The 58,620-nt window shown below is 35.3% G+C and overlaps 5 protein-coding genes across 8 annotated transcripts; 4 read left to right on the forward strand and 1 right to left on the reverse strand.

The window, feature by feature from the left end:
• The first annotated feature begins 2,566 nt into the window (after positions 1 to 2,566).
• On the forward strand, positions 2,567 to 21,708 carry LOC105332138 (MAGUK p55 subfamily member 7). Of its 4 annotated transcripts, none has more exons than XM_034445627.2 (18): positions 2,568 to 2,840; positions 8,019 to 8,088; positions 8,293 to 8,411; positions 8,960 to 9,037; positions 9,551 to 9,634; positions 11,146 to 11,277; positions 11,374 to 11,455; positions 11,685 to 11,770; positions 12,014 to 12,079; positions 12,190 to 12,386; positions 12,484 to 12,539; positions 12,634 to 12,720; positions 12,803 to 12,889; positions 13,247 to 13,327; positions 13,671 to 13,764; positions 13,884 to 13,992; positions 21,196 to 21,336; positions 21,456 to 21,708. In XM_034445627.2, exons 2-18 carry the CDS (start codon positions 8,046 to 8,048, stop codon positions 21,630 to 21,632), a joined length of 1,719 nt encoding a protein of 572 aa, XP_034301518.2. In that variant the 5' UTR covers positions 2,568 to 2,840; positions 8,019 to 8,045; the 3' UTR covers positions 21,633 to 21,708. The 4 variants fall into 4 exon arrangements, with proteins under 4 accessions (XP_065933361.1, XP_034301518.2, XP_011432890.3 ...); XM_011434588.4 differs by having other exon boundaries at positions 2,573 to 2,840; positions 12,014 to 12,088; XM_066077289.1 differs by lacking the exon at positions 9,551 to 9,634 and having other exon boundaries at positions 2,567 to 2,840; positions 12,014 to 12,088.
• On the forward strand, positions 14,236 to 17,177 carry LOC117681278 (putative nuclease HARBI1). Its single transcript, XM_066077291.1, has 3 exons — positions 14,236 to 14,639; positions 16,092 to 16,422; positions 16,699 to 17,177. The coding sequence occupies exons 1-3, from the start codon at positions 14,430 to 14,432 to the stop codon at positions 17,175 to 17,177; spliced, it is 1,020 nt and encodes a 339-aa protein (XP_065933363.1). The 5' UTR covers positions 14,236 to 14,429.
• On the reverse strand, positions 17,210 to 20,068 carry LOC109620659 (nuclear apoptosis-inducing factor 1-like). The gene is made up of 4 exons (XM_066077292.1): positions 19,457 to 20,068; positions 18,080 to 18,201; positions 17,602 to 17,770; positions 17,210 to 17,451 (listed from the first exon to the last, which is right to left on the reverse strand). The coding sequence occupies exons 1-2, from the start codon at positions 19,854 to 19,856 to the stop codon at positions 18,122 to 18,124; spliced, it is 480 nt and encodes a 159-aa protein (XP_065933364.1). The 5' UTR covers positions 19,857 to 20,068; the 3' UTR covers positions 17,210 to 17,451; positions 17,602 to 17,770; positions 18,080 to 18,121.
• A 1,889-nt stretch (positions 21,709 to 23,597) lies between the features above and the next one.
• LOC105332139 (uncharacterized) lies at positions 23,598 to 45,256 on the forward strand. Its single transcript, XM_011434589.4, has 54 exons — positions 23,598 to 23,905; positions 24,253 to 24,342; positions 25,131 to 25,207; positions 25,315 to 25,488; positions 25,782 to 25,925; positions 26,371 to 26,484; positions 26,574 to 26,834; positions 26,953 to 27,076; positions 27,198 to 27,384; positions 27,486 to 27,626; positions 27,719 to 28,073; positions 28,161 to 28,464; positions 28,568 to 28,691; positions 28,787 to 28,993; positions 29,089 to 29,301; positions 29,407 to 29,675; positions 29,756 to 29,906; positions 30,021 to 30,239; positions 30,329 to 30,482; positions 30,577 to 30,833; positions 30,945 to 30,971; positions 31,077 to 31,274; positions 31,538 to 31,673; positions 31,778 to 31,815; positions 31,919 to 32,054; positions 32,399 to 32,622; positions 32,719 to 32,880; positions 33,896 to 34,088; positions 34,202 to 34,447; positions 35,007 to 35,227; positions 35,331 to 35,436; positions 35,524 to 35,640; positions 35,721 to 35,859; positions 35,968 to 36,145; positions 36,233 to 36,506; positions 36,620 to 36,806; positions 36,908 to 37,125; positions 37,249 to 37,493; positions 37,642 to 37,795; positions 38,024 to 38,211; positions 38,306 to 38,449; positions 38,542 to 38,713; positions 38,814 to 38,946; positions 39,227 to 39,348; positions 39,470 to 39,609; positions 39,712 to 39,859; positions 39,964 to 40,167; positions 40,394 to 40,600; positions 40,836 to 41,615; positions 41,709 to 41,921; positions 42,043 to 42,138; positions 42,435 to 42,760; positions 42,860 to 43,070; positions 43,231 to 45,256. The coding sequence occupies exons 1-54, from the start codon at positions 23,757 to 23,759 to the stop codon at positions 43,518 to 43,520; spliced, it is 10,287 nt and encodes a 3,428-aa protein (XP_011432891.3). The 5' UTR covers positions 23,598 to 23,756; the 3' UTR covers positions 43,521 to 45,256.
• Positions 45,257 to 47,243: 1,987 nt separating this feature from the next.
• Positions 47,244 to 56,282, forward strand: LOC105332140 (nucleolar protein 58). Its single transcript, XM_011434591.4, has 14 exons — positions 47,244 to 47,376; positions 47,551 to 47,627; positions 47,857 to 47,909; positions 48,160 to 48,284; positions 48,442 to 48,578; positions 50,138 to 50,202; positions 50,534 to 50,668; positions 50,780 to 50,925; positions 53,866 to 53,992; positions 54,181 to 54,344; positions 54,465 to 54,599; positions 54,926 to 54,987; positions 55,190 to 55,389; positions 56,000 to 56,282. The coding sequence occupies exons 1-14, from the start codon at positions 47,332 to 47,334 to the stop codon at positions 56,071 to 56,073; spliced, it is 1,545 nt and encodes a 514-aa protein (XP_011432893.3). The 5' UTR covers positions 47,244 to 47,331; the 3' UTR covers positions 56,074 to 56,282.
• The last annotated feature ends 2,338 nt before the right edge of the window (positions 56,283 to 58,620 follow it).

A 58,620-nucleotide genomic window follows, 5' to 3' on the forward strand; every position in this document is an offset into this window, starting at 1 on the left:
GTAACTTGCCGTATTTCTCTGTTGTCATGTATTAGTTTAAGGTTAGCCTGTGCAGTATAACCGATAATGATCCAGCTTTTAACGAGTTTTTATCACTATGTCCTTGATGGTTTTTCTTAGCATTGTGTGCAAAATTTGGGACAAAGCAGCTATTTATGTGAAACCTGAACTGTGTAGGGAACAAATGTAGATTTATCAGTATTGAATTAGTATTTCCTGTCTTGTTACTGTCTGTGTAGACTGACAAACGAAGAATAAAAAACACGTGTGTGGGTTTTTTTTTTAGATAAAAAAAGGTGTATAAAACAATTACTCATGGAACCCCCCCCCCCCCACCCCCATTAAGAATATTACCAAAGACCGAGTCAGCTAGAACAACTGTTTTTAAACACTGGTGTCTCAGATTCAGTTATTTCATATATAAATCATTGAAGTATCCTCCTTTTTCGAATTGCTCTGTGTTGTCATATTGAATGCATTTGGTTCACAAGAACATCTCAAATTCAGCTATTCGACAGACATGGCGGAGATTTGAAGAGTCACAGCTAGAGAACGTGTCTTCTAAATCGCGTAAAAATTCATGTGGCTCGTTCGTTTTTCCCTGCCCTGGAAAAATAACCCCAGCATCAACGGCAATTTGAAACAGAGATTTTAAATACCTTATCAATGCAGATAAACTTTGATTTACAAAGTTTATTATTTTTTGTTAACGTCATGAATGAAATTACTAGTAATTTGATAGAACAGATCAAGAAAGCATCGATAATCATTGCAGAATATAAAAGAGGATTTAGGAACGAATTCTATGTTCCTTAAATGTTTGATTGTTGGTGATCCTGGACAGTAGACATCATAGACATCGACCGTTATGTTTCTCGGATAGAAATATAGAATGATATAAAACCCCGGGAACAGAGTGTATTATTGATCAATGAACTTAGGTAGACACCATAATGTCATGTTTCGAATTTATTCAAGCAAGGAACGAACTTGTATTATCCAGAACTGATAAACATGACAACACTACGATTTTATTTCAACTTAATTTATTAAATAATGTCTGCAAGATCAGCAGAATCTCAAGGTAATTCAAATAGTGTTTATAAAACCTTCAGTTAAGGACGTTGTTTACTCAGGGTTTGAGTTCTCAAATTCGGATTCTTATAAAGTTCAATGTCACGAGTAAAATTTGTTCTAAACACTAAAAGTATTCATGAAGTGAAAATTTATTGACATGCCATTCGATTGTCTTACTACATTATGAAATTAGGCTCAAACAAAGTTGGACTTTAAGCAAAACAGAGGAAATTCGGATTAAAATTTTCAGATTTTGTTTTTCACTGAAATATTTTTGGTAGTACTGTAATATTTAAAGTTAAGAATTTATTTGTTAGTCAACATAATTTTGCATATTTTCTGTTGGTTTTATCTCATTTTTTCGTTTAGATAATCAAATTACACGCATTACAAAAATGTTGAAAATTGCTTAAAAACGACAAAAGACGCCATATCTCAAAATTTTGATCATTGACCTCATATAAGTTTTATGCCTGCAGAGTAAGGTCAATATACCTAGTTTAATGCTATAAATTATTTAGTATTATCATCATTCAGTTTTTTGTTAATTTGAATCAAAAAAGGGTAAGAATTTGAAAACTAACAGAGGAAATTCGGACTGAAATATTTTAAAAAATTGTGAATGAAAACTTGATGTTTTGTGTTGGTTGAGTGTCACTGCCATTCATAAACTGTATTTCATTTATAAAAGAGTTTAGCAATTTGTATTATTTTCATAATTAAGAAAATTTCAATCCTAGTGTAAAATTTTTAGGGATTTTTCTTAAATTTTCAAAAAATATTCAATGGCCATTATCTCAAAAAGTAGGTCGTTGACCTACTTTTTTGAAAGTGAAAAATAGCACTACCATGATAGGTGTTTAACACACAATAGATGGTTTTTCATTATCATCAGTGGAATTTTTTTTCATTCTTAGTAAACGTATACCTTAAACAAATCATAAACGAATGACGGACTTTGATACAATGAAAAGTTGAAAATGAAGTAGCATTTCATTTTGTTTTTATTCTCTCTATTCCTTACCTATCTAAAATGATGCTGCTTAATTAAGATACCGTCAAAAATTATTTTAGATATTGCGAAGAAGATTAAAATTGGATGTCATGAATTGGTGATCTAAGGGAAAAAGAGTTCGTAGAGTTCCACTCAACTTTTCTTAATGTTGATACTCGGCCTTCTATAGCTGCAATCTTTGATGCCAATTAAAGAAAGCAAAACAATTCAACCTTTAATGATACACAGAATCTGTCTGATTTCAATTGCACGGATTTCATCTGAATTTCATTGAGGGTATTTCAGTTCCAGTAAATTCCGATACCTTTCAACTCCGACAGTAATATTCTACTTAATTATAGAACGAGTTCCTATAGAGCATAGTCAAGAGGGAAACTTTCAAATGAATCTTTCCTTAACGTAATTACGTAGGGTGCCGATATGAAATTAATTAGATTAAGTTGATGTGACTAGATACATAAAGAAGGAAATCGTAGACCCTGATTGGACTAAATGCTCGGTTCATCCGAGTGACGAATGCCGTTAAATGTATTAATATTAGAATTCTTTAGTCTCTACTTCCACTTCAGTTCCTTCCTCCGCGGTAAAATCGATACAAACAAACGCCTCTGTTTAGTATTTAGAAATGTGCTCACGTTTAGAATTGAGATAGACGAGTCGAAGAAGACTTTTTGTGATATAAAAATGCCTGTCGTCTGCTGTGCACGTGCGGGATGCTGACGTCAAGTTTTACACATTTTTCGCTTCGGTGAGTACAAATTATTATACGAATCATTATTAATCCTTTCACAAACCAGCAAAGGACTACTTATGAATCACAGGTGTTTTTAGTGTATTTGAAAATAATTTTGGCACTTTCTTTCAGGATTTCCTGTATTTATTTACGATTATTTCATGTTATTTTGTGTTACATGTAAGATAGCTATGTGAAACCATTTGAACAGAAGGAAAGTTAATGAAAAGGGGTATCTAGATTTGCCCCCCCCCCCCCTTTTTCTGATGTACAGCTTATGTCTATATTCTAGCTTTTCTCTCCATTCTTTTACCGAGTACCCTAGAGAAATACCTTAGGATTAACCATTTTTTCCCAATTTCCATGGAAAGACAGAGCTAGGAAAAATTGCTTACCATCGTCTTGAATTAGATCGATTTTGTAGAGAATAATTTGTTGTAGTATCGTTTTCCAATTTGTCTGCATGAAATATCCCAAATGAGAAGAGTACGAAATCTGTTTAGACGTTCATCAATCCTTTCATCCTGTGCCGTATATCTGTCATATATGGTAGTCTTTGGGGCCCTGCTCTCACGATTTACTACAAATCGTTTTTTTTATGATTCGTCTTACAAGGCAGTGTATTATTTGTCTTAAACTGCCAAGATAAGAAACTAAAGAGTTGGGATCTTTAGCTCTTGTACTAGCTTTAATAACCAACTTTATCGCTTTCGGCCAAAATAGATGAGTCGACCAAAGTGGAGAGGCAAGCAAAGGTACAGTTCATTTAGCTCCTTGCAGTGGCTAAACACTCACGGCAATAAACAGACCAGGTACCACAAATGACGAATCAAACAAATGCAATACAGCAGATAAAATTGTTCATTGAATTCGTGTAATAGGAAAGTTATAATAATTCATTTTGCTGCGTACATCTGCGTATTCGTTTGAAGGTAGAAGTACGTTGACAGGCACGCTGCACGTGTACGCGTAAAATATATTTGAAATTTCGCTTTGTTATCTCTCTAATCAGATACGATGTAGTATAGAAATAAGTATTGCATCACAATGACACCTTCTGATATACAAACTATATTTCAAGATCATATGCTGGCAAATATGTAGAAGTAAGCGGGGTGCAAAAAAAAAGTAAATTACGGTTTTCCCGTGTAATACATTGGAACAAATACTGAAAAGTGATTAACTAATGTTTTTTCAAACGTTAAAATTGTACATCATAGCATTAACAAGATAAAATTTAAACACCGGCAAATCTTTTTGTATGTAATTTTGATGGTAAAGTAAGAGGGCGAAATTAAAACAACTACAACGAATTAAAATGAATGGAGATCCCGTAAAAACTCCTGCCGTTTAGGGCTATATGATGTTACAGTGTGAATTTCTGGAGGAATTGTTCGATTTACCATTAACTGTTTTTTTGTCGATTTCAATGGTAAAGCGGTTAAATCTTAATGAGCGATGCGTACAACGGAACTGGTTATCTAAAACGTAGCGGCTACTTTAGTCCTTACAACATGTACATGCATCTTGAACGTTGTCTAAAACTGCCCTTTCTTCACATTGAAGCCTGGGCTGGATTTGTATTTGGGGTCGTCACAAACGACGACACAGTTCATAAGAAAGTCAATTAGTTTCTTCAGTCTTGGATTAAATCTGATCAACACTCCATTACTTCCGCAAACATGGTCTTGTAGCAATAATTTGGGGCCATAATTTACAGCACGTTCCTCGGTTCTGTCGCACGGTGCTGCTTTTTAATTTGTTGTAGACCCTTGTCAAACACTACAGTTTCTACCAAATGATCAAGTCGTGGATAAAGGGAAGATTAATTATCTCGAACAATCAATTGGTTCCTCGGAGCAACTGTTTATTGACCAACAACAAATTCGTCAGTTTTTCAGTTCTGCCCATACCTAAGAGCTTCGGGGAAATGATGTCAATATCGCAATTTAATGTGGAGCAGCCGGCTGCAGCATTTGTCTTGTTTCAAGCATATCATTTGAGATCTGTTGCCTCTTGCTGTGACTGCAGTTTGGTAAATCTCGAACAGGGTCCTATTTTTGGATATCAAGTTAGAGCAGACTGTCTAGACAATGAACACGATAAAAACCTTTATGATGGTCAATTATAGAGGAACTATTAAGCCGACATCTGTGGTGCAATGTATATGAGTTGGTATAATTGGGTGTTTCGTATCTTGTGCTCTAAGTCCACTAGTGCCATTTTCTTAATTGGGTATCAAACTGTATATTTGTCATAATAATTTTAGCTTATGGTATTCAGTTGTGGGTTTTTTTCTTGATAGTTATTAAAGTAAAAATACTTGTTCAAAATAAGGAAGCAGTACCATTGGCGAAATTCTTATGAGGAACTCTTTTTATCTGATTCTCATGAGAAAATTGTTTAGATGCTGGAAGTCGTGTTTTTTTTTTTTAAATCTAGCACGTTAAAAAATCGCATGCAAGTTTTTTTGTAGTCGACGTTTTGATGCTTTATTGATGACTTCTACAAGTAATTTACTCTTTACATGTCATCTTTTTGACTCTATGTGAAATAAGCACATTGAGGTAAACCCTACTACCATATCTTCAGAAACCAAACAAATCACCCGAAGTTTCTGTCACTATTTATGGCACTGTTTTCCTCTGTTTGTTTTATAAAGGTAACCTTATATAAAAAGTGCCTGTTTGGGAGGGTAACTGTTGAAATTGACACCCCGAGAAAGCCATTGTCAACCGACGCAAAGTGGAGGTTGACAATGGTTTTAAAGGCACTGATTTTTTTTATTATACTGAATGTCTTAATTCTAAAGAAAATTTTACTGCTTTTATTTAAGGAATGAATTCAATATTTATTTGTTTTATACGATATAAAATGGTTTTGGACAGTTTACGCTTTATAAACCGCTTCGCGGTTTATAAAAAAGCGTAAACTGTTTCAAACCATTTTATATCGTATAAAACTAATAAATATTGAATTCATTGCATATAATTTAATTTTTTTACCCTTCATTGTAGATAAAAACGGTCATTTGACCTTTAAAATGACGTAACACTGTACAAAATTCAAACGTAACGTCAGGCGTATTGATACGTTTTTGACGTTATTCTTACTATGACGTAGGCAACATTCTTTATACGATATAAAATAATTTTTTAGCCAATCAGAAAGCGCGTTACAACTAGAATTAAATTATATAGAAATGAAATGATTTTTACGGCGAACCGTACGCGCATGATTTACGCGCATGTAACAATTCGTTGTGTTAACCGTTGCCAAGTGTGTTGCTAACCCTGAAGGTAATAGAACGGATTACCATCTGCGTCTTAACCAATCAGATTTCAGTATTTAACATGAAAGTATAATGATATTTATTGTGACATTCAGTTCCATTTCAAAGTATGAAATAGCTATTTTTAGTCAGTCTTTCATATATAGGCATTTGTTTTTTTTTCTATAAATTGGTGCACACCTCCAAAGGATCAAATAAGATCCAAGTTCTCTCTGTTCCTAATATCAGTACCATGTTGCATATGATTTAGCAAAACCTTTGTGTTCAACCAAACCAGGACCCAGCTGTATTCTATTTTCACTAAAATAAACTTCTATCCTCTTATTCTACAAATACCTCGTACATGTATGAACATTTTCATGCATTTCTGTTGTTTGTAATTTCGCATGAATCATTGTTTGATTTGTGTGTGTGTGTGTGTGTGTGTTTCTGTTTTCAATCAAACCACAAAAGGATGCACCTGTAATTTATTTGAACTGAAATAAATTTCTATTCTCTTATTCCACAAATACATCATACATGCTTTTACCATTTATTTTCAAATTTGATAGCATATCAATGTAGATTTACTTAGTTCAATTTAATTATTATATATTGATTACTTGGGTTTTTTTTATGAAATGACGTGAATTAAATTCAATAAAACAGAACTAAAAAAGCAAATGTATCAGAAAATTGGTTAATAAGAAACATTGAAGATAAGAAGGGATTAAGAAGAAAATCTAGGTTCGTAAATTGTTTGATCGGGATGCTTTGGTATGGTATTTATCATAGACTGCCATCGGTGACGGAGGTTTTTTCCTGAATATAAATAACATCCATAGATATGAAATGGATTATGGTAATGCATCATTTCTCATCAAACATTGGCCCTAAGAGATTACAATCACAACAATCCCCGGTAATGGTCGTCGGGGTCTCTCTTGTTATACTTAACACAGATAATAGTATTCTAGTTGAAATTGAATTTTGGAACCGACTACCGGTTAATGAAAAATATATAAATATTTTTTTTATAGTTTTTTTAGTTTTGTGGGACAGGTATTTTTTGTTTGTTTGCATGATGATGTTGTGCAAACTGAATTACCAGGGTCGATATCAACCTTCATCTATTAAAGGCCTCAATCATACTTATGATATCTCATTTATAGAATTAATGCGATTTTTAAAAAAAGTTGTAATACGCAGGAAAATGTGATCTGACAGAAGCCATTCCAAGACAACACGATACCACGGGGAGCAAGAAAAGCAATATTGTTCCATTGTACTCTTTTTATCTATATCTTGACGCATCACGATAGATGAAATCGTTTGCTCCTTTGAAAGAACTAAGCTCCGATTTTAAACGGCAAATACACGTTAAAGTAGCTTAACATTTGCGATCAATGAGGTCTTTCGAGTTTTTCTATAGCATACACTTTACATTTTTCACGAATGAGACGAATGGTTTGATGATCTCTGGCTGTAATGTATTTTAACGACTCCATCATGGTTATGTTTCCCGGAGGGGGAATAGGGAGGGTAAACTCGCTGTCAGTCCGCGATCCTCCATCAATCGTGAGGTCCCCGGTGGTGCCCCGGCCATCAGATGAGAGGTCCCCTAGGACCTCTGTGTTTAACATTCAAATGGAGGAACGATGCCGGCGAGGAATTAAAACATCGGAACTCTTTTTATCTGATGCCTCAAGCTTTTCCTAATGAGAAGAGATCCTAAAAGTATTCACGTGTTAGAGCGATTGTTTAATAATGGAGCTGAATTTCAGAATTGATTTCGTTTGCTGAAGAGACCTTAGATAATGCGCGGTTTTCATCACAGAAGTATCAATATGCATGAAAAATGAACAGTTTAAGTGTTTTGGGCTCTAAAATACATAACCTAAATGCATACCATTTTTCTTCAGTGAAGTTCCCCGTGAGCATGCGTCAATATGCCAATGACACTTCCAATCAATAGCAACTATCACGATAAAGGTGAGCAAATCCAAACTCTACTCTGTAACCCTTTATAAATTTTAATTTCATTTCCAGCAATCTGTTCAAAGCTGAAGTAAACGAAGTTTGTTGGAGTTTCCTTTATACTATGGACTATTGTTCGTATTTGACTCTTTGATATGTCTTTTTTAAACAAAACAAACTTTGAACTAACTTACTGATATTTTCCTTGTTGTTGTGTAGATGCCCAGACACTGCTGGAGTACTTACCTCATCTTCAGTCGCAGCTCTCCGTGGGTGAGGAGGAGGTGGCCTTCCTCAGGAGGTTCCTTAGAAGGAAGGAGGTGCAGGCCACCATGAAAGTAAGACTTGGTACCACTTGTAGGTATGAGAGTAACTAATACAGGCCACCAGGAAAGTAAGTGCTACTAGTTATGAGAGTAAATTGTTCATGTCACTTAGAAAGTAAGTAATCAGCACTGTGTGAATGAATAGTATAGGCCGCAATAAAAATAAGTCAGGTGGTCACAATGAAAGTAAGTACTATTAATAATGAGAGTGAATAATAAAGGTCACCAAGAAATTCAAAGTGAGAAATACCCAGTACTACAGTGTGAGTGAATCGTTGGAAAAACTCGCTTTTGAAATTTAGTTAAAGAAATGTATTACTCTTTCGGCCAAAATGAACTTGACTCACGTAAAACAAACGTCAAATATCCTCATATTTTTTAAATTCACGACCGTTGCCATATCTTGCTATGTTTTATAACGACTTTCTGAGTATTTGTTTCCAATATATAGTTCAATTTTATTTCACAAAGAATTATTATCACGTGTGACGTTGATATGAATATGAGAAATTAGACTCTCGCTTTGATAAAACAATATCCTTCAATTTCTTTCGTTGCAGTCCTATAAAAGTATATCAATTCTAAGCTACAGAAAATTGCGTCCAGTTTCCATGGCAGCCGTTGCTCTCGCGGCAAATGTGAGTTCCTTTTGATTTCCATTTATATAATTATTTTCTATCTGCCACTAGGAAATTTACTTTGACGTAGTTAAAATGTGTTTGTTTTCATTGAATCTTGTATTAGATATAGATGTCTACCACATCAATATACAAGCACAGCAAAAATAAGTACATTAAGACGCAATTAATCAATTGTTCATCATTTATTTTTTATTTTGAAAACTTAGAGACCAGTATCGGATTAGCATTGCCTTGTTACTGAAATGGTTTACTCTTCTAAAGTACCCTGTTAATTATCAAGATACTGCACACGGCGGTCACAATTGTCCAATTCGTTCTAACAGTTTTATTGCCCTTTTGTAATAAGACTTTCCATTCTCTGGTGAACGTGCGTGACAGCGACTTCCTTTGAGAGGGAATCCAAGTTTTATGGTCCTCTTTATGTCTGTTACGGTCTCCAATTCCAGCTCTTTGAAGCGTCTTTGCAGTTTGTTGAATGAGTTCATGGTTATTTTGAAGTTTTGATTACAGATTTTCTGTGATATTCGAAGATGCAACGACCATTCTGAACTTTCTGAGGAACTGCTAGAAATTCTGTCAAAACCAAACGTACAGGTACACTACCTATTTTTAATTAGTATTTGGCAGTTAAGAACGTCATCAGACATATGTTGTCCATTGTGCAAATCACTTTCAAGTGCTAAACTTCTGTGAAACTGTTTTCTAACAAGATGCAATGACGCAGCAATGGCGTATTGGTAGAACAGTTTTATGTTGCCCCGACAGGTCAGTCAACGTAACAATTGTTCGACTGTCGATTTATTTTGTCAGAAAAAGTATATAAATATATGTATATACAGATATTTCTTTTAAAGTCCGGTGTGTAATCTAATGATCGAAAAACTAAATATATAATATATAACTGTCCAGCTTACAAAAGATGATTCTTTGATATACCTAAATAGAGATTCTATTCTATTTCAGGGAATGTTTTCTGGTGCTTTTGCATAAACAAATTATGTGTTGCTGTACGTGAGAATATCAATAGTTCTGTTACCATGAGTACATCAAAAGATAGTAACACTAGACAATACTTAACCTTTGCTTCAAAACATACAACAAATTGAACAAATTTTTTTTTGTAAGTTGATTGCTGTGTACGAGCTTGATGGTATAGCAATCAATATCTAATCAATCTCGTACACCTTTTCAAACGAGCTTCATACTCTTTGATTGCAACTAAAGGTAATTGCATTACGTAAAAACTGGCTCCAGGATTTGGACTACTGGTGTAAAGTATCCCATCCAAAACCTCGAGTCGGGAGTTCTAGAGCTCCAAATCTGATTTGATTACGATAGAGGCGATTTCCTATGAGAGAAGACTCGCAGAAAACTCATCGAAACACTGAATAGACAATATAACGTTCGTTGTAGCGAATATGGAGATAGTATTCACATACTAAAAGATGCATTATTCTACGTATTTAGACCTTTTTTGTACATTGTACAATAACAATATCGACCACATCACCTTAACAATACCGTATGTTTCATTGATGTCAAATTAGTATTTTCTTTCAATAGTTGAACTAAAGACGACGTTGAAAGGGAAAAATCAATTCAATTTAAATTTTCCTCAATAAAGTGGTTAAAGTGACACTGTGATTCAAAATAGATATTTTACTTTTTGATTATGACAACGGAAATAAGAAGAGTTACTCGAAGTGTCATCATGCTGGAGGTTTTTAAATTCCCCATCGCTTGCTAAGCTATGAAGCGGAAGAAAAACTCATTGTTTTTGTGTTGGGCTAACGCTTAATTCTGTATTTCTTTTTTCAATTTGATTAATTTACCTTTGAACACCTTAATTTTTCAACAGTTCATCTTTTCATATGATATATAGAATTTGTGGAAATCGTGTAAAAATTCGATATTTGCTAAATCATGGGTTTGTGCGTCACCATGTCCCTTTAAATTCAAATTCACTTAGTTTCTAACAAATTATGTCACTCTGTGCATTCTGAAGTTGTCTACTATTCTATAATAATTTCAATTTCTTTCGAAAATTGTTGAGCGAATGTACCGAGATATATCGACCTTAAACAAACCAAATTATACCTTTCTAGGCCTTGCTTTACACACATGACGTCGTTGCCAAACGTGACTACGACACCGGAAATTGCAATTCCAAAGTAGACAGACAAAGAGAGGAGAGTAATGTTAAGGTTGTGCAGCTGGTGAAAAAAGACGAACCGCTGGTGAGACCAGACTCTGAGCTTCCTGTGAAATCTATTGTTACAGAGTGAGACCAATCGACTGGGGATCTAATGGTAGTCTGTTCTTCTTCTTTATAGGGAGTAACAATTCAGGAAAATGAAAACACAGGCATTATAGAAATTGCCCGGATATTGCACGGCGGAGCAGCCCATAGAAGTGGTCAGCGGTTTTTTCTATTTTGTAGACGAAACAAACCTAGCAATTAAAGTTATTCCGCATTCTACACTGTTAAGTCTAAATTAACAAAGAAAAAAAGTTCTTTCAATACTCAAATTGAAAGCAGATGTCTACGGTTTCTGGCTGCTTAATTAGAAATCAAACTATTTCATTTGCTCAGAAAATAAAAGTCATAAAATAAAAGTGATTGTTTTCTACACATTTCTATCAGGTCTAATTCACGTGGGAGATGAAATTCACGAAATCAATGGAATCAAGTTCATGGGTCGAAATCCAGACGACATGGCAAACTTGTTGGTAAATGTATAACCGTTAACATTGCTATAGTAGTTAAATTGTGTCGCAATATAGCCAGTGTCAATCAAATCATAAACATTGGAAATCCACAGATAGTGGACTGGAATTATACAGAATTGTCAGGTTTTTTTTTGCATATTTACATTTTCTTATTTATATCATTATTTCCCGAATTGTACCGTGACAAAAAAAATGACAATAAATTTCAGAAAACACCTTATATCGTATTGCATTTCATTATAGGCCAGAATAACTGGACCCGTGACACTGAAACTCGTACAAAGGCAGGAAGAGCCCTCCCAAAAACGGGCAAGTAATGTAAGAATAATTACATAAAGGAATATCGTTTGGAAGTTTTAAAAAAGACAAAATTGAAATGAGATTACAATTGTATGATTTTATTTCGGCTTTATTTATAGACACGAGTGAAAGCACTGTTTTCTTACGACCCAAAAGAGGATACAATTATACCTTGTCAAAATGCTGGTCTTTCCTTTACAAGAGGCGACATTTTGCACATTGTTTCCCAAGAAGACCCAATGTGGTGGCAAGCTAGACCTGAAAAGGACTTGGAAGGGATGACGGGTATAATACCGTCACAGCTTCTACAGGAAAGGCGAGTACAGCTAGTGCATGCAGCTTATCTATATATAAAACCAAAAGTTTCAAAACTAAACGTTTATTTTTGTTTTTTCCGGGTTTTCTTTTGACAGACGTGAAATGTTGCAAGAACTTACAACAAAGAAAGAAGTAAAAAGCAGAAGAGCACGTAGGTACATAGAGTCTTGGCTGTCATTAATGTGTGTATTGTTACAGCACAACGCTAATTCAATTCAGAGGAGTTTGGTAACTTTTGATTTTAGGATCGGTCAGTCCTTGTAAAGTTAGTCCTCGTATCCCAAGGTCAAAGAAGGTCAAAAAGGTCATGTATCAAGCAGTTCAAAATGGAGGTATGATGCATTCTGAATCTGCATCTTCAGCAAAGCCATACTCAACATCCTTTGGATAATTACATTTAATGCATATTTTCAGAATTTGAAATGGGCAATATTCCTACATATGAAGAGGTAGAGTTGATGAAACCCGATCCCGACCATAATAGGCCGCTCATTCTGGCAGGTTGGTTAAGGACCCTCTAAGATACATTCACTTGTCTTTTTTTAAAGTACCTAATATATCAATAAAATCAACTGTTACCATCAGGTGAATAAACATGTTTCTTCTGATGAACGCACGATGAAGACTAATATGGATCGTTTTGAGCAGTAGTTTTGACTATTGATTGTATAGAGTGGTTGTATGATGGCTATAAACGACAATGATGGGAACTACTGACATTATCATTTATATCTCCAACTACAATTGGATTGCGGCCTCTAACTCCCTTTAGGGGCATTAAGATGTCGAGTGCAATTCCACTTAGCTGGACAATTCAAGAAATGTAAATGTTTTTATTGAGTCTTTTACCCCATTTAGGTGTTTCTAACGTTGGCAGGAACGAGCTGAAACAGAGACTGATGGGAAGCAATCCGTCACAGTTTGTTGATGTTGTCCCATGTACGTATTAGTCTCTTCTTTATGGAGTAAACGATTTTTGGTTTCTTTGAACACAGCCACTTACCATTCATTACTTGATCGTCTAACAAGAAGAGAGAGAGAGAGAGAGAGAGAGAGAGAGAGAGAGAGAGAGAGAGAGAGAGAGAGATGGGCAAACCTTTGTGAAAACTGAAAAGGCAAGACTTATTAGCATGTAAGTGACAAATCAAAGTTTTGAACAATTAGCATGTTTTGAAAATATTGAAAGAAGGATCCGAAAATGTATATAGTTTCGGAGAAATTGTTTGAAATTACAAATACATAGGGAAAAAGATATTATCCATATCTTATTCTATTGATACAGATACCTCAAGACCACCTAAATCCTATGAAGTCCAGGGTCGAGAATACAACTTTGTAACAAGGAGGGAAATGGAAAGTGCAATTTTAGCTAGAAGGTATTCATTACCAATTAAGTTAAGACGTCATTAAAGAGAAAGTTCTGGTCAATAAATAGCATGCTAGATGTAGATGTTTCAAAACATATTCCACTACAAGATAATGTTCCATTCTTCAGATTTGTTGAACACGGAGAGTACAAAGGTCATCTCTATGGAACCAGACGGGATTCCATTTTGTCTATAGTAGATTCTGGAAGAGCACCCATTTTAACTCCAAGTGCAAAGGTTGGAAAATCGTTACCCTATCATGTATAAAGTGTCAAAGATAATGTGTCCATGCAATCATCTACAAGTTTAATAGATTTAAATAATACTCACCATTGAGATGTTGACACAAAAATAAATACTTGCATTTTTAAAATTAGATATTTCAATTTAAATCACGTAAAATACAAGTAAATCTCATCAAATATTTAAAAGTTTAAAGGTAACACTGTGTTTAACTTAAAATATTAAAGTACAGGATCCGGTTGCACGAACGTCAGTTAAATTTAACTAGCCGTTAACTTGACGTTAACGTGACGTTAAAATTAACGGCGAGTTAAACGGGTTGCTCAAAAGTTAACAAGCTGTTAAAGCTTAGTTAAGTATCTAATTTAACTTACAGATTTAACTCAGGTTACATAGGTACATTAAATATTTAACTAAGCATTAAAATCAAAATGGCGAACTTGTTGTTGTTTGGTAATTTGTTTGCTGGAAGAAAAGAGAGAGTATACAGGCAGAGAATAGAGATGAACGATTTAAGTGACGATCAAATCCGATCCAGGTTTCGTTTCAAACGAGAATCAATTCTGTTTATCGCAAACCTGCTGCGTGATGACCTACAAAGGGCTACTAAAAGAAGCCAGTCAATTGCCGTGGAAACGCAGGTATGTCATACGGGTATATCTATTTTTATTTTATTTTTATTTCATGGATAGGCTAAGTAATCATAACACGTTACATGTTTACGAAATACCCCCTCCCCCTCTCTCTCTTTCTCTCATTGAATTAAAAAAGTACAAAACTGTATGTCTTAAAAATTGTTTTAGAGAGCTACAAGTAATGCAATATGTGTATAGTATATTTCTTCAAAACATATATATATATATAAATAGGATGTATTTGCATGTATGTATGCTATTTTGTTTTACTTTTTTCTCTAAACGAACGTCGAATATGACGTCATTTTTACTTTGACGTCATAAAATAAGTGCCCTTTATTTTTTTCACGGGATCCTGATATTATACGTTTTCTCAAAATTTCAAAACCATGTAAATATAAGGTAGACATTTATACCATTTACCTGATAGATAGAGGGTGTTTATTTTTATTACTAGAGAAATACATATAACGCCTGTGCATTTTTACTATAAATTTTTTGTAATATTCTGAAATCTCCTGGAAAAAAAGTTGTAGAAAATATTGGTATGAAAACGTGATAAGTAATGTTTATGTACATGTGTTATGCCGATCATTAAAAATCAAAATAATGAAGTATGAACGGGAATTGATATTAACTATTAGTAATCATTTTAAACTCCTCCACGATATGTAATTTCGCATGGCAAACTGTTCGAGTAGTTTCTTAGATGTACTTGAATAATTACGCTTATTTATTTCTTATATGAAAATTGGGCTGAACATAGGGCTTTTCGAACTACAGACGGAAAACCTCATATGAATCATGTTGTGTACTATATATTTTTATTAACTGATTTCTTATGATTGTTTATCAACCATAGTATTGCATTCTACTAGCTTTAGTTGAGTACGAAATGAAAAATAAAATAAAATTTACACACAATGAAATGTTAAGGTGGCTGGGCGGTCAACAAATTAAGATCTACCGAAATTTACCTAAATTTTAAGATTTTAACTATTGTTGTGTAAAGAAATTATCCGTATAATTCACCTTTTAAAGTTGTGTATTTCCCTATATTTTTATAGAGTTCTTCTTTAACTGGCCACGACCATCGAGTCCTCTTAAATCACAGACACTTGGGGCATGCCCCCCCCCCCTTTCAATTGATTTTAAATTTAAAAAAAAATGAGCTGTAACACACTTTTTTCTTGTTTAATTTTCCCAATATGCGTAATATATCACGGATTATGCAGTCCATTCGTCTCTACAAATTATTTTTAAAAATCGTATTTCTCGACTGACAATAATAAAAAGATCTGCGGTAAAATTTCAGATACAATTGGTAGTATTAATCTAACAATGTAATGTGCGGAAACTTAACACATCGATCTTAAATTTTGGAATTGCTCAAGTTTTTTCTACAAAAGCATATTTTTATTCTGTGTGAAGAAAGATTACCATGATCATCTTATACAGGTGATGCTTGCACTTCGATTCTTTGCTTCTGGGAGTTTTATGGAAGTGATAGGGGACACCATGGGCTATGATAAAAGTACGGTGAGCCGAGCCGTGGAGAACGTAACAAATGCACTGCTTACCAAAAAAGACCAATTTTTAAAATGGCCTACGCAAGAGGAAATTAAAAAATCAAAGGAGAACTTCTATTTGCGTGGTGGGTTCCCGGGTGTCTTTGGGTGTATCGATGGTACACATGTGAGAATACAAGCACCATCAGACAACGAACCAACTTACGTGAACAGGAAAGGATGGCACTCCATAAATGTGCAAGCAATCTGCTCTCATGACGGTGTGTTAATTTGAGTGTACACTGCATGTAATTTATATTAATTTGTCATAAATAAATTCTTATTTAACGACAATTAAAGACAACAAGATGTATGTAGAATTGTAATTTACTTTAAAATTTTAAATTTTGATTATAGTCTAGTATATATTTCCACTAATTACTGAAGCTTAATTCTGAACTGTTTTTAAGGAAACAATATTATATGGAAAAAGTCAGTATATTATAATATGACTTTGTAAGATATTATAATTAGATTGTGTATTTTCTCCTTTATAGGGAAATTCATTAATGTTGATGCCCACTGGCCTGGTAGTACGCATGACAGCCACATTTTTCGGGCGTCAGAAGTCAGCGCATACCTCGAAAATCATCATCGAGGAGTAGACGATGGGTATTTGCTAGGTGACAGCGGGTATGCTTGTTCCAGATTTCTGTTAACACCGTATCTTCATCCATCGAACGCCTCTCAGGAGGGCTATAACTCGGCCCATTGTCGCACGCGCAACACTATCGAGAGGGTGTTTGGTTGGTGGAAACGAAGATTTCATGTGTTGCATAGTGAGGTTAGAATGAAGCCCGCGAAAGTCTGTAGAATCATTGGCGCTTGTGCAGTTCTACACAACATTGCACTGAGTTTAAAGGAAGAGATGGAGGATGGTAATCCTCAACAGGATAATGCCGCTGGGCAATTAAATTATCAAGGACCGGAGGATGGCAGGGCAGTTAGGAACTTCATTACAAGAACATATTTCTAACGTAACAAATAAAAATAAAAACCTACAAACAATTACATTTTAACACATGACCTGTGTACTTATTTAATTCATAATTTTTTTACTCATCAGATAAAGCTTGCAATGCAAGCAAGGCATTTTCATTTTGCGCAAGATTTTGTTTTAAGAGCTCAATTTCATGGGTCAACTTGGCATTCCGCAGCCTCAAGTTTTCAGTTTCAAGTTCTGACCGCTCAATGTCCTTCTGAATCTTCGCATTCTTGAGTCCGATGTGTGTCTTTTGACAGCATAAAACCTTAAATAAATGAAATCAATATTAAACCTGCTTAGAACATGCCGGTATTTATCTGTGTAGGAAACTATTCTGATATTCTTTGAATCCATGCACGAACAAAATTGTTGATTCCTTTAATATTTTATGCAAGAATTTGATTTATTTTGTTACCTCATACTGCATTCTTTGCAATTCATCAATTGAAATTTTCTTTCGTTTCTTGGGTCGAGAATCCGATACTGGGGGTTCATTTAAAGTGCAGGCCTTGGTCCCCAACTCTGATTCCTTTTCCTTTTCCGCATTGTGCATAGAAGGAAGTATTACAATTTGATTGGTATTGCTATTAAATACAAAAAGAAAACAGATATATGGCGCAAACACTATACATTTTTTTTTAAAACGTACGAATAAAATATCATATTATACAAGTGTATATCAAAACATTAAAAAATCATTTTTTCCATCAACTATAATCATTTGTATGTATTTTATATAAGGGGTTTAATTTTGTCAAATATGCACAATTCATCTTTCACAATCAATTAATGAAGAACGTTTCGATTCTTTGTGCCAAACAATATATTTTTTCAACAAAAAATTCCAATAATGTGAAATGAAAAATAGTAAATAAAAAAATCGTGAAACACACTCGAAATTTACGACTTCAGGAACGTCTTCAACAGCTTCGGTTTCAGTTGCCTTGCGGACTTTCTTCGTATTCCAAAGAGGAAGAGGTACCGGGAGCATCTAACTCAGCATCCTTTAAAACCCCTACAGAAAGAAATTTATAAAATTATAATAATAGAGTAATGCTACAACTTTAAGAGTAAGAAAAAAACTGTTCATAATATAATCAGACATAACCCTTAATATTATACAAAATATAAAACACTTTATTTAACTTTTTAAACTTTTTTACGTTTAGTGTACGAGATTGTAAGTGATTAATTTTCAAACACAGTTACCGATTAATAAATTATTGATAAATAAATTGATAAAACTGATAAAAGATTTTGCAGGCACCTAGCATCGGGGAGGGGGGGAGGGCGCTACATTTTTGCGCAGCAAAGATTTTTCTTAAATTTTTATACAAAAAAACTGAATTAACATGGAGTTGCCCCCCCCCCCTTTTTAGGGACCATGTAAAATATTGAAATGATAAAAAGGAAATACACAGCGAAATTGAAGATAAAGGTAAACTCCCCCCCCCCCCCCTTCCACGGATATTTGTTGTCAGGATTTTGTAAAGTAATCTTTTTCCCTTTTTTTGTTTGCTTTTCAAGATTTTTTGGATTAGTCCCCCGCCCCCCCCCCCCCCCCCCCCCCACTTTCAAAAACGATGATACGTGTGTTTTTACTTTAAATGAAAGCTGAAAAAAGAATAATGTATAAAATATTAAAACAACCTATTTTGCACCCCAATATTGACGTCATTTTCTTAAATGAAGTAGGGGGGCTAACCCAGATGGTTTTAATGAATGGTGCGTGATGTGAGTATCAACTTTTGTATGTTAAAGAAACGTAATGTATGTATAGAAAGTATTAGGCCTACTGTATAGTTTTTATGTGATTTAATGAAGGATATGATGGATTGACATTTGTGAAATCCAAACTTTTAATAACAAGTCATAGATTATGTTATTGCTTGTTATAACGTTAGGTGTTTTTGCACAGAAAAGCGAATATGGACACGATAGCTTTGAATATCATTGTGGTGAAAGAAACATGTGCCAGTTTATAAGTATCATCCTTGTACAAGTACTTAATATAAGGTAAGAACTGGTATATGTATTAATCACAAGTTTTAAGCTTGTCTGCATTCGGGGAATCCCCTGTAATTTCAATCATCAATGTGTTCCCATAATTGACGTCATCAATTTGTGAGGTGTTTGTCAGACGACAATGTAAACAAACCATACAATCTCAGTCATCGGTGAAATTTTCCAGTAAAATTGATAATTGTTTTATTTCAAGGATTTGCATTAATTTATTAATTTATCGGTCAAAAACCCACATTGTGTCATACCTGTTGTGGCGGGCATTGAGGACTCGAAGCCCCCAACAATGCCGCTGAAATTAGGTCGATCTTTCATCATATCGATGATTTTCTCTTCAGCCGCGGTTGGGGGCTTTGGTGGAGGGCCTCCGCCAGTGAGTTTAGCCTGTTTCCGTGCAGCGCTGAAACTTTTCTTGGCACTTTGCTGCAAGTTACCCCACTTGAATTTTACCTGGTCAACCGTGCGCCGCTGAATCCCCACTGCATTTATTATTTCGGTCACCTCTGCCCATTTTGCGTTCTTCCGCGAATTAGTAATCAAATTGCTTTGCTTTGCCTTCAAAACATCTTCATTTTTCTCAAAAAATTCAGTCAAAATACTGATTTCTGACAGTGACCAATTACTGCTTCTTTCTCGCTTAGTCGCCATTGTCACTGTCAGACGGCAGGGTAAAGGCGCGTGCAGACGGCTTTAACGATGAGTTAACTAAGTTCGCTCTGTTAAATCCTAGTTAGCTAATAGACACTTAACAATATTTCGAGCAACCCAAAATTAACTCCTAGTTATGTAACTTGCCATTAAAAAATTAACAGCTAGTTACGGTTTTAACTAAGAGTTAATTTAACTGACGTTCGTGCAACCGAATCCTGATCCCCATCCCTAATAAACTTGAAAATTAATTCATAAAACGCATAAAACCGTTGATCTCGTGCATGCTAAAGGGGAAGGAAACTAAAGATATGTTGTACAATACATCAATTAATTATCATCTACAATAATTGTTAATCGTATTTATTTTCATTAAAAACCCCGGAACAATGAATAAATCAAGAAAATCGATCGCTTAATTTAAATTTCCCGCCGCCATGGGGGCTGCGATTGAACTTTAATCTATGACGTCACACCATCTATTCCGGTTTGTCTTATCAACATAACATCAGTATATTCGCTCTAAATGACAAGTTCTGGAAAATTTGAAACAATATTGATTTGAGACCGTTCTTTTATCTTTGCAAACTACAAACTAACGTCAAATGGAGCATGTTCGTTGAAATCTAAAAGTGGAGGTTAGTGTCGGAGAAATCTCCGCGTAAATGTGGAAATTGTCAACAGATGCCAAGTACCATAGAATATGTCTGCCGTCGTTATTTCGACATGGTAATTCCGACTTTAAAGAATGAATTTTAAACATCCCGATTACAATTATAACATTTATTCAGTTAGCGAAGAACTTGACTTGGAATAAAAAATTTAATCGAGGTCGTTTTCAGCTTTGAATGATAGCAAATTAACAGCTGTCATTTACTTATGAAAATGCATATATTTATGCATACAATGATACATGTATTTATTCTTTAGATTGACGTGTGAACTCAAACATTATCAAATTTGTTTAGTCGATTATTTGAGTAACAGAAACTCAAAGGCATAAACCAGCGTTAATTATATTCAGAGCACTGTGTACATTCATTTGTATATGTAAACCAAACCGGAATAGATGGTGTGACGTCAAAATAATTAATTTTTTTGGTTTTTAATACAAAAGAGTTCTACATCATGTCAGCCTCCAGTAAATACGATTTCTCCAACTTCAAACGTTCATTAAAGCTTAATTTCGTATTTTATTTTCAAAACAGCATGACCACATGTGATAATTTACACCACTCTATTAAAATAAAAAAATTATGTTTTTGACTTTCCTTCCCCTTTAAGTTATATTTACTGATTGCTTTTTATCTAACAAAAAACATTTCTCGTGTGTTTACAGGCATTACGGTATTTACGGACATCAGAGATCAAACCATTCATTATCTTCATCAAACCCCCGTCTTCCACTTGTTTTCTGGAATCACGGCTCAAATACAACGCCATGTTTACCAGCGAGGACGGCAGCGCCACTCCTTGTTCAGTAAGTTATCGGCCCTTGTTAATATATATTAACATCACCCTCTTCCATTCAACAATTTCATCTCTTAAATCGTAGAATTTGCACATGTACATAAACTTTCTTTTTTGTCGTTTGGTAAGGAGGGCATCATATCAGCTGTTATTGAAAAAAGTGCCAAACTTGAGAACAACTTTGGACATCTGTTTGATTTTGTTATTGTTAATGACGACATATCACGTGCTACGGAGGAGCTTATCAAGGTAGCGGGTAGTGTATCCAAAGATCTCCAGTGGGTGCCAGCTGCGTGGGTGGAATAGAAAGACGGAAGTCTGAACCCCTCAAAATACTAGAAATATGCATATCTGATAAATCAAAATAAATTGTTGTATATTATGTTGTTTTTTCAATTTTTATGCAAAGTGACAACGGTCAGCTGAAAAGGAGTAGGCCTATAAGGAAGGTGGGTGAATATCATTTGTAATCTAATTTGGTTAAAATATGGACGTATTACACCATTTACAGGAATGTCTTGAAGTAATAAGTTTATAATTCCAATATTTCAAGAGCGTAAGTGTATTCTTCTTTAAGAACAGAAAATTATCATTCAATATTATTTCCATAAATTTTAAACTGTCAAACATCTAAATTTATAATTAAAATTAAAAAATTAGATCCCACTTAAGTATCAGTAAATGTAAAAATAATCATTTAAAAAGAGGACAACTAGATTTATATCAGGTAAATCAATTTTTGTTTTAGTGTAAGAAACAGTCAATGGAGTGTACCCTTGCTCCAATTAAAAAAATGGTAAATAAATGTTAGTTTCGCGTTACTCGAATTTCTATTATTTAACGTATGTAACTTAGCCACGCCTACTAACAGCTTTATTATTGGTTCACGTTTCTAGAAGTTGTCTTTCGTCGAACAAGATTGACTGAATATGAAAAAAAAAATACCCCGAGTACAGTGTACATATATATTGTATATGTCACAGCACTTGGAAAATGAAGCGATCTCTGCAGGTCCAGTGACTGCAAAGTGCCCGATAATTCACGATACCTTTTCCTCGCAGTCGGTATTGTGTTCAGCTTGTTATCAGCGAATCCAGACTTACCTATGAACACTACTGAACATTGCCTTCTATTTTAAGTGGTTTGAATAAACTATTTCAAAGATGCTGACCATCAAAGTCAAAACAGTCACAGTGTATATTTGAACTACATGTAGTATTACTTCTGATGTATTAATAAGACGTTACTTTACTATGCAAATTGTCTATGACATATAGCATAATTACAACATTCTCATTTGAATTTCAATAAAATATGATTAAATTAATTAACGTTCTCAACCTACATGTAAATGGTTCTTTCATGTTGATCTTTTTGATAAGAAAGCTACCCACTCGATATTTAAGGATTCGTGTACCGTGTCTTTCGATAAATATATTCTATTGTAACAAATAAATTCATTTTTAACACTTATGAATGGTTTTGCCATCTATCATTCAATTATGGCTAAATTAATTCATTAACACTATAAGGAATCCGAGGATTTTACAAAAAATATGCAAGAAGCATTACCAATAGCCCTTGATTACGTGAATATTTTAATAAAAGGATTGGAAAATTTGCTGTAACAACAATTTAAACAAATTTAAGAAATTCTTCTGAACATATTGCAGGTATACATGTACCTATAACGATGTGTTAGAACAGTTACACGTGAGGTAGTTTAAACATTTACAGGTAACATAGACACACTATCTAAACGATCTACTAATATTAAATACCCGTACCATTTGCCAGCGAGGGGAGGCCACGCGCCATACGCTGGGACAATACCCGATCACAGACCTTGGAGATGATAAGAAAAAGGTTCCTTCATTTAGACACCGGGCAGTCATAAACAGTGGAGGTAGATTTATCCCGAAGCTATTTACACGATAAAGAATAATATACTTAAACAGTTTCTTTATTAAGTTTTATCAAAGTTTCTTAAAATAAAAGAGTATTTATTGTTTGACTTTATTATATAAATTTTAAGATTCTAGCTGTATTGCCCTGGAAGTTTATTTTTTATTTAATATATAAATAAATTTTTTAGTTTCATAAACATTTTTTTATCCCAATTTGAAATATTCGATATATATTCAATTTGACCAATGCTTACACATGTACATGTATGTATAAGATAAGCAAGCAAAAAAATCTATGCGTTATTATTCTATGAGAATCATAACATTTAAGGCCGATCTGTGATAACGGGGACACCATTATGACAATGGCGCGGTTATGATGCATTAAAAACAGATACAAGATAACAGGTGAACAATCAAGCTTTAATTAGGGTTGACATTGCCTATACGGACCGTCATGTCGACACAAACCCTCACCCAGAGGACAGCCACTAAGGGGATGTTGTAGTGCCATGTCGTCATTATGGGATTACATTGGACAACATTTCTATTTCTGGTAACACTTTCTTCCGTGGGTCACGTGATCGCTCTCTCTGTCGAGCCCGACTGTCTCCCGTACGAGCCCCCGGACTCGGACAGTGTGTTCCTGGACAGTAATGTAGAACCACCAGGGTAAGAGAAACTAACCACGACAGAATATTGTTCAGAAAAATAACCATGGGAAAACATCGTGAATTTTACTGTATTATAAATTGCTGCAATTTAATCTAATTACAAGAACTAAAGTCGTATCCATCAGTTTCATAGTATAAAGGAATTTGTCACCATTTTTAACGTTTGGCTCACATTCAAAATAGTGTAACAGAATGAGATAACACTTTAGAGTCAGAGATTTGTGTTGTTTTAAACTTCTTTTAAACTTGTAGTCAAATTATTACCGAACGTTTATGCAATATTAAACTGTTGGTGGGTTTTTTCCGCTATCTCTATTGGTTTGAAGAAACTCGTTTTGATTGTAGTATAAACGTGTGTTCAGTGAACTATACTCGGACCAAGACAGAAGACAGGCCGTGCGCCGGGATCCCCACCTCTAACTGTCCGGTGGACGTGTAAGTATTGCCGATTGTTGAAAGAAAATCAAACCACAGATACAGCACTTGATAGAAAATAACGCTTCAGCGATAGAAAAGACGATAGAAAATAACATTTCAACGATATAACAGTTATATGAAAACAACACTTCACTTGTGGGACAATTGATAGAAAAAAAACACTAATATGTCAGTTGATAGGAAAAAAACGCACGTCTCTGATATGACAGTACATGTAAAATAACTATTTATCTATAGAAGATTGAATAAAAAACCGAAACCAATTATAGTACAGCTGACAGAAAATCACATAGTTATTAGAAACACACGTCATAAACAAACAGAACCGATGGTAAAATATACAAAATATTACATATAAATAATGGAACAATCAACATAAAAATACACTTTAGTGATAAAACAAGTGAAAGAATATAACATTTGTTGACAGAATAATTGATAAAATATGGGCAACATTTTTGTCTTTAGGTCCAACAAATAATATGTTGTCTTTGTATCCAGTCAACAACTGAATAATATAACATTTATAAAACAAAGATAGAAAATCTTCAATCAAAAGAAAGGCGTTTTTAAACTGAGTTATGTTACATTCATATTTATAATATTGCATACTTACTCATAACACCTTATAAAAACCTACTGTCCGATCCAGCAAGAGTATTGTTTGAAGAGAATCCCAATACACAGTTCAAGTGTCTAAGCAAGAGTAAATTGATAGACATAAAGTGTATTGCTCTGAATGAGAAAGAAGAATCATCATTGATTAAATTGATACTCTTTCTTAGGACGGTAATCTGTCCAAGTTACAAATGTTGTAAAGGGTACTCCACAGAGTCGGACGCCGACACAGAATGTCCTGCAGGTACTTTATAATAATATGACAAAAAAACAAGACTTTATCCACATTGAAGTTTATAACCGCATCACCGTTAAAAAATATAATTTGTGTGAAATGTGTCGATTTTGCAGCGATTTGTGATGGTCAGATCACAAGTACAGGTGCATGTCAAAATACAGCGGACGGTGGTCTATACCAGCTGATAAAAGGGACGAGGGTGTTCACGAGTAGTGGGCAATGTAACGAGCCCGAGGTCTGCTCTAATTGTGGCTCGGGCTTTTATGCAGATGGACCCAAATGCAAAAGTAAAGTATATTTGGTCCTCTTTACTTCATCGGTTACAAAAACGTTGAAACAAGCAATACGTGTATTATTAATGCAAAAAAATACTTAAGATTAATGATTGTAATACAAATCATATTGAAAATAAGATTATATTCAATGGAAAATAGCTTGAAAACTCACAACTTCAAAAAATGTAAATAAAGGTATCATTCCATATAATAATATTCAACATGGAATTCTTCTTCATAATTTTAAAATTCATTAGATAAGGAATTGAAGAATCTTGATAAAAAGAATGTTTTTTGGTGAACAGTCTGTGCAGCCATTGCAAATTGCGAGCATACAGAGTGTTCGAATGGAACCTACACCCAATGTGTTCAATGTGAAGGGACGGTAATTAACGCAGTGTACGGGCGAGCCTTGACCCCAGCGGCTGACAACGGTCAATCTTGTCAAGGCAAGACACTTAGAGCAATAAATAACTAAATGTGATGATTTTATTGCTAGATGGAAAATACTTGAGAATCTTATTGCAAACTTACAACATGTTTAATATTAATTCTTTTTAATTACCCCCATCTGCTTACTGGTTATAATTGTCATTTAGAATAAGTGAGAGAGTGAAAGTTTGTGTTCTGTCTTTTCTGTGTTTCTCTTAATTCATCGAACAAATGTACTTGTAATAAAAATAAAGCATTGAAAAAATATTTTAATAACTAAACTTACTACACTCTATGAATATTTTGTAAAGGCAAGATATTAAGAGCAATATATAACTAACTTACAAACATCTACAATCGTGAACATCGCGTCAAGACAAGTTTTAAATGTTTATGAATCACTGTTACCCCATCTGAGTTTCCATACGCTTGTAATTGAAATATTTCGTACATCATTTTAAGTGACATGTTCATGGAGAAGTGACAGCACACGATGCTACCCCGGGACTTGTCAAGATGAGCTAGCAACCAACTGTAACTGCTCCACCGGGTTTAGTGGCACGCACTGCGAAAAAAGTAAATACCCTTGGCTCCATATTTGTTTTGTGCTAGTATTTTTTAAAACTTTTGCGTGACTAACGTTTTTCAAACTTTCTAATTTTTAGTTACGGAACCAGTTTCTGTGACTTATAATGAAGCAGCATTAGAATTTGGAATCAGCACCAGCAAAAATCCTACCGATCCTAATAATGTCACCCAACCACAGCCAACGATATGGGCGAATGAACTGCAGTTTAACACCCTCAAGACCAGGATAACAGCTTCCTGGGTTCCATCGGTAACGCCTCCGGATATTACGAACCATTACGTCACAGAGTTCCAAGTTGGTCTTGTAGAGGGCTCCGTCGATTATGAACTCACACAAGGTAGTGCTTGACAATACATCATTAGACATATTTTGAATTTAAACATTTTAATAATGCACAAATCATGTTGCATCTTTAAGCACTGAAAGGATTACTATATATGGTATGTTTTCTGTAGCATCTGGCCTTTTGGTGACCGGTACCAAGAGTTGTAGCGACCTCACCGTACTGGCCCCAAAGACGTCCGCTTACACCTGTGAAGTGGACTTTACGTTTGCTAGTTTGTTCAGTCACAATGACACGTACGTAGAGAGTATTTCAGTCATTCTATACTGTATAAAAGAGTAAAATCCGTATCAGTTATCAGTGTCATTACCTTAGTTTACTCAATAAAATTATCATAAAGATGTAATTTTCAACTAGGTTGAAGTGGTCCTACAAAATGAAAAATGGTGGATTTGTCAAAGTTTTGAATAGAGAAACATCCACTGAAGATATATTTTACTACGAAGGACAAGAATCTACGGCTAGTTACATTTACCACTTCGACTCGGTAAAACCAACTTCCGGTAGTGATGAGCCGCTGGTCGCACCCGACCTTACAAACATGGTAATACTCCTTTCTTCAAACTAGTAAATAAGGTTATCAAAATATAATTGAGTATATACCAGGTCTCGTTCTGATTCCAAATGAATATCTGTTGTTCTTAGTCCCTGATTACGATAACGTGGAACAACTGGACAGATGACCTGTCGGGAATATCTCATTTTGAATATGAGCTCACAGATATCGGATACGGAACGACAACGCTTGTGAAAAAGGTCTCCAATATCACTGCTGATGTTGAATCGGTATGATACTACTCTTTTCTCATTTCATTAGTGCATACTAATTCTGTATGTGAACTTTGTTAAACGCATATTTTTTTTTTCTATTTTCACAGGAAACATTTACAGCTCCTGCTGACGGGCTTTACCAAGTTGTTCTTACATGCTACGATCTAGCCGGGAATTTTAAGTCTGCCCGACAAATATTTCTCTATGACAGTTCCTCTACAATCGACATCACCCCAGGTCATAAGATTTCTGACTCGTTGTCCTCCACAAACACTACCCACACGTGGGTCGTCACCCCCGCCACTAGTGTGACGATAGAGTGGGATGGACACTTTGTGAACACCCGCCATAAAAACAACCAGTGGCTGACGGGTGTGAAGGCCTATGGTGGGATAGACAAGACTTCTAAATATGAAGACAGTACAGGAGTTATTACAATTAACAGCATTGATCATGAGGACGGTAAGTGATGAGTACTAAATAAAAAACGTGTTCGAATGGTTTTGAATTTGAAGAATATCTACATTACACAATTCTATCTTTGTCTAGGTATCACTGATTTTAAAGTAAAATTGGAAGTAAACAAGGACGAAACAACAGTGACGCAACACATTGCAGAGTATTCAGTGTTCAACATCCACAAACAGTCGGAGACATTCACAGGAATCACGTGGGGCGATGGAGATCGCATGAAGATAACAGTGACTGCTTTTGACATAATGGGCACGACTCGAGAAGACAATGTTGTACTGTACAAAGATATGACACCCCCGAATATTACAAATCTATGGCTAACCCAAGATGACGAACTTGGTGTAAATGTGTTTGGTCTGACAGATTTTAATAAAATGACGTAAGATGTAGTAGAATTTTAAACTCAATTTAGCTCATTATTAATTATATCAATCTGGATGCTACAAACCTGTTTTGTATGTGATATATAACCTTTTTTGCAGCATTGAGTGGTCAGCAGAAGATCTACATAGTGGCTTAGATAGTATAACGTGGAGAATATACGATGCAGATGACACCACATTGCAGCATGGAATAGAACATGTTCCTCCTCAAGGAAATTCAGAGGTTCTTTGCAAACTCCAATTCTAAATTCGTTGATAAACACTGTACTTGTATATGGTTAAAGTCCGGTGTATTAATTCTATTGTTTGCAACTGCAGAATATGACAGACTGTATCTACAAGTATCAGACAACTGCACGTGGAGCAGATTGTTATTGCACTGCATTTGTTGGTTGCTTCCATCGCCATTTTGTTGTCAAACCAACCGTCCCTAGCAACGGTCTTCAGGGTGTCCATGATGCAGATTATTTCATAGAAGTGGTGGCTACCAACAAGGCACAGCTCCAAACAGTAGCACAGACAAGAGTAAGAACATATAGACTTGTGGATTTTGTTTTCATAAAGGATGGAAACATCTTAACTTTTTGTATACTTATGCTGTACTTCTGTTGTGTGAATAGATCAGTGTTGATACAACCCCGCCCCATGCAGGGTTCGTTATGGATGGGTCGCTTGGACAAGATGAGGTCGATTACCAGCAAGGAATGACTCTGCAAGCTCATTGGTCGGGCTTCTTCGACAGAGAAAGTGGCGTTCGCTTCTATCAATATGGTTTCTCCACTGAATGTTTAAAATCTGAAAACTTTTCTCTCGTTGCCAACAGCAGCACTATTGTAAGTCTTTTTGTATGTAGTACATTTTTCTGAATTGAATTAATTTTTGTACTTATTAATAAAAACATTAACGTTTGTGCATGTAAGTTGGATTTTATGTTTCAGGTTAAAACAACCATGTCCAATGATGCAAGCATGACAGTGACATCAGAGGATACTTATTACATCACAGTTGTTGCGTACAACGCCGCATTCATGCCCTCAGACCCAGTTTGCTCTGATGGAGTGACCATAGACACAAGTGACTCTCATATCAAAGAATTGTCTATTAGTAACGCTCGAGTCAGAGGAGGGTTGGTCGTAGCCTCCGGGGAGTACTGGATGATCTCTGACGACCGATCCAGGAAGAGGATATACAACACAACAAGCTGCAGGTTCAATGTCATGCTATAATTTGAAGTTATCTATTCTCAAAGATAATATATTAACAGCTGTTTTCTTAATATTGTTACAGTTCCAAAGCCACCGCCATTACAGGCTTGGATTTGATTCCCATTGAGAGAGACCCTGATGGTAATATCATGGAGGTTGATGGAGATTCGGTTTGTGCGAGTACAGCAGGTGCCCCCGCAGATCTGACCCCTGTCCTCTCAAGTGCTACAACGGTGCGGTTTGTATACGTATATAATTCTAAAAAAATAGTTGCATACCTAAAAGAAGTATGCTTAAAAATAGAAATACTGGTTTAACAAGAGAAATACAATCGTATTATATTTTAGTATCACCTGGATTGGTTAGAAAATGCCGGAAAAAGTGGGATTTATAACTTCGAATTCGGAATAGATTCTACCCCAAACAGTGCCAGCCCATCCATTTTGCCGTTTACATCAACTGAACACCACCCTAGCTTCAGACTTCCGGCAAATCTGCTGCCCCTCAATTCTGAATTTTATTTAACCATCAAAACCATCACCAAAGCAAACAAAGAAAGCATTCAGGTATAGTGGTTATAACAAGGATCGCTCCTCGAGAATAATTTTCATTGAAAAATGTGTAAGTGTTCATTTCTGTACTTCATTTTTTGAAGAGTGTGAAATGTATCCTGGATGTCACGGCACCAGTTTTTACTGGCACAGTGACAGTCTCGATCAGTAGCGACAACAAATACCTCACGGCGTCATGGCTGACAGCAATCACCGATACAGAAGATCCGTTTGAATTAGATATAGAATTTGCAATAGGTATGTAACAATATATTTCCAGTTCTACCATAAACTGCAGTAGACAGTAAGCATGACAATTTATTTGGTTTACAACATCACGTTCTAAATTTAGGAACTGAGGAGTACGGAACACAGATTCAGAAGTTCAGTCCTCTTCAAACTGGAGGAAGTTGTACGTCACTGAGCCCCGCCCTTTGTACAGGTGTCGCTATAGACTCATTGGACTGGGATCTGCATGGCTTCCACGTGTATTACGTCACTGTCAAGGCTACGAACAGGGCAATGCTGTCTACACAAGCCGTGTCGCCTCCATATGAACACGGAATACAAAAAGTCACTGCTGGATTAGTGATCGAAATACCACCAGCGGTTAGAAGATACACGAAATTTCAAAAGAATTATCAATTTTAGAAACTACGAAATAAAGAAATAAGTATCACTATTAAATAAGTATATTCTTGATTATTCTTATTCTTACAGGATAATAGGCCATACATTCCAGTACTGGTAAGATTTACCTGTAACTTTACTGAAATTTGTTATATTTTATGGGCTAATATTTATTGAAAAAAGCATTGTTTTAAAATATTAATTAATGTTATGTCGTTTAAGGATATTGAGGACATCGATTTTCAAAGCGAGACAGACAAGATTTCTGCGCGGTGGAGAGGTTTTTATCACCCACATTCAAACGTGACTTTCACGATGTCGGTTGGCTCCACTAAAGGAGGGACTGATGTGGTGAATGCCCAGAATGTGGGGACTAACACCAAGTACACCCTCACCGGCCTCTCCCTGACCAACTTACAAGTAAGAATAAGAGATCTCGCGAACAGTGGGGATGACTTAAGGGGTATTAATAAAAATATATATAATTATTAGAAAATCACAGTGCGTAATTATTATATTGAAACCTAGGTATAAAAGCACATAACATCCAACACAGTTTAGACTGTTGACGTCAATAAAATCGTATCTTAAATGTCATAATTGCAAATTATTATTCACCATTTGACTTTCCCAATAAGCAAAGTTGAAAAATCAAAACAAATTACGAAATCTTTGTTTTGAAGACGTATTACGTGAGCATCACGGCGTCTACGCCCTATCAAGATACCACTGTGACGTCAGACGGAGTGACGGTGGTACAGGACAATACACCGCTTTCTTCTGTCACCATTAATGACGGCGTACCATGCACCATGAATGGTAAGAAGTTCTAATTTAAATGGAATTGGTTAGATAAACATCTTTGTTTATCAGGTGTTTTGTTTTCCTCAAAATCGATACACTCGTTTTCTCGTTCTTTTTAGTTGACAACAATATGACGGTCTTTACCCATCATGACGTGGTAGGTTAAAATGACGTCAAAAATCAACGTTTATCATTTAGTTCTTTATAAAACATAAAAAAGAAGATATGGTTTGAAATTTACCGTAACAATCTTATCATAGGACAATCGTAAGAAGTGTGAGGATGACATTGACTACCAATCGTCCTTCACGACGCTGTCGGCTCACTGGGACATCCCCGCGGGCGAGGACCACTACCTCACCGACGTCTTTATCAAGGTCGAAGTAAAGAATGGAGGTCAGATACTAAGAATTGATACAATATTCACCGCTATTGGATAATACTTTGGTTTCATCAATATTCGTTGATTACCAATTTTCGTATGTTCATTGAATGAAGTGCAGGTTCTAATTACATAATTATTGTATTTTAAAATAAGATTATTGGCCACGAATTTACCTATCTTCTCATAATTAACAACGAAAAGGAATGTTCACTCATATAATAAAATCACAGTATCTTAACAACAGTGTTTTGTCATTTTTTGTCCATTTGGCTGTCGAGATAAGAGAAAAAATAATGAGAGTAATGATATGTTTTTATGGATGTAAAAATCAAGACTGACTTACATAAATCTATAGGGTCCTGGTCAGGAGTGACACAGTGGGTGTACCTGATGACCCACTACCACCACACCTTCACCGGCCTGAACCTCTCTCCGGGCCACACCTACAGGTCCTCCGTCAAATTCTGTGCCAGACTCTTCTGTTTTGTCCCTTTTAATAGCAATGGTGTAACAGTACTGGCTAATAACCCTATTACTGGAGCCCTGACTATAAACCACCAAGGTTCCGGAACTGAAACGGTTAGTTGGAAAATTTTACTTGAGATATTTGTTAATAAATGATAAAAATGTTGTAATATTTTTGAAAATAAATGAGATACATGTACCTTTTCTCAGCTGGCCATAGAGTTTGATCAGTTTTACGACCCAGATGTTCTTCTCCCTGGCGATAAATATAATGTAGTTGATAAGTATGAATATGCAGTTGCCGACAATTCAACCAATGGCAACGTGCACACAAGATGGGAGACCATTACTTCTGCTCCTTCTGGACAAAAGGTACAGTGGAATCTACAACTACTGTATCAACTGTTAAAAATTCCCACTTGTTACTTACAATGTTTTAAGGAAGGAGTCTTTTCTGGTTTTCGACTTGTCAAACGTAAATTTGATTAATTGTTCGTTAAATCAAGATGAAAGGAAATTAAAATAGTATATTTTTCTTTCTTTTTTACTATCATACAACTTGGCATAGAAAAATGTAATCAATGTTTAGAATGGAACAAGGACTATATTTTTGGCGTAGGAAAATATCACATGTTGCGCAATTCAGAATTGCTGCAGATTATATATATATAATGAGTCTGTTTTATCATTTTAAAAACAATAACAATAATGTTGGATTTTTTTTTACTAATGTGAACTAATAATATGATACTTGGGTTTCAGAATATGATTTTAAAATATAATTTGCCTATCAAATAACATTTTTATTAGCTTTTTAAAGCGCCCATTCTATACATTGATTTTTGTGAAAAAATCACTAAAATCAGTTTTTCTCTCTTATGAAACGGTCAATATATTAGCTTTTCTGTCAATTTATATCTTTATATAAAGTCTTCATAATACATAAAAATTAGAAATATTTTATTATTGGAAGCATAAAAAAATAATCAAAATTTCTTCAAAATTTAAGAAAATTAGAGGAAATGCGGGCTAAGCAATATCAATTTTAGTATAAATATTTATTCTAATTTAGTAGTATAAGCTGATAGACACTCTCATGGTCTATGATTTCATTGAAGATTTGAATCTTCAAATCTTAAACAAATGTCTACAGAACTATAAAGAGCTACACTTATTTTTATCACTCTTTATGTTGAGGAAAAAGGTAGTGACCTTGACCTGACCTTTATCGAAAACAAAAAGGTCAAATTTAATTAAACTGATAGAATCATTAAGTAATATGATCCGTTTGACTGTGTCAAAATTTCATGCATTTCTTATTATAAGAAGTATGTTTGATAATAAAAAGACTCCTTCCTTAAGGAGACATTTTTTTATTTTCATTTAGATATCTTTCACGGTGACTCTGACTGGTACAATGGATTTTAGTAAGTGCAGAAACATTGTCATCAGAGGCTATAACAAAGCAGGGCTCCATAGCACGGTATCTGCTGGCATCAAAGACTGTGCTCAGTTCAATCCCATTCTGATTGTCCCCAATGTCATCGTAGATGCCGTGGGTCCCGCTGATCCAGCGGACGGTAACGTACATTCCCGTGCAAATTCAAATTGGTTCATGTGTGTTATTTTGTTTGGGTTTCAATTAAATACATGTTCAGTTAACCAAATTAAGGTGACGACTTGCAATTTTCAGACAAGAATGGTTTAGGCGTGTCTCTTCCGGAGAATGCCGTTTGGACTGTGGCTGATGCCGACTACACGCCATTTCGGACAGTATTATCTGCTGTCTGGCATTCTGGGAGATATTCCTCATATAAGTGGGCCGTTATAGAAGACAGAAGCCCAGAACCAGTCACATACAACACACAGACTTCTCCTCTGTCGCTGAGAGACCCTTGCTCCCACGCTGACGTCGTGCATTCCAAATGTGGAACTACGAGTATGCTCTGTGTCAATGGTTTACTGCATACAGGGTTATTTTCGCCCAGTGTTATTTTCCCTCTTCTTCGCTTGCGAACGGTTTCGCCCCATCTTGAATTCGCCCAAACATAGTTGTTTTGTTTCAAAGTAGAATAATTTGAGACATTTGAGAATTAGCCCGCTGATAACGAGGGCGAAAGAGGCAAAATTGAAAAAATGACAATAACAAACTGTCAACCATCTCAAAAATCCATAAAACGAAATACAAATTCAAAGCAGAGCAACACAGACCTCTAAAAGATAGAGGTATGATCATGTGCCATGGAGGAGTGAGCATCCTCTGCTGACCTGTCACACCCGCCGTGTGCTCTTTGTCGTAATCGGGAAAAAAATCGGAAAAGTCCGTTGACAATTAGGTGATTAATTATGGTCTAACAATTAGTATGAAAAATGTCAGCATGCAAAAGTAAAACGGAGGCGAATATTTCCCTGTATACAGTACACATGTATTTTGTGTCACGTATCTTACCATTCGATTAATCAATAATGGTTTTAAAATAATATACACTATTTTGCAGCAAATGAATTTGTAAACGTCATTTTCAATGAAAACGAATATTTGGTGCATGGGAAAACCTACATGATATGTATCCATGCCGACGAGGAGAATGTGACCAATGAGCTCTGGACAAACCTTCTACCTGAGCTTAGTGTGTGTACTGACGGGGTGGTCGTGGATCTCACTAACCCCACAGTGGCAGATGTCTGGCTTGGAAACGTTAAAAATACCAAATACCAGGTAACAAATACTATCAGACTAGTTATTCCGTTGTAGTGAATAATACAAAGGCCCATATATCATTTCAGTTGAGACTCTCTTTGATGTTTTCATCTATTTGTAGGTTGCTGCGTCTGACTTTTACGTCAACTGGAAATCGTTTGTTGACATTGAGGAACTTGGGGTAGGAAAACATCATACGGGCATCAGTTACTACGAAGTCATCATCGGTATGCCCAGTGTTTGGAGCCCATACTCTTTTTTATATATAGGATCACATAAATGCAAACCATAATATTAACGATTTCCATTCTTAGGATCAACGGAAGGAGGAAATGACGTCGTGGACAACACAAATGTAGGGGTGGTTAACCACGCCCACTTTGGATCCCTCACCTTGCACTCGGGTCACAAATATTACGCAACAGTCACAGGTATATATATTTATTTATACATTCATCCATATTTGATGCAATATGTGTGTTTTCGAAAACGTTGTTGAATTTTTTTTCAGGATATGATTTTGTTGGAAGAAAAGCCAGTAAAACTTCTGAGTCTGTCATTGTGGATTTTACTCCCCCTGTTATCACTGATGAGCCAATCAAACTTAGAACTGGTCGACACATTATATCAACAACTGAAGTTTCTGTTTGGTAACATTTTAAAACTTTTTGTATCCAATATTTTGCCAAATCTTGCCTAGTTTGACCATAGAAGTAATTTATCATAGCCTTTGTTTATTTTTGCTTTTTATTTCATAGCTGGTCAAATATTTTCGATGACAAGGAAAGTGGACTTGATTATTTCTTGTGGTCTGTTGGTTCCATGCCGGGATACAATGATATGATGGAATTTAAGAAAGTTAACGATGTGTGTGCGACGAATGGTCCTTCAACGTTAACCATGGAAGAGGGGCATGCTTATTACATCAACGTTAGAGTAAGTATTGTCGATAGTCATCAAAAATACATTTTGTTTAGCATACTTACAAGTGTCATGCTTAAATTAAAGTCATTTCGTTCATAGGCTTATAACAAAGCTGGTCTCTCCACTACTGTGACGTCATGGGCCTTTACTGTGGAGGCCTCGCCTCCAGTTGCTGGTCACGTGTTTGATGGCGACAAATCACAAACCTCAGACCAGAAAGATCTGGATTTTCAAACACATTTAGATTATTTATCAGCTTACTGGGAGGGGTTCAATGACCCACATTCTACAATCACAGAATACTACATCAGTATCGGCACGTGCATCCTCTGCCAGGACGTGCTTCAACATCAGGCATTAGGAATCGTTTACGGTACATATGTTTCATGTTGTTTTTGCAATTGCAATGTTTTCTTTGCATAAACGATATCATTTTTTTTTCAAGGTAATAATTTGAAAATTTCACAAGTTTCTTATGATATTTAGAATATCGACTTACGGGTATCGGACTAGCCGTCGGAATGACGTATTACACGTCAGTTACCGCCTGTAATACAGCAAACCTGTGCACTACCGTGACCTCTGATGGCGTCATCATTGATAATAGTCCGCCAAGTCCAGGGCGTGTGAAGGATGGACCTGGAACAGAAGACATTGAGTATCAGGCTTCAAGGTTAAACTTTCTCTTACGAGTCGTTTTATAGTTTGTACTTGGCATGCAATGAGTCTTTCATAACATTCTCTTCAATTTGTACGGGTTTTGTTTCCTTACAGATCTCACATTTCAGCATCTTGGAACGGTTTTTCGGACCCACAGTCAGGATTGCAGAAATTCGTCTGGAAGGCAGGAACCAAACTGGGTGGAAATGATATATTCAATGTGACGTTCCAGCACCTTCATTTGAGCCTGTTTGCGAGAAGCTTACCCCTTCCTGCCAATCTTCCAGTTGGGGTTAGGATTTATGTAACCGTTGGCTGCTATAATAACGCTGGTATGTAATAAACTTTTTTTTTTAATTTTGAGGTATTTTACGATGATCAATCGAGTATAGTACCTCTTAACCACTGTGATACTATGAATGAAAAAATAAATCTTTGGTGTTTTTGATCTATAGGTCTGTATGTGGAATCATCATCTAACGGTTTTATCGTGGACGATACTGCTCCTGAGGTCGCCTTAGAGCCCTCTTTTCCCGCCAATATGGTGACGTACGACACTGATACTGACCAGTTTTACCAGGTACATAGGACAACGCTCAAAGTGGAATGGCAGACCAGCGATCCAGAATCTTACATCGAACGCCAGTATCTCACTATTAAGTCCCATATTGGGGGAGAATTTAACAGTGCTCCTACACAGGTACTTGATAATGAAATCGTCATAATTTATATATCAGTTAATCATTATTGTGATTGAAAGATTTAATTGCAGAAAAAAACCCGAAAAGAGCCTCGCTAGTAGAATCTATGATATATAGATCACTTGAATCCATCATTTCGTCTTATAGATCAACGGAATAGTACGGGACTACACGTTCAGCGACTTAGACCTGCATGATGGGGTGGAGTACTTCGTGGTACTGATAGCCTGTAATGGAGCGGGACTCTGTTCCAACGCCACCTCCAAACCCCTGCTGGTGGACAGCACGCCCCCAAACAGAGGTCAGTCTGTAACCTCCATCTCTCAACAGTTTACTAATGAAGACAAGTTAATGTCATCCAAATAGAATATTATGACCCCACTATCGATATCCACCTCATCATTGTGGAGTTTGAATCGTCAAAATGCTGGCAAAGATGATTTTACCGTGCGTTTTTGTACAGTGAGAAAAAGTTCGTCTGCCGTTAACACATGTATAATTAATTTTTCGTTTATAATTCATTTTCTAGGGATGTTTGCCATTCAGACAGACCATGCCGCCAATCTGTCCCGCCATGTTGATGGTCACATGACCTGGACGTACAAGAAGACGGTGTCGGTACTGTTGGCGTGGATAGGATTTGATGACAGTCACTCAAATATCCGTCATTACAGTGTCAACATTGGATCCTCATTCTTTTCATCGGATCTGAATCAAGTACTTAAACAAAACACCAATTACTCTTTCTACATATCAAAATTGTTTCTTCTTTAGATGCTTTCTTGATGATATTCGTTTTCTATTGCTCTAGGACCCTGGAATACCATTTGTTATTCCCCATAATAACACCGGTGAAACGAAAGAGAACGAAGGCATTGTGCAATCGAGCACTCTTCCTACACAGAGCCTCACAAGGCATACTTTTATATACATCCACATGTGGGCAGAAAACATGGTTAGTGCGTTTCCATAACAGTTGCTTCTTAATCCATGTGTCAAGATTGCGGTATTTAATTAAATCCAATCGGTTTATTTATTGTTTCGTAGGCTGGACTGAAGAGCGCCATCATTCATTCCAAATTCAAGAAAGAGGCTGGTGGTCCTCTTCACTTAGTTCGGCGTTGTGATGCCTACACGTGTGAAGGTCACTGTACATGCGCAGCCCAGGACGAGAGATGTCCAATCAAAGCATCTCTTACATGCGTCAATGACACAGACAGTGAGACTAATTTTGTCTTCTTAATAATCCTTTTAATACTGATATACCTTTTTGTTATATATTTGTTCATTTCTATGATTTAATGTTATTTCATTTTTAGCTGGTTCACACAGTATTGTCATGGTAACGGACCACATCGGGTTCGGATCCAACGACGTAGATTACACGCCTTCAGACACTGTACTGCAAGGTTCTTGGACAATCACGCAGATTCAGAACTACAAGCCTGTCTGGTACTAAACAAGTCAAACTTAAAACAATTTTGATAAACCAAAGAAGGGGCGAAATTGCAAATTATTTGAAACATTGAATAATAAATGGATAAATTAAGTTTCGATTCGAGCAAAAAAGGTCTCGCTGTATATATATTCCGATGACGCTGGAATTAAAGAAATTAAAAAAGAACTAGAGTATATTATGTTTATATACTATATATTATGAAACGAATAAAGTAAATAATCTTTATTCATTTTGCTTGATAGTTGCCGTCTTCGATTAATTTTTAATGAACAGGTACCAGTGGAGTGTCGGGTATACCAGCGAAGACGCTCCAGAAGGCGTCTTTGATGCGTCCTCAGAACTCGTTTGGCATGACGCAGCGTCAATCACTCAAATGACCTTCACCACAAAGAAAGGTTTGTTTGCACGATGTTACCATCATTAAAAAATCTGTTAGATAAACTTTCTAAAATAATTATTACATTACACTGGAAGATAAACTACTTTGTATCTATATGTTTTTAATGCATTTACTAGGCAAAAAACTGAAACAAGGAATGAAATACTCATTCTTTGTAAGAGTGTGGTATTCAACAACTGTGTTTGGCGACTTTAAGTCTGATGGGGTGATTGTCACAAGTCAACCTCCGATTACAAGAGTACTGAACGGGGCAGCGGTATGTTGTTTTAACAATAAATTAATACAAACAAAGCCTCCTTGTCTTTTCTTTAGAGAAATTGTCTAAAATGGTTAAAAACTAGTTTTATATTTGGTTTAGGTTACAGAGGTTAGAAGATACAGTAAATTAAGAGACATGGACTTCATCAAGTTTGGTTCACAAATCACAGTCGATTGGGCCCACAAGTTTGTGAATGCTTCTAATGATGTTTCCAAAATCGAGTTATACGTCAGTACCAGGCCTGGAGGTATAAACATTTCTTCATACAAGCAATGCTTGATTTATATAATTTAGTAATGATTTGATAAATTACTAACATAAATATTAATTAATAATACATGCACACATTAGGTCATAATATTCACTCGGAGGCGACCAGGTTGGGTTCTTCTGACACAAGCTTCAATATTCTGACTATGGATGGTAGAAGTGGGGTGCGGTACTACAGCAATGTTATTGCCTACACCCATTCTGGTATACACCGTACGGAGTCCTCTGACGGGTTTGTCCTTGATTCCGATCCACCAATAGAAGGGGTCGTCTACGACGGTCCAGGTGACGTCAACTATCTATTTTTCCTATCAAAAAGTGGTATCCCAATATATGTGAAACTTTTGTATGCATGAACTATTACATTGTGTATTCAGGTATCACTTAATATTGATCGATCTCCTAATGTTAAGATGCTGCGTTTATGACTTTTTAAAGAAATGGAGGATAGAATAGAGATAGAAAATATTATCAGCGCAAAGTAAGGTAACAATTTCAAAATATTTCGCAGGGCTGAAAGATTTACAGTTCCAAGATTCTGACTCTACTGTCTCCGCTCACTGGCACGGTTTTATTGACCTGGTCTCTGGCATAAGATGGTACCACTGGTGTGTGGGTTCCACCTCCGCGTTGTCTGGCCCTGCTTGCGATGTGGTGTCTTGGAGGAATGTAGGCCTCCATACCAGAATGACATTACAGCTGTCAACCACTCTTCCAAGTAAGACTGGCTGGCTTTGTGAACACTGTCCTGAGTTACTAGTATAAGTCAAATTTACTAGACGTATTATTTTATATTTACGCATATTTACTATCCACGTAAGATTATATAAGTTGTTGATATATATGAATTATAAAAGTTTGATTTTTCAGGATTACAAGATTGATATTCGTAGTCCTACAGAAATCCTACATCACAAAATTGATTTCTATTTCTTTTTTTTTCAACTTTGTAGGGTGTGTGTATAACAAGGTGTATGCCACTGATGTAGTAGGATTTAACTCCCCTGTGGCTGTATCCAATGGTTACTGTTCCGACACTACGTCACCAGTTCCTTTGTATCTGGCAACTCTGGAACACAATATTGTTGTAAATGGCGCCTTCAACACATATAAACATAGTGTCAAATTTACGGACTTGAACACGACAGACATTTGTGATGGGACCAATAATATCGGGGTCCCCGGGTGGTCCCTTCAGCCCGATGCTTGTGCCGTTGTTGTGGAATCAAGTTTATCCCAGACTGAAAACTTTTTCATCCACGTGCGTGGTGGGGTTCAGCAAGAAGTGTCACTCTCCCCAGGCTTACACAGACTAACTTTTGTTTCTAGTCACGTGCATATTAACGCTGCAAGAACTACAAACCGAGAGGGATTTGCATCACTTGGTGTACAGCGCCACATTTTCATATTGTACACAAAACCATACCGCCAAGATGGGCATAGTTTAGAATCAGAAAGAAAGATAGTGTCGTGGCATAATCATACATTCTACTTCAATGTCACTATAGAGGGAATGTATGACCTTGTGTTAGGGTCGGTAGGTCATCATAGTGGGCTCTATATTGATGACGTTAGGTTACAGTTGGTGAATACAAGTGACGTAACTGGTTTGGTCAGCAATGACACAGTTCACGGTCATACTACCTTTTTGCACGAGTGGTCTTCTGTACATGCAGGATGGAGCTTCTATAATCCAGGACCAAGTCCAATTACAAACTATATGTGGGCTATTGGTATGTGAAAAAAATCATTCAGATTAAATTTTGTTTACTGCGTAAAATGTTTGTCTGATCTTGTTTTAGTATTGCTTATTTTTCTGCTTTTAGGTTTCTCTCACGGTGGAATTCAGATTCAAAATTTTAAAAGCACTGGTTTAGTTCCATTTGGTTCTAAGAACGATGTGACATTGGTACACAATGCCTCGGTATATTATACAGTCATAGCGAGTAATGCAGTCGGGAAAATGGCCGTATCGTATTCGGGGAGAATTCTTGTTGATTTGACCCCTCCACTAATACCAGAAGTCAATGATGGACGAGGTAAGCGGAAATATTTGTTTGTTTGGTTTTTTTTTCTTTTGTTAATGTTAATTTATGATTTATTAATGAATCATCAATTATAATCTCAAAAGGTCATACTAAAGATGTTTATCTCATAAAGGTCCCGATGAAGATTTCAGTGGAATCAGCACAGTGTTCGTGAACTGGGAGGCTAATGACCCAGAGTCTGGAATAAGAATATGTGAATGGGCAGTTGGTAAGTGGGTGTTTTATAGGGAATTCAAATGTATATCTATTTATGTATTTAGTTTTTCCCTGCCCTAGTATTTTTATTGACAGTCGTAATTTTGATCCTTCGAATTTTGGCACAATTTCCAAAACTTCAATAAGTTAGATGTGTATTCAAAAAATTACGAACAATACAACATGTAATATTCAAAAAATTCTTTACAAATTCACAAACTTGTACATTTTTTATTATCTCTAAAATTTTCAAAATGGCACACAGATTTGTTGTAGAAATATAATTCTGCTATTTGCTGTACTGTTCAGGTTATTCGCCAGAATCTTCTGACCTGAAGAAGTTTAGCGTTATGACGACGTACTCCGGATACATTGACGTCAATTTCACGGACACGGAGAACAACACTATCTACAGCACTGTCCGATGCACGAATCACGCAGGGCTTATCACGTACGCTTACTCCGACGGAATAAAGATCTCTCAAAATGCACCAAACTCATCCAACGTTCAAATTAGTCACGTGGCTCTGTCTCAGACCGAATATTCTCCATCCGACGGATTTCAAGGGGTTTCCGATTCCCTGCGATTGTATTGGTCTGGATTTGATGACACTTTTGGAATAAGCTCCCATAAAGTAAGATCCATGACTGACTTGTAATTACATGTATCTAAGCTAAGATCTCTTTTTCCGGATTATTAAATTGTATGTTTAAATTCATACTATTATTCTCAGATGGAGATCGATTTTGACAAGTCGGAGGATGACCTGTTCACAACCATGACATTTGCACAGAATCAGACGGTGCAGTACGTACACCTTAGCAAGCTCGCCATGAAAGATGGTGTTCAAAGGGTCAAGGTCAATACGAAAAATGCTCTTGGAATATCAAGCGAACACGTTTTTTACAATGTTTCGTTATATACTTTGCCTCCAGTCAGGAACAGTAAGTGGAAAAGCCATGTAGCTATAATAAATATTATATTTAGGTATTCTCGTTAAAACTTTCGGATTTGTTTGTTTGTTTTATTTTGTAGGGGGTGTGGCTTTGTACCTGAAATAATGATAAGGTACGGTAATGATGTATTGGCTTCATTTTTTAATAGATAGTTTCAATCCAAAAGTGACTTGGAATGCGGCGACCCAGAAGTTTAGTGCTTCGTGGCCTGATGTATTTTTCTCTCCTCACCCTCTAAGGTTTGAGGTCTCTGCTGGTTTAGCTGAGGGTGGAGCCGAAATTTTACAATGGGCGGAAACGTTGAACACCACACTGGAGTTTGAAATGCCCAAAAGCATAACAGACTTTAGAGGATATGACGTTTTTGTTTATATCCGGGCAATTACAGTTGGAGGGTTTTACACTGGTGTGAAAGGAAAAGTGAAATTGCCGTCGTAACGATTTACTTTATCAAGGCCATTCTGTTGGTGCTTCTATAAAAATGGCGCTTTAACATATATGAAACTAAGTTACCAATCTATTTTCATTCATTATTTTTTTTTTTACGAATCGGAAATACAAGAGTACTTTTCATCTTGTTCATTAATGAAAGATACAATGTACATGTATAATGTCGTTAGTAATGGTTGTGTAGTATCGAAGACTTGTGTATCAGCTGTTGTTTCTATCAGTATTTTGGTACCTGTTATAAAGGATGCGAATTCATTCCACTTTGAGCTCTGTGAAATTATAGTACAGTATTCTAAACATAGGACCTTACTTTCTCTCTGGTGGGTTTCAAAATATACTTTTCACCTAAAGGAACAAATTCTTAGTAAATATATGAGCGCTGAGTCCTTGAATATACCCATCACAAACTTGTCTTCTGTCCCTGTGTAAAGTAAAAAGTAACTTTGTACGTGTGTTGTACTTTGCACAAAAAATCGCCTTTAAGTTAATACTCGTGCTCCAAGTCCAAAGTTGTTTCTACTTTTAACATTACCTCTAAGGCACAAATATTCAAACACATGATTTTTTATTTATTATTCATATATGCAGATGCGAGTATCTAGTAGACTGAGTTTTTGATGATCCATTCTGTCAGTTATACAGACAATCCCCTTTGAGTATCCATCACATTTATATCCCACAATGTGCTCAAAAATTAAAATCTATATATACAGTTTGTTGATTTCTTAGTTGCAGAAGTAACACTATACTAGAAAGGATAATGTTGGAAGTAGAGATTGGTTGGGTTTTTGCTCTTTAATTTCAAAACGACATTTCCTCCTATATATACGGTTTTGTGTTTCGTTAAACATAGAATTCACTTAAAGGAACTTGGACACGATTTTGTATCAAAATTTTCTTTTTCTTTTTTTATGTATAAAATGGTTTATTTGTTCATTTTGAATGATTGACCTAAATATGAATGTTGGAAGTCAAGTTATAAGAGAGATACAGCGGTAAGAATTCATTGTTATGTATACAAAGCTCGAGTCTTATATTTGTTTACAAATAAAGTAAAGTATGGAATAACCATTTCTTTGACCAAATTAACAAGTAAAACTGATTTAATATGTTCATAGATAATATGATAAACAGAAACAAACAAAATTTAATTAAGAATTTTACCAATAAAACACATTTGTTTACAAAACAAAGATTTTCAAACTCTGTATTTTGCTTATAACTCAATGTTTGACTTTCAAATTTTGATGAAGCATTAAAAGTACCTATGATAACCATTCTAAGCATTAAAATTGGAAAAATAAAATTTTGAATTTTGAGCTCAAATCTTGTACAAGTCCCTTTAAGCCTTATATATCTGTTGTCTGATTAATGATTCAGTTTATTTCTGTCATGATGTATGTTTACTTTTGGGAAAAACGATTTCTTATTTTAAAAAAATATACAGTTTTTTGTCAAAATGACAGCAATTTAATATATTCATCTTTTGTGTTTTTCTTTCTTTCTGGATTTGCGTATTTATTCAGATTTGAGTATACACATACTATCAATTGTGTGAAAATAAAAGATTTTAATTTTGTGATTCCCAGTTTTTCGAAAGAATAAAGACAATGGGTTTAGGAACAAATCACTACACGTCTTTCATCATGTTTAATTACCGTTAGTGGTAGCCTTTTATCATGTTGTTTCTGTTTGTTTTATCACATAAATCTTTGAATAATTTAGATGTGTGTTTCTTTTTTGGAGTTGATTTTAATCAACTCTCCGGCAAACCGAAAGTGAAACAGTGTTTGGACCTAAGCACAAATCATCACCGCTGACAAGACGTAGATCTTGAAAATAATAGATAAATTCGGTGTACTGTATGCTGTACCTTAGTTTTTCAAAAGAAACGTATTTATAAATACCTTGAATATAGTCAGATTTTATATGGTACGAACAATTTAATTGTTTTTTGTAGCTGCATGTATTCCTTCGCCATAGTCTCCTTCAACCAGACGCTCGGCTGTCTCCGTAAATCTCCGACAAGCAGAGAGCCTCTCTTGGTTGTCGGATATTAACGGAGACAGCGTCTGGTTGAACGAGACTAGAGTTCAATATTGCTTGGATCCAGACGTGTATAATTTTTGGAAACATTTCGATTACTGATAAACAGTTTGATGGAATTTATTCTATCTTTAAATATTACACAACATGATTCATACGGGGTTTTCTCGAAATTCTTGTCGGAAAAGTTCGAGAATTCATATTATAAAAATGGGCGAAATTCAAATACAGATTAAAAACTACTTGCCAGGAAAAATAATATATCGTTAATTTTAAAATTGAAAATAATCAATAAAATCAACCCCCGACAGTATTTCAGTACTTTGATCTATATATTAAAATTCATAGCACGTACATGTATGAAGCGCCTAAAAATCTTTTAATTTTAACAATATTTACATTACATTTATAATTTACCGTTATTTCAGAAGAAATCCGATAGCCTGCGGTGTTCTTATCTAAACCTAGGTCGGTCTTTCCAGTTTAGAGCAATAACTATATATATATATATATATATATATATATATATATATATATATATATATATATATATATATATGTATACACATTAAGCGAGTATATAGTATTTCCCATTTCTAAAGGAATTTGATTGTTTTCAAACGTGTACAGTTACTACCAGATCCCAATCTATCAAATATCGATCAGTCTGCGTATGAATATGAAATTCCTTAAACTTTAATTAAAAACTGCCTTCAAACGCATTATTTAGATAGCACATCCAGTTTTGTTTGTTAAAAATATAATAAATCAAGCAATTTCATTGATTCATATAAGCGACATAGAATATATAACATAGGCGTCGGAAGCAAATTGAAAGTGGGGGGGCTAGACTAATCCTCAGAAATATTGAGAAAAAAGTAATTCCCAAAATCATGGAAATCCTAATCCGTGGGGGGGGGGGGGGGGGGGGGGGGTAGGTATGCCTATACTTCCAGAAAAAAAAAACAATTACTTACCCAAATTTTTTTTTTCCAAAATCATGAAATTCCTAATCCGTGGAGGGGGGGGGGGGGGGGGGGGCTTATCTAACTTCTCAATCTTTCAAGGTAAATTAGGAACGATAATCTTTCCTGCGAAAAAAGTGGGGGGGGGGGGGGGGGGGCTGAACCCTTTATCATGCTATGTTTCTAATGGTTAGGTATAACTTTGCAAAAAAAAGTGGGGGGGCTAAGCCCCCCCTAGCCCCCCCGGTTCCGACGCCTATGTATAATATTCAACGTATCTCGACCTAAAAAGGATAAAAATAGGACCCCTTTAAACAGATGAATACATTGTGAAAAATTAAATCATAAATATCTTATTTAGTGATCCGGTCGAAATGTTTTACATGTGGCTACATTGAGAGTACGGGTTGCACGCACAGATTTTAAGGACTTTTACTTGTGATATAATTGAAATAATTGTATGTAAAGATTTTAAAAGAGGGATGTAAATTTTAAATATTGTCATTCATGCATTATGTTATAATAGTTTTGTTAAAATCGTAACTCCTGGAATAATAATAGTGTCCTGGAAGGTTTCACATAATGATATTAAGCGATATTATATTTTAGTCGATGTGCAATGCTACATGTAGCCCAACTTTATAAATATTTTCATGCAGATCCAATTCTGTTCAACCCCCCAATTAAATCGGGATCGATAGTCAAAATTTTCTGAAATGCGCATGCGCAGTAGAAGGAAAGGAACCTCGTGGTGTTGATGTGCGAGGAGATCATTTTATGAAAACAAAATGTTGGTATTATTTGAAACAGCAGCCGGTTATGCGGTGTTTAAAGTAAGTTATTAAGTCTTTTAGTGGATGCAGTTTCATTAAATCGAGCTGACAAATGAAATTGTCATAAAATTTGTCCTTAAAATTATAGATATTTGTATATAATATTGCCACAACGTGGAAAACATGTCTAACAAATGCAAACAAATGCAATCATTAAAAACATGTATTTTACAGCTGCTGGATGAAAAGAAATTAAAGAAAACAGAAAATTTGTATCTAGATTTTGAATCAGCAGAAAAGGCTAATCAATTGTAAGTTGTTTATATTAACAAAAATGATTTCGAAGATGCTTGCATGCCAATCAGCTGCCAATGTTAATGTGAAAGGGATTATGTGTTTTAAACAATTAATTTCAAGAACTTAATAAAAAATGTATTAAAAATTTTTTTAAAAAATGATTCTTGATAATTCTTGTAACATGTGCAGTGATTGACTGATTTATATTGGTGTTGTATTGATTAAAGGTTGAACTTGTTTCAGATTGAAAATGAAGCATTTCAAAAAGTTCCAAGACACAACTGAAGCCCTTGCAGGTGTGTAAGATTAATAGCAACTTTCGGTTCATTTAGGTTTTGTGAAAAATATATGTTCAACAGAATCTCTCCATGACTCCTCCAATCTATGTTCGCAGACGCAACCCTTGCTAAGCTCATGATCTCCATCCACTTTCCTCTTTCTCCTTCATGACTGTTCTTCAACATGTTGTTTGGGGTCTTCCTCTCATTTCTTTGTTAATGCAGTCAGAATAAATAAGTTAAAACCTTACTTTTTTCCCTATTGCAGCTGCCACGGCCACTGTTGAGGGCAAGATGAGTAAACCTTTGAAGAAACTCATGAAGAAGGTCATAGCATCAGATGCCCAGGAAGAATTGGCAGTTTCTGATGCTAAGCTGGGGAACGTTATTAAGGTGTTAGATCAACCAAATTTATGAATTGATCAGCCATTTAGATATTTTTGTTAATTGAAAACTTTTGAATTCAAAGAAAATGATTGTCTCATTACCAGAAAATTTTAATTGGCATATTTAGTTTTAATAAAGTAAAGCAATTTTCTTGTATGAATAGGAAAAGTTTAATATCAGTTGTGTCTCAAACTCGGCTATTCATGAGTTGATGAGAGGAATCAGATCCCAGATGGACAGTCTTATAACAGGCCTGCCACAGAAAGAAATGGCAGCCATGGCGCTAGGATTAGCACACAGGTATATTACAATCTCTCCAACTTTGCATGTTTTTGATATGGTCCATTTCCTCTCTTTGTTGTGATATTGCACAACTTTTGTATATGATTGAGGACAACACTGATGTCCTCAGACATTACATTTCATTATGATTGTGCTGAGAAAGAAGTCTTAAAAATAATTGTTCTGCAGCAATACTCCTATTGCCTATTTTTAGCTGTGACAGAACAATTATTAGCTCACTTTAGCTGAAAGCACAAGTAAGCTTTTCTGAACAAAATTTGTCTGTTGTCTGTAGGCCTTGGCATTGTAGTAAACTTTTCACATTTTCATCATTTTCTGCTCCAGAACCCATGGGCCGATTTCAACCAAACTTGGCATAAAGCATTACTTGGTGAAGGGGTTTCAAGTTTGTTTAAAAAAGAAGGGCTAAACCCTCTTTAAAGGAGAGATAATTTAAAATTATTAAAAATTTGTTGGTATTTTTCAAAAATCTTTGTCTCAAAATTGATTAGGCTAGAAAAGCTGTAACTTATATGGAAGGTAGTATAGATTCAAGTTTGTTAAAATCATGGTCCCCAGGGGTAGGATGGGGCCACTATTCGGGGATGGAATTTTATTTAAGGAATATGTAGAGAAAATCTTTAAAAATCTTCTTCTTAAAAATTGTTAGGTTAGAAAAGCTTTAACTTGTGTGGAGGCATCCTCAGGTAGTGAAGATTTAAATTCCTTCAAATCGCGGTTCCCAGGGGTAGGGAAGGGCCACAATGGGGGTCAAATTTTTACATGGGAGTATATAGAGAAAATCTTTAAAATTCTTCTTAAAATCTATTCAGTCGGAAAAACTTAAACTTGTATGGAAGCATCTTCAGATAGTGTAGATTCAAGTTTGTTTAAGTCATGGTCCCCGGGGATAGAATGGGGCCACAATGGGGGGATGAATTTTTACATAAGAATGTATAAAATAAATCTTTAAAAATCTTCTCAAAAACTATTAGGCCAGAAAAGCTCAAATTTGAGTGGAAGCATCCTCAGATATTGTAGATTCAAGTTTGTTCAAATCATCATCCCCGGGGTATGATGGGGTCACATTATGGGGGGGGGGGGGGGGGGGGTGAAATTTTTACATAGGAAGAAATAGGGAAAAAAATCTTTAAAAATTTTCTTGAAAAGTATTCAGTCAAAAAGCAGCAACTTGTGTGAAAGCACAGGTTGTAGAGATTAAAGTTTGATCAAACCATGATTCCCTAGTGAAAAGAAAGGGGGGGGGGGGTTATATAGGAAAAGAGAAAAATCTTCTTACAAATACTAAAACAAAAAAATGGCCTTGGTATTTACCATAAAAATATGTGGATAAAAATCGATTTTTTTAACATTTTTTAGGCAAGACCTACTGTACTTAGTTGTCAAGATATTTTGATTTTTATGCTGTAATGCGGATTTGATCAGAGTTAAAGTTAATGTAGCTCAGGTGAGCGATGTGGTTCCTGGGCCTTTGTTTTTTATTTTACATGTAGTTCATTTAAAAGAAAAACCATTTCATTCCTGAAGTATTACTAAAAAGTAATTTTTTCTTGTAGTCTATCTCGATACAAACTGAAGTTCAGTCCAGACAAAGTTGACACTATGATTGTTCAAGCTATATGTAAGTATGCACGTACAAAGAATTACTATTGTATACCAAGAATTCACAAGACTTAGTACCAATATTCATCACAAGTCCTGTGCATGACAATATTCTAGGCTATTAATTTGTTGAATTTGTTTTATGCAAAGTAACCCTTGGTTAGCAAATCAAAAATTTGAAAAAATGCTGTTAATACATCACCACTATTGCAATCCTGTTGGATTTAATGCAGAATGCGTACACTTTAATCGTAATTTTTGTTCTGAGAGTTGAGTTATAACAGAAAATGGAGAAAATGTTAGCAAATTATCTTAACAATGCATATAAGACAGTGATCATAAAATTTCAGCATTATTGGATGATCTTGACAAAGAGCTGAACAATTACATAATGAGAACCAGGGAATGGTATGGTTGGCACTTTCCAGAGCTCACAAAGATCATTGGAGACAACCTAGCGTATGCCAAATCTGTCAAGAAAATGGGTAATCTTAACTTGATTTAAGAAGATAAGAAACTGCTTATTGCTAATTTAATTAATATCCATTCTATATTAAAATCTATTATAAACAATCACTTATCCTTGCTTCCATCAGGTTACAGAACAAATGCAGTCAACACAGACCTCTCGGACATCCTACCGGAGGACATAGAACAGGAAGTGAAACAGGCAGCAGAAATCTCCATGGGAACAGAAATCTCAGAGGAAGACATTTTGAATATCACATACCTCTGTGATCAAGTAAGTTATTTACTTTTTATTAATAGATTTAATTACAGCAGAGGCTGTAAATTCTGGCCTCCTTAATGACAACCGATGATGCATAAAAATAATTATCATCTGATGAATATTGATGTCTCATTATTTCGTCACTACCACTGAGGTTGTCTTGCTAAAAAGACAAGAAACAATATTCAATGTTTAGACTATTGATTGTTTAAGATTCAAACAAAATTTGGAATTTTGATGTGAATTGGTTGCTTGTTGTGATAGAAAATACCTCTCTAGATGTTTTTCCAACTGTCTTAGAGTTTTGTTTTATGTCTCTTTTCACATGGACAAAGTTTTGATGTAATCATGGTGAATTGTGTACTATCATTACATATGTTATGAGTCAGGGTTTCAGTTACTGTAGGACACCTTACATATTTATTATAAAAGTAATTAGACATTCTGTTCTTAATCTTTAAGTCATCAATATTCTCTTGTACATCATATTTTTAGCTGAATGCAATAAGTTTATAATCAAAGATAAAAATCTACATACTTGTTGCCTTCTTTGGAGGGGGGGGGGGTGAATGTTGTTTTCTTTACAAAAACTAAAGTGATGTTCTTCACAAAGATTCCCATGAGCACCCTTGATGACAACCGATGATGCATAAAATAATTATCATCTGATGAGTATTGATGTCTCTTTATTTCGTCACTACCACTGAGGTTGTCTTGTTTTAAAAAGAACAAACTTTGTTTTCTGTGGAGACAATTTAATTGTTAAATTTCAAATAAGATTTGAAACTTGAACATATATTGTGTTCATCAGCACTTGGAAGTTGTTTTATCTGAGTTTTAAAAGTTCTGTTTTTAATAAAGTAGAAAGAACTCGCACACTGACAGCTACAACCAAATCTCCTAGTGGGAGTTGTCTATGAATGTTTTCTCAGATTTGTCTTTTCTTGGATTTTGTGCTATTGATATATGCCTGTTATACAGTTGAAAACAGTGTGTAAATATTGTTATTTGGTTGGAACTAACTTTATCAAAATAAGGTGTAAGAGGGTTGAAGGTGTCCATGGTTAGAACATAGTTATAGCAAAAACGCTTATTATGCATTGATGCTTACAGCAAAATGATTTTTATTCCCCAAGACTTGATTACTTGTTGTAAACTTGATGGATACAATGATTTATGTTTATAACTAGGTAAAATCGCCCGTCCTGTGAGTATTACTGTATTAATATGACATGCAGTAAAAATCTTTTTGTACGAACATGGATATAACAAAATCTCGGATATAGCAAAGTTTTATGGAGTCCCAAGCAGCTTTCTTAACAAATTATTGCAAAATTTTACCGAGATAACTATTTTATGGATATAGAATGATTTGATTTGTAACATATATTTTCAAATCACAATCTGATTATTTTAGGTTTCATTCAAAATAATTTATTGCGGAAGTAAATACAAATGTGTAAAAAAAAACAACATGTTTTAGCTAAATTCACTTTGCAATTAGTTATGAGTCCAATATACCGTTATACCGAAATATGTAGATATAGCAAAGTAAATCCAGTAGTCGTTAGAAGTTTGCTATAACCACATTTCACTGTACTTTGTTTTAAAATAAACAAAGAATTGTCTGAAACTGTATATTTTTCTTATGATTTGGGTGTATAATAACATCACAATGAGTTTTAAGCAACAGCTACTGATCTGAAGGGCATGAGTTTAAAACCTTCAATGGCCTCTAAGTTTGTTTGTTTGATACCAATCAAAATATGTCATTCAAAGAATCAAATATCATTGGTTGTCTATTTATCAATCAGTTGAAAACATTATGATTAAAAACAGCCTACCCCAGCATGTACTCCCACCAGCCCATGATGAGGTAGTATTCTGAGCTGAATTCTCTGATATGTCGTCATTTGTTTGTCTGACCTGAGGCTACGGGAGGTTTAAAGTAGCTGTCTTGTAATTTAACCATTCTAAATGATCAAAACAACCCCTTTCTGTAAAATGATTGATATTCAGTATGTTATGTTATGGTTCTCTTGACACTAACACACATCTGTTGTTATTTTAAAAACCTATGTTAATGAAAGGAAGCCCACACTCAACAGGTATGTATATTTATATACCCATTTATTTTCCTTTCTTGATACTGTCAAGTTTACAGAGTGTGATCCGATTTTCCGGATTCCACACTGTGGATTTCCGATTCCGTTTCACCACTCTCTGAAACAGATGACATAGTACACATTAAATAGCGTCTGTATTTTAGCACGTTTTAAAAGTGTTCGTTTCAAAATAGCTGTTACATAAGTTAACGTCCTACAATAGATTTAATTTGTACATGTATATGTCACTGACTCTCGGGAGGTTGACTATATCCGTTCTTTTGGAAGTGAAAGGCGTGGGGTTTACTTAATAATGAATTTAATTGTTTAACAAGTATTTGGCAATTTTATTGTCTCTTGTATACCAGGTATGATAAACAGAGTGGGCCAAACAAGCTACAGACTTTGAATTAGATTTCAAAAGATTTGTTGTTATCATAATTTTAGCTTTATTGTACAACTTCTTTGGGATAAACGTTTTCTTTCCCTGTGATGATTTATCCAGGTTTTAAGTTCCTGAAGCTTCATTGTTACAGTCAATGATGTGTCAATATTCTGATCATCTGATTGTTTGTGAGGACAAGAAATGTCTGAGTATATCTGAGACTGTGAGCCAAGAACATAGGGGCACCTGTTGCAGTAATCTTTTGCATCCTTGATAAAGTGACAGAAAACTAATTCTTTGATGTGAAATGTTTCTGAAAGAAAATAACTGTCATTAGAAAAATTCAAAAACTTGTTTCATGAAGAGTGAAAACACTTTTACTGTAATATATTCTTTCAGTCATGCACTTTACAAATTGAGAATAAAGATTTCATAAAGATCGCAAACCTTTTGTTTTTGTAGGTCATAGAGATTACTGAATACAGACAGCAACTGTACGAGTATGTGAAAAACAGGATGATGGCTGTGGCGCCCAACCTAACCGTCTTGGTAGGAGAGCTGGTGGGAGCTCGACTTATAGCTCATGCAGGTAACAATATGAGGAGTGTTCATCATTTGATACGCAAATGTGCTTAACCAAATCATGATGCTGTTTTTATGGTTGGTGCCTAAGTGTTGTTGAGGAGGTGTTAAACACAAGGAGACAAATAATCTGTGATTATAATGTCACACATACCACTCCTCTCGATGTAAAAATGGCATGTGCCTCTTTTGCAGGCTCCCTGCTGAATTTGGCTAAGCACCCTTCCTCCACAGTTCAGATTCTTGGGGCCGAAAAAGCTCTATTCAGAGCCCTGAAAACCAAGCATGACACCCCAAAGTATGGTCTCATTTACCATGCCTCTTTGGTCGGGCAGGCCAATCAAAAACTCAAGGGAAAGGTGGGTTCTTGGAAAACTACTTACATTAAATGGTATTAATGTGAACTTTTATTCTGGTTTATGCATGAAATTACTGCAATAAAAAGACTTGATGATGAACCTACATGTATTTGTTATTAGATGTCTAGAATGCTTGCTGCTAAAGCTGCCCTCGCGATTCGTGTTGATGCATTAGGAGAAGACACTAATGTTGAGCTAGGAATGGAGCACAGAGCCATGTTGGAAAAACGCATGAGATCATTAGAGGAGGGAAAGGTTGGTACCCCAGGGGTGTGGGCTCCACTTGTCAGTGACAGCACTGCTCCAGGGCTCCGCTGTTTATTGACAACTTTGCTCTTGATTTGTTTGGTAATTAATTGAAAGTAAAGAAATTAAGCACCATAAAATTATAAGTTTATTTCTGCTAATATCATCAGACTTATACAAAGCAAATGTTGAGACCTAATGTGACATAAAATGGTTGTAGTCAATAATCAAATTTAGGGTTTTAATTGTACATACTTATGTAATTAGACTTGAAGTATGCTGTTTATGGTCTGTTGCTTAAATAGTTTTGAAACATGAGTTATATCTATTTTCAGGCAAGAAAAAGCACAGGAAGTGGAAAAACTCCTGTAAAATTTGAGAAGTATTACAACAAAAGGTAAGAATTACTTCAGGGACTAAAACCATTCACAGTTTAGTAAGAACATGTGGTCAAACACCATAGATAACTAGACTTCAACTTTATTGATGTCCTTTTGGGAGTTGGCGAACAATAATCTTAACAAGAAAGGTTGTAAATATACGTCTGCATTTTCGCTTTTCAAGAAGTTTTATGGTTTTTATGCATTTTTTACTTTCAGTGAAGTAAAAACATATGACACAGCATTTGACTCAACTTTGCCAAGTGCCTCTAAGAAACGAAAATTTGAGGAGAATGGGGATTTGGAAGATGTAAAGCCTAAGGTCGCCAAAGTGGAAGAAGGTGGGGATGCCCCAAGCTCAGAGAAAAAGAAGAAAAAGAAGAAGGAGAAGAGGAAGAGCGAAGAACCTTTGGAGGAAGGTCAGTATAGCATTATTTATCAAGTGTTCAAATACAGCAACAATAACTAGCTTGATTAATACTGTAGATTCATTATATTATGCAAGTATAGTCAAACCCCGTTATCTCGAACTAAATGGGACTGGTTAAAAACTTCGAGATAATCAAGTATTCTAAGTGTTTGGGACTTAAAATCACTTCGACAAATCCATGGTATTCGAGATATCGGTGTTTGAGATACCAAAGTTCAACCGTTCTTCGTTCTGCATTAAATCGTGAGAGGATAAAACCGCCAGTGATAAAGTTTTATCCTGCTTTCATTTAGTTTACATCTGTCTGAAAATAAAAGCAAAATTTTAAAATCTGTGAGATGTGCTGTTCGCGATTTTACGTGGTTATTAATTCCTTGTGTGTTGATTAGAAATCTACAGTATACATCGGCCAATTACATGTATGTTATTTTAAGGTATTTATTCATTGTACAAGTCAATTCATAGGTGAATACCTTCATGATATTATTGATGAAAACAACAATGACTCGTAATTTCACTTGTGATTCAATTTGTAGGCAGGCCACCCCATGACAGGGTGAATGTTACTTATGCAATTGATTATTGTTTATTTTTTCCAGTTCTGCCATCTGGAGACTCAGAAAAGAAGAAGAAGAAAAAGAAGAAAATTAAAGAAGAACCGGATAGTGACTGATGATGTCATAATGACATCATGTGATCAACCATTTTATCATGTGTTCATCTTGTTGTTTTATAGACTGGTCAGAATGTTAAAAGAAGAAAGAGAGAGAGAGGTGGAGAATGTGCTGGTTGTATTCAGAGTCATCTATGTCAACTCTTTGTTAAGGATAATTTGTTATATTTTACCTCCAGTAAATAGACTGATTGGATTCATATACCCAATCATGTTAGTAGTTTTCATTTATATGACTGTATGAGGTGTTGAGAGGTCTTGCTTTTTAAAAAAGAAAGACAAATCAAGCTCAAAAAAATCACAGGCACTATGAAAACATTTACCGGGTATTTTTATAAGTTGATTATTTCCTTTTGTACTATGATATAACAAAAACATTGATATTAGTACAGTATGGGCAATTATTTACTTACAAAAAGAAATGTCTTGCATGTCAGGACAAGTGTCTGTGCCAAAAACATAGGAAAAAATGTTCCATCTTAAATGATCTGTTTAAAAAGCAAAAGCAAAAAATCCATTAGTATTGCTGCTTCTTGAAAGTAGATATACTGTTGCAATATAAGATTATTTCGGTAAATTATGAAATGACCTTGATGTATTAAAAAAACTTTTTACATATACTGAGTATGAATCCCTCTATTTCTTGCAAAAACTAGTTAATTCATAGCTCTATAGAAACAGCCAAACTGAAATATACAAGGCCGGTTTATTGATTGGTCGAAACCTACAGTGATCTAAGAATAATTAAGGACTGTAGGAACTAATCATGATGAAGCCAGACTCAAATTCCAATAGGAGACAATTTGGCTGTTTCTTTTAGCTGATGTACATTTACAGTAATTTAGTGAATATGATATACTTTTTACAATCAGTTTAAAGAAAGATTTATGTATAAACAATAAAATTCTCACTTTGGTGATTTATTTGGGTTATGTAGTTTTTCTAGTCTGTGGTCGCCTTCATGTCCCGCATAAATTACCAAAGAAAGCATTTTATTCTTTAAAAGGAGCAATCTTCTCGAAAATAGTTGGTAAATATATGGAAGAATCGCCAGGTAGTATCAAATCAAGGTTGCTGAAATAAAGATCCTCAGGAGTAGGGTTCACCAAATGGGGAGGGGATAGGGTCACTTTTCACATAGAAACACAATTGCTTAAATTTTATTTGCAATTGATATTCATTCGGCGTCATATATTTTAACTTCTTTAAAACTAGCATGCAATTCGATGCATCTAATGCAAAGAGATGGGTTCTAAAGATAGGGCGAAGATGGTAAAGTTTTTCATTTTTTAAATGCTTTGGGAAAGAATATCCGTCTGGTCATGGAGGGGGGGGGGGGGTGAAACATGAATACTAGCCATTTTTAGTCATTGTTTTTGAAAACACGCTCATGTAAAAGCTATCTTGAACAAATTATGGGAAAACCATTTCCTATCATTAGAGTCTTGCACCTCTTTAGTATCTGGTCATGCACTCTTATTATCTTTAATTTTTTCACCAAAATGTAAACATTTCACATATATATAGTCCTTGTTGCAAGATTTCTGGTAGGTAAGAGGGTGTGATCATAGTCATACTTGGAGGTTTTTTGGGAGTTGATTTTAATCAACTCTCCTATGCACTTACTCGAGCAAACCGAAAGTGTAACAGTGTTTGGACCGAAGCACAAATCAATACCGCTGACAACACAGTTCTTCAAAATAATCGATAAATTCGATGCAATGTATTCTGAAACATTGTTTTTCAGGAAAAATTACTTAAACATTGTGAGATTTTAAATGGCACAAACAGTTTAGATATTTTTTAAAGTCGTATGTATTCCTCCGCTAGAGTTCAATGTAGTCTCGTTCAACCAGACGCTCGGCTGTCTCCGTTTAAGGGGCATGATCACGATTTTGGTCAAATTTTATTTTTCTGTTTTTATTATTTACAATGCCTTAATTAGGAATGGATTTCTAATGGTCAAATGAAATTTGGGTGCCAGTCGATGAGTTTTAAGCAAGATACAGGGCTCACAATTCTTCGTCATGTAAATAAGGCTCGTGCCCTGTTTTTGTTTACGAATTTTGCCACGGCCCGGGTTAGCATACCCATTTTACCAAGACTCGTATTCGATACTTCTAAAACGAGGTTCTTTGTTTAAAGCAGCCATGACATTATACGAAAAAGGGTCGATCTGACTATGATGAATTTGCTTGTTGTGCAACAGTTCGCGTATGAAGGGAAATTTTTGAAACATGCAAAATATCTTGGTGCCGATTTTGTGAAGTAAATTGAGGCTAAATATTTCAATGCGTCGACAGTTTTCACACATGACGGTGGTGTTAGCTTGTTCTGATTTTCGTTTCGTTTTCATTATTTATTATGCTTTGTAACCCGGGAACTATCGTCTGTATTTCGTGATTTTTACGTATCAAATCAAACAGAGACTTCGGTAAATCAAACACTTAACTGTTTACCTGCCCAAATGAAGCAAAATCTGATGTATCAAAAAGTACTGAAATACAATTCATTCTATCGGTAATTCGGCATTATCTTTTGCGTAAT

The sequence above is a fragment of the Magallana gigas genome, chromosome 2, assembly GCF_963853765.1.
Source record: "Magallana gigas chromosome 2, xbMagGiga1.1, whole genome shotgun sequence".
Classification (NCBI taxonomy): Eukaryota; Metazoa; Mollusca; class Bivalvia; order Ostreida; family Ostreidae; genus Magallana; species Magallana gigas.

Coding starts and splice junctions, on each gene's coding strand:
- LOC105332138 (XM_011434588.4), top strand. CDS start 8,046: ATGCCAATGACACTTCCAATCAATAGCAACTATCACGATAAAG. Junction 8,089..8,292: donor TAGCAACTATCACGATAAAG/GTGAGCAAATCC, acceptor GTTGTTGTGTAG/ATGCCCAGACACTGCTGGAG. Junction 11,278..11,373: donor TGAAAAAAGACGAACCGCTG/GTGAGACCAGAC, acceptor TCTTCTTTATAG/GGAGTAACAATTCAGGAAAA.
- LOC117681278 (XM_066077291.1), top strand. CDS start 14,430: ATGGCGAACTTGTTGTTGTTTGGTAATTTGTTTGCTGGAAGAAAAGAG. Junction 14,640..16,091: donor CAATTGCCGTGGAAACGCAG/GTATGTCATACG, acceptor CATCTTATACAG/GTGATGCTTGCACTTCGATT. Junction 16,423..16,698: donor AGCAATCTGCTCTCATGACG/GTGTGTTAATTT, acceptor TCTCCTTTATAG/GGAAATTCATTAATGTTGAT.
- LOC109620659 (XM_066077292.1), bottom strand. CDS start 19,856: ATGGCGACTAAGCGAGAAAGAAGCAGTAATTGGTCACTGTCAGAAATC. Junction 18,202..19,456: donor CTCAATGCCCGCCACAACAG/GTATGACACAAT, acceptor TTCTTTCTGTAG/GGGTTTTAAAGGATGCTGAG.
- LOC105332139 (XM_011434589.4), top strand. CDS start 23,757: ATGGGATTACATTGGACAACATTTCTATTTCTGGTAACACTTTCTTCC. Junction 29,676..29,755: donor TACAACACAACAAGCTGCAG/GTTCAATGTCAT, acceptor ATATTGTTACAG/TTCCAAAGCCACCGCCATTA. Junction 41,922..42,042: donor AGAAGTCAATGATGGACGAG/GTAAGCGGAAAT, acceptor TATCTCATAAAG/GTCCCGATGAAGATTTCAGT.
- LOC105332140 (XM_011434591.4), top strand. CDS start 47,332: ATGTTGGTATTATTTGAAACAGCAGCCGGTTATGCGGTGTTTAAA. Junction 48,285..48,441: donor AGCTGGGGAACGTTATTAAG/GTGTTAGATCAA, acceptor TTGTATGAATAG/GAAAAGTTTAATATCAGTTG. Junction 54,345..54,464: donor ATCAAAAACTCAAGGGAAAG/GTGGGTTCTTGG, acceptor ATTTGTTATTAG/ATGTCTAGAATGCTTGCTGC.